The sequence below is a fragment of the Rosa rugosa genome, chromosome 7, assembly GCF_958449725.1.
Source record: "Rosa rugosa chromosome 7, drRosRugo1.1, whole genome shotgun sequence".
NCBI lineage: Eukaryota > Viridiplantae > Streptophyta > Magnoliopsida > Rosales > Rosaceae > Rosa > Rosa rugosa.
Window position 1 is genome coordinate 6,472,232 of NC_084826.1, and position 52,048 is coordinate 6,524,279.

The following is a 52,048-nucleotide window of genomic DNA, read 5'->3' on the forward strand; positions in this document are numbered from 1 at the left end:
AGAATTAACAAATAAATTTATACAGCAGAGAGAGAGAGAGAGAGACCTCTGCATAAGTTTTGAAAAGATTGGTTAAGCGGCTTAAGCCATCACCTATCTCCAATTCTTTTTCTCCATTATAGTTATTTTGTAATAGGGTCAAAGCATCAGCAACTCCTTCATAAGCCACTCCTTCAGCTTTCTACTGATTTAATCCTGCAATATTCCCCTGTTCTCGCCGATTTTTCTTCAAGCTTCTGGGAATGGTTTCCATTCAAAAGTTGTTGTAGTCGAGCTTGGCATTGATGGAGTGTTCTGATCTTTCCATCCAGAGAAGAAGAATTGAAGACATCAAGCACAGTATTCAACTTGTTTGAACCAAGAGAAGCAAAGGCATTGAGGAGCCTTTGATGAGTTTGATCCTCCTCTTTGCTCCAAGCTTGTTTCTTTATATCTGGACAAAACACATTTTGCCATCTTTCTTTGCACTGGTCTTTCCCTTTTCCAACTATCAAAGCCACATCATTCCAATTTTTGATGTGTCCTCCCTTACGAGCAGCAACTTTCTTCACTGCGTATTTTAGCTTCTTATCCTCCTCAGTTGTCCAGGAACTGTTGAAACTCAGTTACCCTTTGCACAAGTAATACACACAAATTGGGAGTCTGAAGCTTATTCAATTAAGAGAGAAACTGTTGGCTTATAAACAAGCCGTTACAACTGAAACGAAAACAAAGCAGCCCACGTTCAAAACTTCCTGAGAACGTGGAAAGTGGTTGTTGAACAAATCAAACCCTAAACAACTAACCCTAACCAATAGGGTTTTATTAACAGAAGCAATAAATAACTTAATAATAAATGTGTTTAACCCTAACAGAATAAACACAATAAATAAACACAGAAACAACCTAATGCTTCATCAATTCCTCCCTTAAACTGAATTGTTGTTTGCAATCAGTTTACTCACAAGGCACCTTGCACATTCCAAGCAGCTCTCTTAGCTTCACATAAGCATCCAGCTTCAGGGGTTTCGTCATGATGTCTGGGACCTGGTCTTGTGACCTACAATGCACCAGTTCCACTACTCCATTTCTCAAAAGCTCACGAAGAAAGTGAAACCTAACATCGATACGATGTTATGCTTGCTCCTCCCATGCATAACAGGATTTTTTGACAATTTAATGGCAGAGCTATTATCACAATAAATAACAGTACACTTACTTTGACTCCAGCCAAGCTTTTCAAGAACTCTTTTCATCCATACTCCCTGGCATGCACAAGAAGTTGCTGCAATGAACTCAACCTCGGTGGTCGACAGTGTAACAACAGGTTGTTTCTTTGAGGACCATGACACAGCTCCTGTGCTCATTAGAAACACATAGTCTGATGTGCTCCTTCGATCATCTATGTCCCCTGCATAATCACTGTCCGAGAAAGCCACCAGCTTCCCAATTTCTCCTCCTTTCTTGTAGCATACTCCTAGCTCAATAGTTCCCTTCAAGTACCTCAAGATTCTTTTAACAGCCTGTATATGCAACTCGGTGGGTTTCTTCATGTACCTACTCACCAAACTCACCACATACATTAGATCAAGTCTTGTAGCAGTTAGGTACATCAAGCTCCCAATCATCTGTTTATACTATGTGGCAGCAACTCTAGCTCCTGCCTCATCCTTTGCTAACTTACATCCTGGAACAATTAGATTCTCTATTGAATTGCTCCTCTCTATTCCAAATCTCTCCAACACTTCCTAAGCATATTTCTTCTGACTGATGTAGATTCCCTCCTTGTTCTGTACAACCTCCACACTAAGGAAATACTTCATTATGCCAAAATCTGTCATGTCAAACTCCAACTTCATTGAGGCTTTGAACTTCTGAAACATGTCTTGATCGTTTCCTGTGAATATTAGGTCATCTACATACAGACTTAATATCAACACTTTACCACCTTCTTCTGACTTAACAAATAGAGTATGCTCACACTCACATCTTTCAAAATCCTCCTTAACAAAGTATGCCTCAATCCTGCTATACCAAGCTCGAGGAGCTTGTTTTAACCTATACAGTGCCTTCCTCAACTTGTACACCTTGTGCTCTTCTCCCACCTTCTTATAGCCTTGAGGCTGCTCTATGAAAACATCTTCAATCAATTCTCCATGCAGAAATGCGCTCTTAACATCGAGCTGATAAACATACCAACTTCTTTGTGCAGCCAGAGCTAAAATCATCCTAATAGTGTCCCATCTAGCAACAGGAGCACTCTGTGTAATCGATGCCATATTGCTGAGCATATCTCTTTGCTACAAGCCTAGCCTTGTACTTGTTAGCTTCTCCTCTTTCATTAAGCTTGGTTTTAAAGATCCATTTCACTCCAATTTTCCTTGCTCCCGTAGGTAGTGCAGTTAACTCCCATGTTCCATTCTTCTCTATTGCACTCATCTCGTAATTGTCCATTGCTTCTCTCCACTTAAAGCTCTTATTTGCTTCTTCAAATGATGTTGGATCACCAGCTGCTGTATACAAAACCAAGTTATGCATTTCTTCTCCTTCTGACAAGCCTTCACCAGTCACATAATCATCCATCCATAATGGTTGTCTTCTGTTCCTCCCTTCATGTGGACTTGGGACATTAATTTCAAGTGAGTCTGTTGAAGATGAGCTCATCTCTCCACCCTCTTTAGTTTGTTCAATTTCCCCATTTGCTTCTTCACCATTATCGTGAACACCAACTTCTTCAGTTTCAGTTTCATCACCCCATTCGAGAACATCATTTTTCATTTCTTTTGCATCTTTGCCCCAATCCCATTTTTCATCCTCCTCAAAAGCTACATCCCTGCTTACAATTATTTTCTCTGTGACTAGATTGTAAAGCCAGTAGGCCTTTGATTCTTCACTCAATCCCAAGAGCACACACTTGACACTCTTGTCATCTAATTTTGTCCTTCTCCTATCCAGAATGTGCACATGTCCAATGCATCCAAATACTCGAAAATGCTCCACTGTTGGTTTGATCCCACTCCATGCTTCTTCAGGAGTCTTATCTTTCACTGAAAGTGTTGGACTTCGGTTAAGAATGTGAACTGCCCAATTGACAGCTTCAAGCCAAAATTCCTTGGGTATCTTCTTTTCTGACAGCATGCTTTGCACGAGATTCATTAATGTTCTATTTATTCATTACTGTTCTATTTTTCCTCTCAGCAACTCCATTTTGCTGAGGGGTAAAAGCTGTAGTGAGCTGCCTACTTATGCCATTGGAACCACAGAAACTCGTTAAAATCATTTGAGCTGCCCCCTCTATCTGTGCGAAGACAACATATATATTCTCCAGTTTCTGTTTCAACCAAGTTTTTGAACTTTTTGAAAGTAACTAGAGCTTCAGATTTTTCAAATAGAAAATAAACCCAGGCTTGTTGTAAATCATTATGGCTATATCATGTAAATAGATATAGGGTAAATCATTATGTTGTTATAGGCTTACCCTTTCCATGTTTTATGGATGACTTTAGGAATCCTTGTTTTATGGAGAACTTTAGGGGTCCTTGTTTTATGGAGGACTTTAGGCTACATGTTCCCTATCTTCCACTATATGTAGTCCATTTCTCATCCATGTTATGAGGAGAAAAAACAGAAAATACTACACTTATTATCTGCATCTAAACTCTCTCTCTCTCAAGTTCTTAGAAGCAAAGCTCTCTCCATTTTCTGAAACACTTTCTATGTTAGTTTTACAACAAGGCTTTCCTATTAAAGTCATCGATGAAAGTGATCAAGTACCTTTTCCTACTATTTGACTCGGCCTTCACAAGTCCACAAATGTCAGAGTGAACTAGCTGCAATCTCCGAGTTGCTCTCCAGAAGCTCTGCTTAGGGAAAAAGTCTTTTTGTTGCTTTCCCACTAAGCAATCTCCACACATCCTTGATGGAGCTTTGAGTAAAGGCAATCCTCTTACCATCTTCTTGTAATGAAGGGTTCTCAAGCCCTTAAAGCTAAGATGACCAAAGCGACAGTGCCATAAGTGTGCTTCATCTTCAGAGGCTGTTTTGAAACAAGTTGACTCCTTTGATGCAATAGATGCAAGCAGCACAAACATTCTGTTGGCTGACATTGCGCTTTTCATGATCAGTCCTCATGTGGGATGGAACAATTTACACAAGTCATGTTGTATGAGGATAGCCAAACTTTTCTCCTACAGCTGCCCTATACTTAACATATTGTTCTTCAATTCCGAAATGTAAAAACACCTCACTGATCACTTGAGTAATTCCACCAACTTGTAATCTAATGCTCCCTTTCCCTATGACAACCATTCTCGAGTTATTTCCAAGCTTAACAGACTGCCTGAACTCCTCATCCAAGTCCAAAAACCACACCTTATCACCACACATGTGGTACTACATCTAGAGTCTAAAAACCATACCTCCTTTCTCCTTGAGTTGTGGAGCTCAACATAGGACATTAGAAGCATTTCTTCCTCTTCATCAAGTTCCGCATAGTTGGCACCCTTCTCCCAATTAGGGCATTCATACTGAAAATACCCTAATTTATGACACTTATAGCACTCAATGACGGCCTTGTTGAGTGATTTCCTGCCACGGCCTCTTCCTCTACTTCTATAGCCTCCGCGAGCTCTTCCTCTACCTCCAACTCTGTCATCCTCCCTTGCTCCAAACCTTTCTCCACTTGAGACCTTCAGAGCATGTTCCTCTTCCTTGTGACCTCTCATTCTCTGCTCATGCACTAGTAAACTGCTATGTAGCTCATCAATAGTCATTGTTGCAAGGTCGTTTGATTCTTCGATCGAACACACCACGTAGTCAAATCTTGGTGTCGTTGATCTCAGGATCTTCTCTATTATCACAATCTGCTCCATTCTCTCACCATGTGCTTTCATTTTATTTGTAATGGTGAAAGTCCTTGCAAAGTACTCATCAACATTCTCTCCATCCTTCATTCCAAGAACTTCAAACTCTCTCCTAAGAGCCTGCAACTGAGCATGTTTCACCTTGTAGATCCCTGGTATTTCTACTTCATTGAATCCCATATGCTTTTTGCGGATTCCTTGTTAAGGATTGTTTCCATGATCGTTCGATCAATAGCTTGGAATAGGTAGTTTTTTACCTTTAAATCTTTCAATCTCTAATCATCTGTTGCCTTCCTTTGTGCCTCTGTTGGCTCTGCCCCATCTGCAGCTGATGGTATCCCACTCTCAATCAAACTCCAGTACTCTTTAGAACGGAGAAAGTTCTCCATCAGCATGGCCCAATGGTCATAGTGACCATCGAACCTGGGAATTGCAGGTTGAACGAAGTTCCCTTTTGTTGCCATACTTCGTTCTCTCCTCCTTATCTCTCAACACTCTCTCTCGTGTTTCACTCACTGTTTATCTTGTTAAGAATTCTGCAGATTCTCAAACTCTCTCGATCAGGCCCATGTGGAGGGGCTCTGATACCACTTGTTGAAACTCAGTTACCCTTTGCACAAGTAATACACACAAATTGAGAGTCTGAAGCTTATTCAATTAAGAGAGAAACTGTTGGCTTATAAACAAGATTTTACAACTAAAACGAAAACAAAGTAGCCCACGTTCAAAACATCCTGAGAACGTGATAAGTGGTTGTTGAACAAATCAAACCCTAAAAAACTAACCCTAACAAATAAGGTTTTATTAACAGAAGCAATAAATGACTTAATAACCTAATGCTTCATCAGGAACGCCCTGCAAAAGTAAACCAAAGTTTTCAGAACCCAGAAATCAAAAACCACTAAACTTCAATTTTGACAACCTAGAATCAAAAACCTTACATTTCAGAACCCATGATCCAAAAACCACAACTACAAGAAAGCAATAGTAAGCCTTACATTTCAGAACCACAACTACAAGAAAGCAATAGTAAGCCTTACATTTCAGAACCCATAATAAAAAAAAAACGCAAGAACCCAGAAACCACAAGTAAACTTCAATAACCCAGAATTCAAAAACTATCCTAAATTGTTAAAGCAAACTTCAATTTTGAGGTCCCAGAATCCAAAAGCCACAAGAATTACACGAAAGATAGAGTCTTGAAACCTGACATGTGCCCGTTTCCTTCAACTTCTTCGCATATGACATTTTGAAATTCAAAAACTTTTTTTTGGTTTTGGAAGAGAAAATTTTTTTTTGGTACTAGAAATTTTTTTTTGCTTAGAATTGTGTTCTTGAGTGAGGGAGAGGGAGACAGAGAGAGAGGTGCGTGATTGTGAGCGTTCTTGAGTGTAACACAAGTCATAACAAACTCTGGGTTTCAGAGCGCGCGTAACAGACTTGAAAAATGAAATTACATAACTGACCTTTCAATGACAAAATGACCTTAATGCCCAAAACCCAGCACGTGAAACAGAATCAGTTAAAGAGTAACATAATTACATAAATGACCTTTAAATTAGAAAATTACCTTAATGACCAAACTCGGCAGAGACGCCCAGTCGAACTTTTCCGATGACGGTTTTTGGTTATGTAGGGTAGCAACCAAATCGGAATTCGAAAATTTCGAAGGAGTCGTAGGAGAGAGCAAAGCTCTGGTTTTGGGTTCTGCTGCTACCCAATCGGAATTCAGAAACTTCTAACTAGGAAGGTGAGGATGCAAGACGTTGGGTTTCTTCCCCATACTTTCCGATGATTTGGATCTCACAGGCTTAAAGTGAACGGAGCTTTTTTTTTTTTTTTTTTTTTGAGAATAAGCGAAGAGGAGCTTCCAGCATTCGGCCATAGGATTTGCGATAGTAAGGAACGTTTTATAGGGGTGATTTAAGATGGGCCTAGGTCAGCAGTGTATACATTCTTTTTCATTGGGTTTCCCAAGCCCAAATACTCTTTTTCAATAATGGCGTTTTTTTTTTCTTTTTTTCTTTTTGGTTAATGGATAGCAAGTTGCCACATGACAGTTGCATAGACCAAGATGCACACTTTTTAGTTTCGGAAAATGTGTCTTTATTCAAATGCGGATAATAATGAGCATGTTAAACGCTCGTTAATTTTTGTCTTTGGATGTAAATTTAATTGTAGTCGGATTGAGTACGAAATCAAATGCCCACTTAAATAGAACTATTCACTCTCCCCTAACGGTATGTTTACAATAAAGCCTGCTACCTGGATGCAATGTGATACTACCTCTCCTGCAGCTACAGGTAAAATTTTAAATGATATTTCAAAATTGTGCATTCCGCCTAAAGCCAAAATCTTTGCTTGGCTTTTGACCAGGAAAAGAATGAAAACAAGAGCTAGAATTGCTCGTTTTAATCCTTGTTTTGATTCTACCTATCCTTTCTACAGTAATGGGGTTGAGGATCTAGACCACCTCTTTCTTTCTTGCCCCTTTGCTGCAAAAGTTTGGTAGGCTGCTGGATTTAATGTTCAAAATATTGCCTCTTTTGATGATTGGTTTCTATCTTGGTTTAAATCTGGATTCTGTAAACAGACTGCTGAAAATATGATCTTAATTTGTTGGAAAATCTGGGAAGCTAGAAATAATCTAATTTTCAAGCAAAAGACAACTCCTCCTCCTGCTGTTGTCTTTTCGTCTGCTATCACTGGAGCTGATTATAGAAATCTTGACCAGTCATCCACTTCAAAGCCGGTCAGCTACTCCTCTACCATCATATGGAAGCCCCCCTAAAGGTTACTTAAAGCTCAACTTTGACAGCTCAATTATCAGAAATAATTCTGCTACTGCGGGGTTTGTCATTAGAAATCAAAAAGGTGCACTAGTCTTCGCTGGATCAAGGAAGTTAGGTTTTGCCTCTGTTCCTATTGCTAAAGGAAACACTCTTAGAGATGGGATATACCATGCTTTCATGCGGGAGTGCAACAAGCTTATTGTGGAAGGAGATTCTAAACTGTTAATAGATGCAGTCAGCAAAAAAGATCACTTACCTTGGCGCCTCTAAACCTTGGTAAGAGATATCCTCAATCTTGCGGCCAATTTTGACGACATCCGATTCAGCCACATTCCTCGAGAGGCCAACTTTGTTGCCGATGCAATTGCTAATCAAGGCCATAATCTGAATAGTCCAGTTACTTGGTGAGAAAAGTTGCCTTTATATGCTCTTTCAGCGTTTAATTTTGACAATCTTAATCTTGGTTGTAATAAGGGTTTCAAGTTGTAATTTTCATTTTTCTCCTAAAAAAAAAAAACTAAAAACTACTCACTCATTATGTAGAGCCCACAAAAATTCGAACAAACAAGATCAAGAAAAAAGATCTTACACAAGTGGTGTTCAACGATCAATGTCAATTCCACATCTCACAAATGTGTTAGAAAGAGAAACCTTTGTGCACATCAACCATGAGAAATTTGAGTGGGAAATCTCGGCAATGGATTTATAATACATTGAATGATGTGTGGCTCATTAGGGTTGGGCGGTTTAACCCAAGAGACTGAGAAACCGGCTCGATCTGGATAGGAAACGACCATTCGAGTCGGGTTTGAAAATGGAAATCCTCGGTTCTAGCTAAACCGAACCGATTAAGACATCCTACGATTCGGTCTCGGTTTCACTATTTGCATAACCGATTAAAATCGATCCGGATCGATAATTGTATCTGTATACGTGTCGCATGTTAATTGGCTCTCAGACAAGCCTATAGAGAATACCCTGGACTTGGGTGCAGACAATCACCCAATTTCATCGACCTAAAAAACCCTATACGAAGCCTTCGAAGCCGTCTTCTAACTCTTCTTCAGTTCACTTCTTCTCTTCTTCTTCACATTTTCTCGATCACAGTTTCACTTTCACAGTTTCTCGATCAATCACCCATGGATTCCTCCACTGGAAAACACCACAAACCGAATCCCTATCCCAATCTCAATCCCAATCCCAGTCCGAACCCAATTCAAATTCTTCTTTGAATCATGCGAACCCCAATTCCGATTCCGATTCCGACACCGAAGTTGCCGAGAATATTGCTGTCGTCCCTGCAACTGCGACAAACCAATCATCTTCTGCAACAGCTCCATATACGATGACATCATCACGACCACCAAAACCAAAAAAGAGAGCTAGGAAGAGTTACGTAAAAACTGAAATCTGGAAAAATAGATTTCTTAGTCCGAAAAACCGACAGACCAGACAGACTATTTTCATGTTGGTTTCTCATCGGTCTCAACATTCTGCAAACACCGATCCAGACAGAGCCGACAGTGTCGGTTTCGGACTCTGTTTTTAAATTTTTCGGACCAGACCGATCCAAACCCAGCCCAATGGCTCATTATTAGGGTACTATATATGTAGCATACAACTAATTTTTACACAATTGAATAATAAATCTATATATTTCACTATTGTGGAATGTAAATGAGATGGTTTGATACTTTGTATGAAGGATATATACCTTATAGGCCTGCTCACCTAAGGGACAGTTTTTAAGGGATTGTGAGGGACAAGTGAATCTGATGACTAAAAATAAATGCACAGTTTTAAGTTGTTATAGTTTCTGCTTTTATATTTAATACATGTGGTTGAGATGCATTTGCCCGTTATAGTCCCTTAAAATTGTCCCTTAGGTGAGCGAATCTGATATACCTTATTAGCAATAACAGATGATATATGGGATATCGTTACAAGATGCATTGATGAGAGACTGAACATTTACAGTGGCGTTCGGTAATATTTTCATGATTATATTTTAAAATAAATAAAAATAGGATGCAAATGCGTTCGGTGACCTATTTCTCAAAATGTGAAAAATAAAATTGAAAATATTTTCAAATTTTACTCCGAGAAACTGAAAACAGCAATTTGACATTTTTGCTTTTTTCTTCTCCCAATTTAGGAAATATTGAGAATATCTTTTCACATTAAACTATTGAACACATTTTCAAATTTTAAAAATATAATCTCATTCTCGATTCTATTTTAAAAAATTATTTTTTTACAATCATTTTTGAAAACGAACTGAACCTATTTTCCTGAGTAAATAGGTGATAGGTAGTTTCCACTTGATTAGGATAATCAATCAAATTATCTATCTCGTCACTAGGGTACTGTGTCTAGCAAATATCGATCGTATCGATCTAATATTAGTAACATATTCAAATCTTCATAGCTAGCTACGTGCGTGAATCGTATGAATTCCATAAAATGCCCTGGTATTTTAACCATACTATTGCCTTCATATGCTATAACAACAAAAATTAATCATCCCTTTGCAATAAAATATGTCAAATTTTAAGGCACCCTTTAGTTAGGAGTACTAACTCTTTCAGTTGAGTACCCTTAACAATGTTCAAGACCAGATATGCATACTAATGCAAAGTACACAACCAAGGATATGTATGAAGTGTTGATTTAACTGTGGATAAGCATCAAATGTGATTAGTGGACTTTTTCTGTCTATCCAGACATAACTTTGTTTCTTGATTGCTGATTTTTCACATATTCACAGCAGTTCTCCTAAAATGCATGTACTAATATCGAGAGAGTAAGCAAACATTTGTTCAATGAAAAAGAAACAAGCACATATTATTCAAACATTATCATGAAGTACATAAAGAAAACAATAACAATGAAGTTCGTAAAGTTGAAGAAAGAAAAAATACACAACCTGTGGTTCAGAGAAAAGACATGCACGAAAAGTAGAAGAAGAACATTTAGAAAGATATTGCAGAAATTAAACACACCATAACTAAAATTTTCAAGGAAAATTAAAGCCGCCAGCAGGAGGAGGATTTGGCCACATAATGTTGTGGTTATGATCCGCGAAAGGAAGCATCATGTCCTCCCCGGTAAACCCCATATGCTGATGATGATCTGGATGTGGCAGTGGTGTTGGTGGTGGCGCATTCATCATGTCCATGAACCAAGGGTTCTGCTGCTTATGAGCTGCCATCTGAATCATTTGGAGCTGCATTGCCTCCATGTTATGCATGTGATCAAAAACTTGCCTGTTAAGGGATGCATGCTGCATGTTGCTGCCCTCTTCACCATTCTTCATCGCCATGTTGCTGCTGCTGCCCTCTCCATTACTCTTCATCGCTGCCATTCTATGTTCCGTTGCAGCAGCTGACACCCCTTGTGCTCCTTGCACTTGGTTCTGGCTCTTCACAGCCTCCTCCTTAATGTTCTTCATCCTGAGATGTAACTCCTTCAGGTGTTGGTCAATGACCCAGCCGAGATCAGTCAGGTCTGACAGTGTCAAGCCCTGGAGGGACTTTCCGGTTAGGCTTTGGAACAGCACACGAGCCATCTCCTTTTCCCGATTGTCTTTCTTTTGCTTTTTAAGCTGTTCCTGAGCCTTGTTGATTCTTTGCCTCAGGAAAGTCTCCTGATTCACCATCTTCTTGCTTTGCTCCATTTCAGGCATGGTCTTGAACTGCGCAAGCACACGTTGGACTCCCAAGGGGGAAGGCCAAATTTCAGGCTGGGAGTCATAGGGGCTGTAGATAATAGCACAAGCATCAATGTCACAAAGGGTGGTGAGTTCACTCACCTTTTTCATGAGACCCTTCTTCCTTTTCTTATATGTTGCTTTTCGAGCACTATCATTAGTGATGTAGGTAAGTTTCACCTTCTTTCTAGTCATGGCTAGAAAGAAAAGATGAAAATGTTGCAAACTGGGAAGAAGGGAATGAAGGAATGGCCTTTCTGGTTTGCTCTTGCCCTGAAGAGACTTTGCTCTATTTAAAGCAGACATGGGGCTACCTAATTAATGTTGCTTGAAATGCTACAGATTATCTGATGTTTGTCAATTGGATGCGAAATTTAATGTGTGCCAATTGTGATGCATGAATGAGAGACCAAATCCATTTTGATTCTGTTTGAGAATTAAGCATATACACGCCAACCTGTTCCAATGTGTTTGAGCATGAAATAAAGGAGGGGTCTAAAAGTAGTAATGAATCCATATTTGTACAACAAATGTGTGTGAGAAATTAGGATTTCATATGAATGGTAATGAAAGCGAGTTAATGCAAAATCTGGGGCTGATATTCTTAGCAAAAGAGAAGGTTGACAAGTTGTAGACATACATGCATATCAAGGTGTATTGATATTGGATTTATATGGAAAGTTATCTGTTGATTTTCAGTTGGTTCATACAATAAAACATAGATTTTTTGTATCTCATTCAATCATTAGAGGGGAGTTATGTTCCTATCTTTTGCATATCACTTATAAGGTAATCTTTAAGAATTCAAATATTTCTTAACTAATATGATTTCGTTAGTTTTCCGTTACATGGTCCATATCTATATATTTTGTTGAGAGATGTCATAACAATTTCAAAGATTTGACTTCCTAAACCTTAATAATACTTATTGCATCGGGGAGATAAACGGATAAAAATCTTCTACATTATAGTTTATCCGTTACCGTTTCGGTTAGTTTTTGTTTGACTATGATTTCGAAATACACACCGCTGAATTGAATCAGATATTAGACATTATACCACGTCACTATTTTAATTGCTGACGTCACCATTTTTTGAGACTGGTACCCCATACACGACTACACGAGGAATTTCAATTTCTCATTGCATTGCATGATTTGCATCACGTTTTTGGCCAATGACTTCTAAAAAATAGAAAGAAAGAAAAAATGGCAAAATTGGCTTGTAGGCTTGTACCATCATAATATCAAATCGGGCTTGGACTCATGGTTCAATCCCACCCAAACCCGGTAACCCGTTGAACCTTCACAACTAAAGCAGCAACATCCTCTGTTCCAAATTTACAATTGGAGTTGCCAGAGTGAGGTGGTATAATCTCAAGTTTACAATTAGGGTTTTCAGAGGTGAAGGGAATCACAATACTGGGGGAAAGACCCAATCTTTCAGAGTCTTTAGGTAAGTAGCTTGCTTTTGGCGATGAGCTACATTTGAAATTCCTCATTTTGATGCAAATTTTACATACATTGCCGCCCAATTGACTTTGAATTCAGCAATGGAAGAATGCCAATGTCAAAAATCCACAGAGCCAAACAGAGCTTAGTGTCATTGACTGATACCCATTAACGTTCAATCATCATTCTTGCAGGGTTTTTGGCTTCAGGGTTTTGCAGTTTCAGGAGAAGAGGATGAAAGTCAAGATCTTGCGTATCCTTCTCACTGTTTTGTTCTGTTCATCTATTTCAGTGCTACTATTTTTTTCTTTCTTTCATTTCTTAACAATCTTGTTTTGCATTTAGTCATAGTAGCATGACTTTCTGCTTGATGGTATTGGATTAGTATGAAATGGGTTTATCAAGAATTACGATAGTTGATAGGCTTGATAGTTGTACTTCCTGAGTTGTTGTCTAAGTTGAAGACTCGAAATTTCCCTTGGTAAGAAAACCCAGAACACCCTGTATGTTCTTGAAGGCAATCAAGACCTGAGTTTGAAATGAAAATTGTTAGCCTAACATGTTAGTCATGAGTGTTTAGGATATTTCTGTCTGTGTTTTGTTGGGTTTGAGTATTCTGGTAATAATATGAATGTCCTGTATGCTCTAGTATGATGGCAATCAAGACTGGAACTTGCAATGAGAATAGTAGACTTCTAGGATATTCATGAGTGTCTAGCATATACTTGTCTAACATTTATTTTGTTTGAGTAGTTTGATAATAACATGGAAATCCTCGTATGCTCTAGTTTGACATGTTTGCTAGTTATCTAGCCTAAACTTGAAATATTTTTGTTGTGATTTGTGAAATGTCGATGCTGCAAGCATTCTTTAGAAAGAGTTTTTCTTGACCCGCTCTCCTCTTTGTGACTTTCTGCTGGGATTTTAAACAGAGTACGGCCTCTTTATCCCTTTCCCATCTCTTATCTTCATTTATAAATTTTGGATATGATCAATTGCTGTAGTGTATACCTAACATTGATGTGCCCTTTTGTGAGATGTGAAATATTCGTTTGCTTTGAGTTTAATTCATATGTTTTCTTTTTACCTGTAGGTGGCATGCTGTTGCTGCATGGACATGGGATGCACAGGACGAAACATGTGGCATTTGTAGGATGGCATTTGATGGTTGTTGTCCTGATTGTAAGCTCCCTGGGGATGATTGCCCACTAAGTAAGTCATAAACATTATAATTTTTATCATTTCTGTTAATTCATCGGATGAGTTTGTATAGGTTCGAACTTTGCTATTTCAGAAGTGACTCAAATGTTGGCCCACTAAATAAGTCATAAACATTATAATTTTTGTCATTTCTGTTAATTCATCGGATGAGTTTGTATAGGTTCGAACTTTGCTATTTCAGAAGTGACTCAAATGTTGTCTGTAGCCACATATGGCCATGCCCCTTTTTTCAAGCATAGTTAATATGAGATCTGTGGTGCTCAGTGATCTGTGTTAAAATTTCCGATAGTGTTATGGTATAATGTATACAATTGATTTATTAATTTTCAAGCATCAAGGTATGGATTTTCTTTCTTTTTTCCTACTAAATACCTAAAATATGATTCAGATACCTGACAATTTTTATGCCGATGTGTTATAAAATCACAACTACCATGATATGTTTCCCAACAAACTGTGATATCCTATATTTTGGGGACTGGAAGAGTAGATTTATGATAATAATAAAAAATAAAAAAAATAAAAAGGCCAACTAAATTGCTTATTACTTAAGCAGTTTCCCTTTTTTTTTTCTTTTTTTTTTTTGTGGTCTAACTTTTATTCTGTGTTGAACCTAAACAGTGAGGCATTAAGGGATTCTAGATTTAAGATTCAATAGCAACTTCTAGTTTGGATAGTACAGGACAAACGCCAAAAGCAAGCTTAATGCGTTTATATGGTAGACTCTAAACTCTAGTCTGATGGAGGATAAAGGAAGGGAGAGTGAGAGGGTGGTTATGCTTAGAAAGTTAAATAATGTAAAAAAAGAGTAGTTTTAGAAGAAAGATAAGGCCTATAGCTGCGCTAGTTTCAGAGAACATGGGTAATAGGTGAAAATGGTGGAGAGGAGATACCAAGGCATCCAGCCTTCAATAACACTCAATTTTTGTTCATTCCAATCTGATTTGGCTTACGAGAGATAGCCTTATTTATAAGCTTCAGTTACATCTTCCTTAGACTCCTAAAATACCAATATACTTTAGTAGTGGCACCATATATTCCTATTTGCTTGACTGCTGTATGTTTTACGCTCTAGATGTCTGATTATGTTTGTTTATTGCAACATTTGTGTTTCTCATCAACTTTAGTCCAAGGTTGATGCTTTCAATTATATTGGTTTCCTAAGCTAGTAATGCTTTATGAGCGAGTCTTCTGGTGCTGAAGGCTTCAAAAGCATGCTCTATCTCAAAACTCAAAATCCTTGCATGTGAAATTAGACATCAGAAACTGCATGAAATGATAACAACATAAGATCCTATGCTATGTTAACCCTGGCCTGGTTGTAAGCCTTCATCACCTGACTTCCTTAGGTCAAACTGACGGCTTTCTTACTGAATGATCTCAAATGGTTTGAGTATTTGAACAATCTGAAAAGCAATCCCTTTCTTCATGTTCAGTTCAGTAGTAATATGCACTACCTTCCTTTTGTTTATCTTATTTTTGTAATTATAATTGAGAGGTAGTAAACATTCTGGGAGGTAGTGTTCATCACCTGACTTGGGTCAAATTGACAAGCTCTACTTCTGAAAGGTCTTAATTCGTCTGAGTATTCAAAAATTTGAAAATACCTCATTTTCAGTTCAGTTGTAATACACAGTACCTACTTTTAGATTTTCCCACTTTGTGCTTGCATAACTTTTAGTACTATGTAGTGGTCAGAATTGCTACTAGATTTTGACATTTTTCTTTCTGATCTGGTTCCCATAATTTTTAGTTTATCTTGTTCATTATTGTTACAACTTAATATTTGCATGCATTAGGTCTTCATTGCATCGGGTTTGGTAAATTTACAGACTCCTGAGGCACATTGCCTCATGTGCAGTAGGACATTGTACTTACCCTAAAACTTGAATAGACTCTTTATAGCACCAGACTCAAATAAATACTCTTAATAAAACTCAACTTTGACTCTTAGAATGATTCTTGATTTAGTTGTGGGTTGTTTTGCTGTCTTTTAATGACTTGGATTCTTAGACTACCACAGAGAGATGCTTTGGACCCAAAACGCATAAGTTTTGGAGCTGGACCAATGAGTTTAATCTTTGGCTTCCAAAGAGCGTACATCTTTTCTAACCAAGATGTGGCTACTGCATCACTTCTCCCCTCCGAAAGGAACTCGATTCCGTTGAGTATGGAGCTTGACCAGTTACAGAGTTATCAGTTTCACTCTGTTTAAGAGAGAAAGTGCATGCTGTCTACTTGAGCTTTGTAGATGGCTAGACTTTAGTAGGCAGGTACCTAAACTTATACTCCCATCTGTCAAGGAATATGTATTTTTATACCCACAATAGAATAGATCACCAATAAGGATATGGCAGACTTTCATGGGCAGCAGATCAAATTTCAGTGTCAACCAATCCCGCAATTGAATATGTCACCAAAAAAGGTTCATGGAAGAGATTTGTATTTTTTTACCCATCTCACCTTGTATAGGTTTCGATATGGCTTAATAGGCAACCCACTCTAGGTGGCATGCTGTTGCTTCATGGACTTGGATGCACAGGATGAAACATGTGGGATTTGTAGGATGTCATTTGGCGGTTGGTTTGGATGATTCCCCACTAAGAGACTTTATGGGTTTGAAGCGTTTGTGTAATCTTTTGTCATTTATGTTGATTCATGGGATAAGTGGCCTATAAACTGGGCTGCAAGAAGTGACTAGATTTTGTCTTACCTGTTTCAAACTTGATTAGTATGATTTCTATGGGCCTTGTTACTCATTCATGTAATGGCATAAGTTGATTGCAATGGTGTTTGTCTGCAATTGCTGAATAGTATATGGTTTATGCAGTGTATTATTAATTTACAAGCATCATCATTTGGATCTTCTCTGATTTTCTCCTATAAACTATCTAAATATGAAGTTACCTATCAATGAGGGGTTAGTAGGAACTGCTTGGCTCATGGTTTGCTGCCATGTGGATCTGGTCATCTGGGGTTTGAGCTCTCACAGAGCCCACATAGCTATTTGCTAGAGTTTGCTGCCTCCTAAAGATTGTAGGGTTCAGGGTTGCCAACGCCTTATGAAATCATGACCAAGAAGGCCAACCAATTTGTTTAGTGTGCAAGATTTTACCTTGTTTTCTTTAATATTATTGGGTACTGAACCTGAAGACTCATTAATGGATTCTAGAATTGTATAGAAATTTAACGTTTCACTGTGAGATTCTATACTATTCCATTTTAATATGAGAAAGGAGAATAGATAGGTTAGTAGTTAATATGAAACCCCTGCAGTATCTGTGATGACACATATTATATTAGAGGACCGTTAGATAGCTTAAAAGTCTATATGGTAGTCTAGACACTCAATCTGATTATCTTCGGTTGTTGATGTCTGTTTTTCTGGTCAACATTACTTCAACTTAAGATTTCATTATGGTTATATAAGCTAGCATGGTCCTTTTGTTGCTGAAGGCTTCCAAAGCATGCTCTACCTAGACATCCAATCTGGTAATTGTCATTTATTGATGTTTGTATTTCTGGTTAACATTTGACCATTACTTCAACCTAAGGTTGATTATTCTGCGTTTTTATATAATTTTTAAAGCTAGTGTCTGCATGTAGGTAGTGTGCTTTTGTAACTGAAGGCTTCAAAGCATTCTCTACTTCAAAACTGAAAGTCATTGCATGAGAAATTAGACATCTGATAGTGCAAGACACAATAACACATAAGATACTAGGTCAGCCATTTAATTGGCAAAGCTTTTCTACCTAATCACTTCTCATAGTCTAATGATGCAAGGATGATGATTCACATGATGACTGTAAGTTTTATCTTTTAAAGACCATTTGTGAGAGCGTGGAGAGAAGAGATAAGGTTATATATGTTAGGGGTAGGGGAGAAGACTTCATAGTAATCTTTTGATTTTAGAAAAATTGGAGGAGATGAAATCGTTTCTCCTTTGGCTTGGTATGGTTCTTATTTTTTTTTTTTTTTTGCTTCTTTGAATTAGCAGATCTTTTTGTTGGTACTTGTGATCAATTAATTTTAATAAAAGTACACCTTTTCCAAAAAACAAAATAACAAAGTTAAAAACCAAGTCTTTTTTCTCATTTTGAGTTCGTTTTTAATATGCAGTTACTATCTTTTGATTTTTCTATTTTCTTTTTCGGGATGCAAGGGTCATCAGTCATGGCTAATAGATTCTGACATTGCCCATTTTGCCTTGTAGTCTGATATGTGTGTTCTACTAAATCTTTTCTTGTTTGTTCATTATTGGTGAAACTTTATGTTGATCTGTCATTAACTATTATTTATCTTGCAGTTTGGGGTGCATGCAACCATGCATTTCATCTTCATTGCATCCTAAAATGGGTAAATTCACAGACTTCTCAAGCGCATTGCCCCATGTGCCGGAGGGAGTGGCAGTTCAAAGGATGAGAGAAAAATTGGGATCCCCTTTATGGAATTCCTTCCCCCTTTTCTCTCTGTCTTGATGTGCACGGATTGCCAGTGCAGTTGCAAATGTTAGGTCGTGTATATCTGGTTATCTATGCTGAGGCAACTCCTCAAGGTTTCAGTTGTCAGTCATTTGATGTATTCCCTCCAAGTCTCGTGTAGTATACCTCTCTATTGAACTATAAATGACTATAAGTGATCCTTTTTTCTTCTTCTTGGGTTTATGTGGTATCAGAACCCATATACCTAGAAGGTTATTATAAACTTTGCATTTGATTAAGGGCTTTCTTGTGGATTAAGACCGCTATTCTTTAATTTGCTAACTTAGATCACACACTACTTCTATCTTTATAGAAGTAGCTCTTTCTTGAAGCTCCCATGGTACCAGCTCTGTTACTATTAGTTTTTTCCTTTGTTCCAATATCAAGGACAGTTGGAATTGAAACTTGTAAAACCGAGTATAAAGGAAAGGTAGGATAATGCCAAAACCCCGAACACGTTATCGGGGTGATGCCTTTGCATGATGTTTCATTTTTCACTGAATTCTTATGATTGCTTCATCCGTTCTTGACATATCAAGTGGTACACAAATTCCTCAGTTGAGTTGCATATCGGCCTATAAACTATGCTGTTTGAGAAGTGAGGTGTTGACCTTGCTACTCTTTCATTTATCGGCATCAATTGATAGCAACGCCCTGTGATTGTTTACTATCTTATGCAATGTGCAGTTCATTGCTAATCTTCAAGCATCAGCATTTGGTTGTCCTTTCTTGTGACTAGAACAGTAGGTCGTATATCATGTAGAAAGCCAAGTAGCCAACCATTCAACCATCAGTTTTGTATCTGACCAATTATTTTGTGTATATAACTTAAAGAGGGCACCGTTAATTTGTTGTATTCCATCCAAGTTTTATAGAATAAATCTTCTATTAATATAGAAACCTATCAATTTTTTGGTTATTTGGTCTTGATGTTTCGAGTGACGATCATCTTCAAATTGGTATCATAATCTGTACGTGTTGCTCGTGATCTTATCTTTTCCTCGCATAATACTTGTTTATGTCAATGTGGAACTAGATATGAAAAGTATATAAGTCGGTGCTTCATTGTAACTTAGTCTGTACGCAACCACCTTGATTAGACACCATCTGTGCTTCTGTGCCTTTATTCTTTGTGTTTCGTTCCCACATCAAGGACTGGTTGATCATACCATATTTGAAATATCCGTTACAAAATTGTAGAAACAAAGCAAAGTAATAAGAGAATTAAAGGCAAGAAACATATGAAAGTCATAAACCGTATTTGACTATCAATAATACATACAATCGACGATGTAGTCAGATTCAGACTAAAAGAAAGCTAGTTCAAAAAACCAGGTATTAACCTTCATAAGGGAGACATCTCTTTTTCACGATATGGTCTAGTACAGTTCTAAGGCCAAATTTGCTAACAGCCGTTCTAGCATCTCTAAACCCTTGGCCATAAATTTCGTCTTCACTGTATTCCATAGAACTCGATAGAAGGTCTTTCAATTTTCTTGAATACTGAACTTGCTCATTGGTCTTGTACAAGGAGTCAACACGACTGGAACAAAACCACTCCATCCACATGTATGACATTAACTCACAAAAACCTTCTTCAACCCTTTCTTCTAATCCCGTAACACCAGCAGTGTACAACCACGCATGCATCATCTCATGTGCCACTGTTGCACCCATGTCTACATTCGCCATCCCAAACAAAACTATCAATGCTTCTATATTGCCTGAACTTCTTCGCCGCGCAGTTAACTTATGAGGACGTCTTAACATCTCCAGTTTTCTCTCCACTTCAATACTTCCTTCAATTTTTGAACATTTTTTAATCCTCACTAAAGCACGCAAACCGCCAAAACTATACCATACTGTACCCCTCATGTTATCAACAGGAGATTTGAATTTGAGCATAGCATTCTTGTCCAACAATAAAACACGAATGTCTTCATCCGTTTTGAGGTTTAAACTTCTGTAGAATTCGTGCACGTATTGAATGAGGGGCTTGCATTCCTTTGGGTCAATGATAGCAATGGAAGAACAATCTGAGCAAAGTTTTCGACCATCAGTAAGGTCCAAATATTTTGTTTCTTTAAGAAATTTGAAACAAGTATAACATCTCGGAGTCCCATCGGATTCATGTTTCTCACACACTCTTTGATCCCAAAATTCATCATCAATCAATTTATCATACTCTTTGTCGCAAACATCACATTTAGCCATAATGATAAATAGGTTATGAGACAAAATAATCACAATTCACTTGTATGATTTTATATAGAATACCATAGAATCAAATGTGGACTTGTCACAAATTATCTTAATGTATATGATAATTGAGCTTAATGTTAAACCTACTTTAACATGGATACAAATTGTACATCAACTCTAGTAACTTAAGGAAAACTGTGTATCTATTCATTAATGTGAATTGCTTAGTCTACAAGAAATGCTACAAGTCTGTGATACATTAAGAATCTAAATAAGAGACTTATACTTATGAGTTACCTTAATGGAAGGACTCTAAGGTTAAGCTATCCTATATCAATCAATTTGTCCCTGTTATTACCACGACATATAGCATTAGTTCTGTACACCGTAACCAGTTGTTCTTGAAGTTGCAGTGCTGCGCTCAGAGATGGAGACCATCCCTATTGTTGCTGAAGGTAAGCCTTGATCCTTTTTACTGTTGATATCAAGCATGTGTGTATATTGTTGTGAGCATGAATGTATGGTTTTACATACCATGGACCTAATTAGGAAACTGATCAGTACATAACCCAAATTAACTAGGATTGAGAACGTAATCAACTTGGAATAGCTAGGAAGCTAGCCTAATGAAACTAGGAAATATAATATTTGAATATTTTCCCACATTTTTTCAGTACTCCTTGCTTATTACAAAGGCATATATTTGTTGTCAGTGTCGACATTTGCTCATAGATGTACCCATATGATTTGTGTTGTCTGTAACTGAATGCCGACGTCTCATAATTAATACCATGTTGCACATGGTTTTGTAATGATAGCAACCTGATATCTTTCCCCAACTAACTGTCAAACCCTAGATAGACTACTTGTGACTGGAACAGTAGGTTTATCATCAAGAAAAGCCAGCCAATTACTGTTCATATTTGCAGGAATCTATCCATTCATGGATTCTAGATTCAAAATTATTCCAAACAGCTTCTGTTTTAATATAAGATTGATCAATAGTTTTCTATTATATAACGTACCTCGCTGCTCGGTTTCATACCTTCATCATCTGAGCTTAATTTGCTGACTAAATTAGGTTGATCAGATTGACAAGCTATATTCAAATGAATTGAACCCAATAACCCTGTCTTTCTCCACCTTCGACTCAGTTGCAACAAAGTTTTTTTTTTTTTTTTTTTTTTTTTTAAAGAAATTATGACAATTCCAGTACGACAATTTAATTTGTTGATAAAAGATCATTTACACTTAATAGTATGCGGGCAAACAAAACAAGTTTGTGTTTCATGATGAAAATAGCAATCTAATTCGTTACCCTAAATATTTCGTATTCACATATTTTGGGAAGTAGTGGTGATTTGGTGCAACTAATTAATGTAAATTTTTATTTGACATTGCTTTAGTAGCTAGTGTGATTATTCATTATTCTAGTCCGTCTTTTTACTTTGTAACAGATTAGTTCTAATCATCTTAACTGTTTGATTTCATATCGGGATGATTTAGATTGAGGCAGCTCTCCATATATATCAAAAATCACTTTTCCATATGCATTTCTTGTCAAGTGTAAATTCCTAGTAATTTAATCTAAACCTGACTATGAATCCATAGTGTGGCGTGCTATACTTTATGCGGCTCGTGATCTTATTCTTGATGATATTAACATATACTTTATTACAATATTATTCTTGATGATATTAACATATACTTTATTACAATATTTGTTGAGAATATATACATCTCACATGGGAAAAATGGGACCTTGCCTATGGGTTTATAAGAGTTTGGGCCACTCTATCTATTGCCAATTGGTTTTGGATGTGATCCCCAGATTACTTTATCATGGTATCAGAGCGGGTTATCCCACGTGTGCATGTCTCGCGGCCACACGGGCTCCACGTCACCCAAAGTTGTCCATGTGTATGGCTTGAAAATTCGCGTGATCCCCAGATTACTTTAACAATATTAGCGAGGCATTTGAGGAAACCTCTGGATAATCCTTGTTTCTGTCGTCAATGTGGAATTAGATTATCCAAAACCATATAAGGTTTGTCAATTTGGAAACGATAAGAGAATGGATTATCACTATAAATAATGGTGAAACTTAGTTGACAAGCAACTACCTTGATAGACGCCATCTGCCCTTGGTTCTTTTTGTTTAATACCGACACCAAGGACAGTTGGTATGAAGAAAAGTTAAGGAAGTGACATATGAAATGGCTCTTTTTCAACCCTTTAGTGTAAAACCCATAAACCTTCTAGTTTGAGCTTCAGCATTGCTGTGATGCAAGAATGAGTTAGGAACTTTCCGTTATTGTTTTCTTCTGTTTGGGCTCGAATCAACAAAATATTCTTACACTGTTTTTGTAAATTAAATTTCTAGAAAGTTAAAACGAATGTGATTCCCATACAAAAGAAGAATGTGACACTTCAAGAATTTGTCGCATGGTTTATTTGGGTTGGAGAAGGGATAGAACTTGTTCCTTTGCTAAATGATAACACTACGAACAAAGATATGAATAATGATTAATGGAGCACTCAATATTATTCATAAAGCTAGTGATACCCTCCAAACCCTACTGGGTTGGATGGATGAGAATCCACAAAATTTAAATCAAATCCACATTGAGAATTAAATAAATAATTAATGTTTTAAGACACATTAATCCACAATACCAACCAAGCCCACAACAGATAGGACATGGTGGGGAAACATAACGAACTCGATACAAAGTAGAAAATGACGCACTACATTATTGGCTACACCAAACAAGTGCTATCCAATCCAACGGTACAAGTGCTATCCAATCCAACGGTGAAAAGTGAAAACTACAGGCCTTATGTGCCATTTGCATCTGTACGACTACCACCTGTCCACATAAAAAGAAAGAACAAATGTAAGAGTAGTTCACTAGCCATAAAAATAGTAAGAATAGTACTGTTGTCTTAAGAGTCAAAAAGGACGCAGATTTCATTAATAAAGACAATAGACATATGTGACATTTCTAACTACAATAGAAATTTCGATTACTTCGGAGATACTTAAACTCTTGTGCAGTACTAATATGAATTGTTTACAAAGTCGAATTATAGGGTCAACGATGATACCCATGATAAGTAAACCACAATTAGTTTGGGAAAAAAAAGTTGAATATATTTAAAAGCAAGAAATATCTTCCACCATACTATCATTTCTCCTTTAAAATGACTTCAAGTTGAAGGGATATATTACTTTTTAAAGGTATATTTTACTTTTTGAATGGCAAAGATTATCCCATATTAGGGATGACAAAAATCTCCAACGGGGCGGAGCTCCATTGGATACACGCCCCTAATGAGTAATGAGGGGAGAATTCGGGGACAAATGGGGAATGGGGATGGGAATCCCCAATCCCTGCTATCTAAGATTGGGGATAGGACAGGGATGGTATTGTGATCCCCATCTCCAAACTCACCTCAATAATATATACATATATTTAACTTATATATATTTTAATTTATTTTTTATAATATAAATCACAAATATATACATTTACTATTTTACTTTAATGGCTACACTTTTACTTTAATGCTGTTTTGACTTTTGCATTCACTGAATTATGATTTATGGATTTAATCATGTTTTAAATTTATTTATTCTAGATTTTGATTTTTAAAAAGACAATATGAGAAAAAAATATTTTATTTATTAAATTCTTATTGGGGATTTAGGGCGGGTTTGGAGGCTTAGTCCCCAGTGGGGATGGGGATAGGGACAGAAAATCCCCAATATATTTTTATTGTGAATTGGGGCGGGGATGGTGGTAGAGAATAACCCCGGTGGGAATGGTATTGTGATCCCCATCCCCAACCCGCCCCATTGCCACCCCTATCCCATATAAAAATAAAAACAAGTACTATAATCAAAATGGTCCTAATTAACAAAAAAGGGAACTTACAGAAAATGAAGTACGATTGGCTACATCATTTGGTGATGGACCAGATAGCATAGATGATCCCAGGAAGGTAACCAAAAAGGGTCAGTATTAGACAGATCCAGAACTCCGCCTGCAAAAGTCATATGCAATAAAAATTAACCCTCCAGAGCTTCATACACGTCAGTGATCTATGCACAGAAACACAGAGAGAAATCAAAGGTATAAGTGGCTACTGACCCCGCAGCCAAACCTCAGGAAGACCCCAAGAGGAGGCAAGAGGATGGCGATGATGATGTCGACGCAGGTTGCTGTACTCATACTTGAAACAACAGAGTAAAAAGAAGAACTTGAAGAAGAAGAATTTGGTAACTGCTGTGTTAAAGGTTGCTGAAGGAAACTGTGAGGTAGAGACTAGGGAGTGGAGGGTTATATAGAGAGAGCAGCAGTCTGCTGATCGATGAGGAAAATACGTGGAGGCTGGGCATTGGGTGCATACAGTAGAGTATCGTGTACGCGCTTGCTAAGCCCTAGCTGTAAAGGGTTTTCTTCGAGTAAATCTCACTGTTGGAGGTTCCCCAGAATATGTCACAGCCTATAATATCCCTATAAATATCTACAGCCATACATTCCTTATTAGGAAAAATAAATCTACAGCCAGGTTTGCATAAATGGGTGAACATGCATGGGCACGTGTCAGACTGTCAGTCAGCCATCTTGCATGCATTGGGCACGTGTCAGTCAGCCATCAACTCCTTCTATAAGGACCCCTCATTGATCGGTGCAATAGCGACGAATGAAACTTGATGGGGCCATGTATTTCAATTCAAAACCAAGTGCAAATGAATAACCGACCTAGACATACATCATGTGTTGTTAAGGTCTAATAAGTGGTTTGAAACATTTTTAAATGCCAACACCTCTCAATATCTCATACCATATATGTGTAATAATGGAGCTAGAAATTAGAAGTCACATTCAAAATTAGCTGGTGGTGCGAATCTCTGTACGTATCTTATAATCTATGCAAGCCACAACCCTCCAATATTCTCTTGGTAACAGTGTTTTGAAAATTAACCAACTCGTCGACATAAAAATTATCAAATTATGACTCCAAGACAATTTTCTTTCCTTCAAACAAAAGTATACGAGAAAAATTTTATAGACCTAGAAACGTAGGAAAATTATTTAAAATAAGAGGTCTCCTTTTATAACATCAATAAAAATAATTAATTTGCCATGTGGATTGTTTAGAATATCCTCTTATGCTTCAAGACTCGTTTGTTCCATCCTTTTTGCTACTTGAGAGTTCATGAATTGATTCCTCTAATGATTTTGCTTTCTCTTCGTCACGGTTTACATATCGTTGTAAATTAGGATTTTGTTTAATTTGTTTAAATATTTTTAATTTTCACACTTAATTTTTTTTTATCAGATAAACAACTCAAATGCTACAACTAGTCTTTCGTGAGTCGAACTCACAACCTCCCACTTGCCAAAAGATCATTTTGCTACCATATGTATAAAATTTCAAATCATACTCATAAGGACAAACTTTTGTATATAAAGACAATTTGTTATTTTAATGTCATTTGTCAATAACACAATTACAATTATAACTCTGGATATGGATAACTAAACATTAATTATTTTCTTTAATTCAAACTTTTTTCTATTCAAATGAAGAGAGAGAGCCAGTACCATTTGGTCTAGTGGCATAGTTTCCCCTTTATAAGTGGGAGGTTGTGAGTTCGACTCACGAAAGACTAGTTGTAGCATTTGAGTTGTTTACCTGATCAAAAAAAAAAAAAATGAAGAGAGATAAAACACATCAGACACTCATCCAGTTCTGCTACTGCTTTATGATGATGAAGAAGAGATTAATGTTAGCCCTGTTATCGCTTTTGGGGATGGAGAAGAAATGACAAACTCTTGCTACTACTTGCAGATTGAGACAATATTAAAGGTTAGCTGCCATTGCTTCGAGATGGATATGAGATAAATGTTAGCTCTACTACTGCTTTTGGGGATAGAGACTATTTGAAAATGGAGACAATATTAAATGTTAGCTGCTACTACTTCGGAATGGAGATGACATAAATGTTAGCTCTGCTACTATTTTGGGACCATTCTATTAAGATCGCATTTTAAACAAGACAATGAATTGTAGCTCATGCTCATGCTTAGCACGGAGGAAAGGAAAACTCTGCTCATATAGAGGTCAGTGTACAATTGAACCAATTCAAGAGCGAGTAATTTTGGAGGAAGGAGTAAGGTTCTATCCATGAGCTGCATGTCTGTGAGGATCGCCACTTTGATGTAGTTGAGAGTTTGAGATTGAAGAGAGGTATGAGGCCATTGACAAGTGGAGAGAGATAACATAAACAAGAGTCAATCTGCTACTGCTTAACTTCCCGTCTTTATTTTCCAAAAAGAGAGAGAGAAAAGAAGAAAATATAGCAAAATGAACAACAATCAAAATCCCTAATTCCCAAAATTCAAAAAGACCTGAGCATGTGCCATTGATATAGGCGATGTACTTGTCGTTGCTCCGGTTGAGCACGTAATCGGTGAGGCCCTTGTGGAGAATCCCCATCTGGAAGTTGAAGTCCTTAATGATGACCGAGAATCGTCATCGGCGACGGCTCTAGAGAACGGTGATAGGAGGACAAGGATGACGAGAATGGATGGGATGACGACGGGCAGATTGACTAGCAGCTCGCCCTTGCAAGAATCCTAAAGTAGCCGTGTTGAGTGACATCAATTAAGGGCTCAAAGCGGAAGAGATTGCGGTAATTTCAAGGCTACCAGTCAATTGAAATTAAGGGAGAGGGAAAGGGATGAAGATCCCTCTTTTGGAGTTTGTCAGATTATCTCCAACAGGTTCCCTATAATTTCCCTATTATAGAGAAGCAAAAATTAAAATCTCTAAAAAAATTTATGCTCCAACTCCAACAGATTCTTCCATAATTTTTTCCTAAATCCTTCCCTAAAATTTTACAGATTGCTGTAAATATAGAGAATTTTGTTTTCTCTCTCATCACTATCTCTATTTTAGGGATAATTATAGGGAATCTGTTAGAGCAAAACAACCAAATTTTTCTCTAAAATGAAGAAAAATCAAGATATGGAGAAACTGTTAGAGTTGCTCTCAGCGACATCGCATTAAATTTAACAAAATATTATTTTAATTTGTAATTGCGTATGGAAGATCAAGGATTAGACCTGCTCTATTTTTTTAGACTTGGACTCCATGTTCTTATTTATATTGAGATTTTTAATTTTATTTGGTGCTATTATGCATTTTTCTATTTTTCTTCTATTGAAAAATAAAATAAAAAATAGTGACCATAAGCTCAATTCTTACGGTGTGATATTTTGTATATGGAGTGTCAACGTGAAAGATGTTGAATATCATAAAACCTTAATGTTTTTGTTTTTTCTTCCGTGTTGCAATCACACGACTGACACGAGTACAAGTAGATATGATCTTCCTTCCTGAATCCTTTTGTTTTTTCTTCTGTCCGTTCTCATTTCTTAATGTGATGGATCTGGGGTCTTCCTTACGGAATAACGTTCCCCAGGAGCACCAAAATGAGTAGGAGCAGCACCAACGGCTCATGGGTTGCCACCCCATGCTGCAACAACGGCGGCGATGGAGGCTCCAAAAATGTAGAGCCCCTGATGGGACACATCCATATAAACGCACCACAAATGTGACGTAACCGTCCTTCTCTATTTAATAGAACTATTTTAGGTCTAACCCTAATTCTTTAAGCACAAGGACTTGAACATGCACCCACGTTTGAGGGTATGTCCGTAGGTCGGCCTTTGTTTCTTCATGTAAGAGAGGTCATGCGGGATGTGGCTTGTTGGCCTATTCTGAAGTTTTTTAACCGTAGTGGCCTAGGAATTCTCTCTTTCAAAAGTTTTTCAATATTTCAGTTTGGACTACTAAGTTTATCCAACTGTCCAATGTGAACATATTCTCTATCTATATCTTCATAAGTATTAAGGATATATAATTTTAATATTATGTGAACGACCAACATAAATAATACGAAGATGTGATTTTGAGGAAAGATTTGATTGGATAGCGGAACTGCGGACCTACCATGTGATAAGACTGCCTTATATGTGTTTTAGGCTTATTGTGAACTTCCTATAATCTTCTCTCTTTTCATGTCTTTACATTTAATGAGTTGGATTTAAAGGAAGCTTATTCATTAGGCCAATATCGGTTGAGACGAAAATGAAACAAATTCTCTTTTATTAAATTGGAGAGCTAAGATTGATACATCAACTCCTCAATAATTCAACTATTTTACCTTCTTCAACAGATAGACAAATCATGGGGAACACAATGTTGAAGGGAGTAAGGAGGGGGGGAATAGAAAAAGAAAAAGAAGACACACTACATCAAATATCAACTGTCCATTGGCTATACCAAACAAGTACTATGCAATCCAATGGTGGAAAACAAGCTTTCAATGCAGAAACCAGAAGACAGATGTGCCATTTCACATCTTTATCACTACTACCTGTCCAAAACAAACACGGCACAAGAAAAAGGAAAACGATTAGTTCTCTCCGTCTCTGTCAAAACACACACATATCACATTATTAATTTATTATAGGCAAGTAGACATAAATTAGTGCAGCGCATCATGTCATGTAGACCCAATATTATTATTAATAGCAAAGCTTGTTTACCATAATTATCCTTGCTCATTAAAGCGTACATCTTGCTTTTTTATTGGCAAGGTTATGTGTATAATAATATTTTTATGAGCGAGGAAATCTTTGTTCAGATTTAATCAACAGAAAGAAAAAGAAGAACTTACAGAAAATGAAGGATTTATCCCTTTTTATTATGAATATCCTTGTTCGTTATACTATTCTAAAGTTGAGGGGATGTATTATTACTTTGTAAAGGGTATATAGATAGAAATATGAAGAAATTGGCTTAATCAACAGAAAAAAGAAAAAAGAAAAAAAAACTTACAGAAATTGAAGCATGACTAGCTACTTCACTTGGTGATTATATAGATGGCATAGATAATCCCAGGGATGTAACCGAAAATGGTCAGCAACAGACAGATCCAGAACTCCACCTGCAAATTAGATAACCCAGAGATCATTTAAAAGATTAACCCTAAAGAACTCCATCTCAATTCAGTGATCCATAACATGGACAGAAAAAGAGAAACATATATAGAGAAATCAGAGGTGTATATATATAGAGAATTAAGTACTGACTTGGCAGCCAAACTTGAGGAAGACCCCAAGAGGAGGCAAGAGGATGGCGATGAGTATATCGATAAAGTTTGCTGTTCCTTCACTCGGCATGTTTGCTTAGCTCTGATTTCGAAACTAGAGAGACTGAGAATTAAGAGGAGTTGTTGCCCCGCTCTGCTCTGGATTTGTGTTTGGTGTCGAAACTGTGTGTTAGATAGGGGGTTTATATACAAGGGATTAGGGAGTCGCTGTCCGGTGATGAGGAACCACGTGGAGGCGACGTATTGGGTAGATAAAATACAGTATCGTGTACCCGCTGGCTTTGCTTAGCCCTGTAAAGTTTCTCCGGTGTGTAAATCTCACTTTTGGGGGTTCGTGAGAGTATCTTAACAGCCTAGCCTCTCCCCACCACCCAATAAGGAAAAAGAATCATACAGCTAGGTTTCATAAATGGATGAACATGCACGTGTCACTCTGTACTGTTAAGGTAAGGTCACACCATTGATGCAACCCTGACGAATGAAACTTGAGCCGTTAATTCAAAATCAGATACCCCATATGCGGCATTGGATGGAAACTCCGCTGCCTCACGTAAATCATGTGTTGTCCAAACCTAAACGTTTGAATTCCAATTCTATGCCATATATTATTATATGTAGCCAGGAACTGATAACCTAATTCAAAATTAGGTGGTAATGAAATGAATGAAGACAGCCCCTCAGTGTGGTGCAAAAGCTTTACCTTATAATGTATAGATACCCCTTCACAATCTCATAGTAACGGTAAGATTTAAAATAATGAATCTAAGGCACTTTTCCTGCCCTCAAATAAAAGGTTCTTGCATAATATTTTAATATATAAAAAAAACATTGTAGATGATAAACACATATTTAAAACTTATTGCCACTGTGTCCGATAAAAAATTATTTGTTTTTCATTCTATACTAATTAAAATGCTCAAAATAAATATCTTTAAAAAGAGCGTTGAAAAAATCAACTTAATTTGTTATAAATACTACTAAAATGCATAATCTACAAGGTCAAAACATTGTCTCGTGTTCAAAAAGCTTGCTACATATCGATCACGTCCAATGCTTAGGCAAGTGTTGATCTTCGATCTCCACCCACATTTTTTATTTGAACTCTCTCTTTCCGGATTCCTTCTACACACTATTTGGCGTTAAATAGACTCCTTTTGATCATGTCATCACTCTTATTGGCAAGCGTCATCAACCAAGGGATGATGACTTTGTGATCATTCCGTAGTGGTCTCGTATTCTCGTTTCAACCTTGCTCTTGATCTGCGAGACAACTCTATTTGAGTGTGTGTGTTTGGTGGATTGGTAAGACAATGACTTTCATTTTAGGTGTCATGTGTTCGAACCCCATCAGAGGTGAAGAGGGATGGTGTTAAAAAAGAAAACTCACAGTAATTAGGATGTGCATTAATTGATGTATATATTTTTTAAGCCCATTGAATGAAAAATTTGACTACAACAAGAATTAAAGCATAGGATAATTAACCTTGTATGAGGCAATGAGCAAGCATCTTGCAACCACTACTATGTCGGTCTTTTGATACCTTTATTTGCCAATTACAACCCGATACGAGTAATGAAGAGTAGGATTAGATAATAAACAAAATAACACCTTAATTCTTTCAAGGATCAACTTTTCTGTTCTCTTGCGAAATTGTAGAATCTTCCCCGAAAATTCTAACATGCTCCGAGCATGGGTTGCTCGGGCACATCAGCATCTCTTGTAACCGTCAATTGTTGTGCAGTGCTTGTGGCATAATCTTAGCCACTTATTCAATTAAACCGGAAACCTGCAAAGCATTTTTAAAACTTTAAGAAGAAGCCTGGATCCACAAGGGTTTTGCAGGTGGGTTGCTACTTGCATGACTTGCATCTGTGTGAAAAAGTAACAATATTTAACTTTGTAATTTTCTTTAGCAATGGTTTTACTGTCAAAGTGATTGACTGTAATTATATTTTTTTTACAGCCAACCATAATAACCATTTGATTCCACATATCTACCCAACACGCATCCTAGAAATATTGTTAATTAACATTTGTTTAATTTAAGACATTTCCTTTTCTTTCTTTTTTTCAATAAAGAAGCAAACATCCCAATTTTTTTTTTTTTTTAAGAGCAATCCTTCTAAATTTCGGGGTTCGCCAAACCCTACCATGAACACCAAAAAAAATTAAAAATGTACTTTTATTAATTTCTAATGACTCACATAAGGTTTTTAAATATTTCTTTTTATTAATTTAGAAGTCTCCAAGGAAATAAAATTATGATAAAATACTGAGTTTATTTATGTTTACATGTGTAGATAGACATAAAGTAGTAACAAATGGACTGATTATATTGATCAAGGCTAAAACAATGTGAAAGAGACTAATTACAAATATAATGGCAAAAAAAATTTATACTTCACAATAATCACATCCAAATGTCCTATTTCCATCTTTATTTTCTTCCACCTTGTTGGCCTGCAAAGGTAGTCAACGTTAATATAATGAGTAAACAAATTAATAGCACACACGTATGGATTTAGTATGATTTCAGAAAACAAAGACGAAAACAAAAATAAGGAATGAGAGAGGCTACTTGTTTAAGGTGGAAGATTTTTTTAAAAAAAAAAATCTTGCCCTCATTGAACGTCTGGATCAAGTTGTGAGAAAAAATTATCCAGGTGGTACCCTAATTCGGATCTTGGATCCGAAACAGCTGCTCATATTGTTCTGGTATTGGTTATGGTTCTGGTTCTTGAGTTCGTCTGCCAACATCCGAGTTTTTGACACCCTCGGTTGCTTTCGATCTCTTGGTGAGCGAATCACCTCTCCTAGGTGGTCATATCATCGGCTACAATTACAGTTACTCTTCTATTTACACTGCTTTAGTGACATATGCAGTGCAGCGATGCCTTATGGCATCAAGTCACATGGTTACTTGGTTACCTTTAATCTCGATGCGATTGTGCATCTAGTTATGCGTTATTTTTACTTTATAATAGATGCGTCTGTGCATCTCGTCATGTTTTACTGCTTTCTTTCGATGCTTTATGCATCGCTCCATGTACTCCTCAATTTCACTTAATATAGTTTGTCGTCCTTCTTTCAAAAAAAAAAAAAAAAAAAAAAGTTGTGCGAAAAAATTATCCATGAAGAAAGTCATGTCAGCAATGGGCCAAATAAAGCGGTCAACCACTTATACACTTATAACTCCCTAAGGGGAGCTTAACCACAGTTTATCTACTTTCTGAAATTTTTACATTAGTTGATATAGGTCATAGCCACGAGAATGTGAGAGCTGACAGATCGAAAAAAGAAGTTGCGAGTGAGCGGTTATGAGCATAGTAGTTCTATGTGGTATTTAGGGTTTAGGGTTGACCTAGTAGATCGAGACCCAAACAGCTTCGAAAATAGCTGAAATTTTGACCATAATTATATCTTCTTATCATGGTGACATCCAACGGCCGATTTTGATAAAGTTTATTTCCTCCACATTGTTCGTCATGGAATGTATATTTTTCAATACAACTAACAAATAAGTTAAACTGCATTAGTAGGCATATAAGGATTTCGTGCGATCTAAACAATCGAAACTGGAAATCGATAAATTTGATATTACCCATCTATTTATAGCGTATTAATAGGTATTGTGTAAAAAAATTAACCTGATCCGCAATCAGTTAGATGTCAAATAAAGCGGTCAACCACTTATACACTTATAACTCCCTAAGGGTAGCTTAACCACGAGTAGATAAACTTTCTGAAATTTTTACATTAGTTGATATAGGTCATAGCCACGAGAGTGTGAGAGCTGACAGATCGAAAAAAGAAGTTGCGAGTGAGCGGTTATGAACATATTAGTTTTAGGTGCTATTTAGGGTTTAGGGTTGACCTAGTAGATCGAGACCTAAACAACTTTGAAAATAGCTGAAATTTTGACCATAATTATATCTTCTTATCATGATGACATCCAACGGCTGATTTTGATAAAGTCTATTTCCTCCACATTGTCCCTCATGGAAGGTATATTTTTCAATACAACTAATAAACAGGTTGAACCGCATTAGTAGGCATATAAGGATTTCGTGCGATCTAAACAATCGAAACTGAAAATCGATAAATTTGACATTATCCATCTATTTATAGCGTATTAGTAGGTATTATGTAAAAAAATTAACCCTATCCGTCATCATTTAGATGTCAAATAAAGCTGTCAACCACTTACACACCTATAACTCCCTAAGGAGAGCTTAACCATGGGTAGATAAACTTTTAGAAATTTTTACATTAGTTGATATAGGTCATAGCCATGAGAGTGTGAGAGCTGACAGATCGAAAAAAGAAGTTGCGAGTTAGTGGTTATGAGCATATTAGTTTTATGTGATATTTAGGGTTTAGGGTTGACCTAGTAGATCGAAACCCAAACAACTTTGAAAATAGCTGAAATTTTAACCATAATCATATATTTTTATCATGATAACATCCAACGGTCGATTTCGATGAAGTCTATTTCCTCCACACAGTTCCTCATGGAAGGTGTACTATTTGATACAACTAATAAACAAGTTAGACCATATTAGTAGACATATAAAGATTTTGTGTGATCTAAATAATCGAAATTGGAAATCGATAAATTTGACATTACCTATCTATTTATAGCATATTAATGGGTATTTTGTAAAAAAATTAACCCGATCCGCCGTCATTTCGACATTAAATAAAATGGTCAACCCTTTATACGCTTCTCATTCCCTAAGGGAAGCTGAACCACGGGGAGATAAACTTTTTGAAGTTTTTACATTAGTTGATATAGGTCATAGCCACGAGAATGTGAGAGCTGACAGATCGAAAAAAGAAGTTGCGAGTGAGCGGTTATGAGCATATTAGTTCTATGTGGTATTTAGGGTTTAGGGTTGACCTAGTAGATCGAGATCCAAACAACGATGAAAATAGCTGAAATTTTGACCATAATCATATATTCTTATCATGATAACATCCAACGGTCGATTTTGATGAAGTGTATTTCCTCCACATTGTTACTCATGGAATGTGTACTATTTAATACAACTAATAAACAAGTTAGACCACATTGGTAGACATATAAGGATTTTGTGCGATCTAAATAATCGAAATTGAAATCGATAAATTTGACATTACTCATCTATTTATAGCATATTAATAGGTATTTTGTAAAATAATTAACCTGATCCGCTGTCATTTCGACATTAAATAAAGCGGTCAACCATTTATATGCTTCTACTTCCCTAAGGGGAACTGAACCATGAGGAGATAAACTTCCCTAAATTTTTACATTAGCTGATATAGCTCATACCCACGAGAGTGTGAGAGCTGAAAGATCAAAAAAATAAGTTGCAAATGAGCGGCTATGAGCATATTAGTTTTATGTGGTATTTAGGGTTTAGAGTTGACCTGGTAGATCGAGATCCAAACAAAGACAAAAATAGCTGAAATTTTGACCATAATCATATATTGTTATCATAATGACATCCAACGGCCGATTTTGATAAATTCTATTTTCCTCCACATTGTTCCTCATGGAAGGTATACTATTTGATACAACTAATAAACAAGTTAGACCATACTAGTAAACATATAATAATTTTGTGCGATCCAAATAATCGAAATTGGGAATTGATAAATTTGACATTACCCATCTATTTATAGAGTATGAATAGGTACTGTGTAAAAAAAATTAACTTGATCTGTCGTCATTTAGACATTAAATAAAAATTAACCATTTATATCGAAACAGTGACGAATAAGACTAAGTTGTTCACTCACAAACCTTGTGGGAGAGTGGTTTACTCACACACACTTGTCTGTTCAAACTCTATTTACTCATAGAAAATAGTTCGTCAAATTTTGTTATTCTTATGAAATTCTAAATTAACATAACATTTTTCATATGTATATATCTTTTATCTAAAAAACTCTTCTCCACGACTCCAATATTGAAATTAAATATGCATACTTATTTTTTCTTATTATAATTTTGTTTGCACATTTTAATGTTTATTATAAAAGAAATTTAAACACAAACCTTAACATTGCATTCCTTTTTCTGGAAGTCCAACAACAAAAAACAGAAGAAACAGCTTCCCAAAAAAAAAAAAAAAGTTTTTGGCTCGAAGTCTTGAACCTGCAGCCCACTGTCCACCATAACTATTAACTAGTATGTGACTGTGTGGCTTCACCGCTATGTCAACCAGTATTGGTAGTTCATTTTTCGTTCATTTGAACTACTAATTTTTCTCTTCTTTATCTGTCTCAGTCTTTCAGGAACCGAAAATTCTTCGTCCTCTGCAACTGCAAGTAGCTCTTCTTGCTGCAAAGTATAAAAGAGCCCAATGTTTTCTCCGTCTTGAATAGGAAAAAGAACAGAACTGCTCTCTACTCCAATTTTTCCTTCAATTTTGGGTGAAAAGGTAAGTATGAATTTGGGTATTGCAGAATTTGAATAGGATTCATGAGATTTTGCAGAATTTCGGTATCGCATGCAGTTGATGAAGAATCCAACACGTTCTCTTCCGAATTTCATCTCCGTCCAAAATCTATTCCACTAAAATTCATAGTTAGGATATAAATTGTAGCCAATTTCTTCTCCAGTTCTCCAATTCTGCTTGTTCCAGATTCCCTGCAAATTGGAATTCAATTTCGTGTGGAAATTCAAGATCTGAATGATTCAGTCGAATAGAATCAAAGAGAAACAAAAAGAATGAGCTGTGATGGTGACGAGATCCAGATAAATGAATTTCCTCCGGTCTGGATAAAAGTCAATTAACCTATCAGTGGGATTCGCGTCTGTGGCTACATGACAAAGGGGGGCTGGGTAAATCAATTGGGTGTTTAACCCGTCTACGACAAACTCGATTTTTACCCCAAGATTCAACCATCAACTGGGAACAGGCTAAGCCTTTCCCGTCTCTAATTCCTTGTAATATGTTTACACGTGCATATCACGTGTCTGGGCCCAAACAAGACGAGCATGGAGAGCTCGGAGCACTGAAGACGTTCCCAATGTTCCCAACGAACTTGAAATGGCGCGTGAAGAGCAGGAACATGGGGATGGAATCGACCAGGCTGTCAGAGATATCTAACGGTTCACAGGTTGCCGCCGTATGCTGGGACAACGGCGGTGATCGAGGCTCCAGTGGGATTTAGCCAGATACGCGCCCTATACACGTGACGTTACCGTCCTTCTCAAATATTTTAGGACTTTTTAAGGTCCAACCCTAAATCTTCAAGGACAAGTTCGACTTGACCACATTCCACGTGTGAGGTTGGCTGCTTTTGTTTCTTGGTCAGATCATCACAAGGTTTGGTGCTTCTTGACTTGAACACCTAAGTATCATCTGTTTTTCTTCTTTCATTTTATAGTAGAAATTAGGGAGAAATTTAATGAAATCCTTGAACACACAAGGGACATAATGTGAAGATTTTAGTGAAAAAAATTATGAGAATTTATATTCAGATACAATGAACAAGTCAAACGATTAACTACATTTTCTCTCTGTTTTATTGAATTAGACAGTAAATTGAATCAAGATCAACCAACTCCTATTTCAACTATGCTAACTAATTTCCTACAACCCCCCCCACCCAACAAGTATATATTCGGTTGGCTCTCTCATGCTTCCTTGATCAGTATTTATGTTGGCTCTTAGTTTATTAACAGAGTTGCATATTCAACTTCACTTCTCTATGATCGATTATAGCACAATTCTTGAAACTGTTATTACACTACGTTAACTTTCACCTTCCCCTTCCTTTTGTACTTATGGCCGATCTGGTCGATCGTCATACATGTTTGATGTTTAATTTAAATGTGTAGTTCATTCCTAGCCAACAATCAATTAACTGCCTCACAGCTAGCTGTTATACACAAAACGAATAGAAAACCACAGAGATCGAGTGAGACCCGAGTGCCAAAAATCACATTATCACATGTAGAATTGGAAGGAAAAGAAGAGCCAAACAAATGAAAACCCTGCACAACAAAAATGTGACTTTGTTTCCCTAATGTTTATCAAAATCTTCTTTTCTCGGGTCACCTTCAGTTCAAAGACTTAAAAAACCACCACAAATTGGTTGTCTTCCTCCTACCTCTTCCACCATGAATAGGTTAAATTCCATTGAGTATAATAGTGGCATAGCCTCTTCATCATTTCAGTGCCTTAAAACTTTTCCAATAGCAGATGAGAAAATTTTATGAATGGTACCCAAAATAAGGCCCACTCCAAATTTCAGTACATCAAGTTTCAAAACATAAATTTTGGTACATCAAATATGAAGTTTGATCTAATATACATACACGACGTTAATGACTCCGTCAGTCCACATGTCATTACTCACATAATGAAGGGCAAAATTGATTTTTCATTTGTTAATTAGCGGGTTTCCTCTCTCTCACTCCCTCTGACTCTCCCTCTCTCTCTCTCTCTCTCTCTCTCTCTCTCTCTCTCTCTCAACCTCGCTCACCGACTCTGCTACCCCAAACCCATGAAATTATAAGGAAAAACAAGATGATGAGAGAAATTACCATGCAAAACGATGAAAGGATCAGAGAATGTAAGTGGGATGAGAGCGATAGTGAAGAAGAAGATGAAAATGATCGGTAACAGTGGAAAAGTCATTGGGGTTTAAATGGGTTTTGGTTCAAGTTGCCCAAAAAAGCTTTCTGGGATTTCAGAGGGGTCAAAGGTTGGGACTTGGGAGTCCTAGGATTTTGGGTAGTGAGGGACTACTGAGAAAAATGGTAGATGACATGTTTACAGAGACAGAAGAGGATAAGTTTGGCTTGATGATCGCGCCAACTACCCTTCTTCTTAGTAATGGCCTTCGATGACCTCTACACTGTGTCTGCCGCTGCTGAAGACAAGAAGTACGGGTTCAAGAGGCCGGAGACCACGCGGCACCATCACCGTCATCGTCCTCCTCCCACAAAAGCATCGTCCTCATCCCAGGTCAATTCTGAAATCCAACTCTAGAAATCCAAAGAAACCCAATTGAAATTCGAACCCAATTCTGAAGAATCCCAAGTCAATTCTGCAGTGCTTTTGGGTTTTTTTTGATCGGTCGTTGTAGTGTTGATCGGATTTGTTTGCGTTGTTTAGATCAGAATTGTAGAGTTTGAATTTGAAGTGTAGGTGATGGGTGATGATTGGAGACTGATTGGCTGGCGGTCAGTTGTAAGGTCGCTGGTGCTACTTGCACGCTGTACTGTGCAAGCAGGTGAGAGAGAGAGAGTTGGGTGCCCACAGTAAGAAGAAGAGAGAAGGCTGAGTGCTCAGAGTAAAAAATTTGAAGTGACCAAATTATCCCTTAAAATACGACAGCTGGCACGACACTAATGACGTCATTGACTTCATGTATGTTTACTAGGTAAGTTTTGAAACCAAAGTTTATGTTTTGGAACTTGATGTACTAAAATTCGGAGTGGGCATTACTTGGGGTACCATTCATAAAATTTTCTCATAGCAAATTGTATGAGAAGGGAAAATGAAAATGACATCAGAACACCAGTTTGTAAAATTTAGTAGTAAGCCATTACCCGAAAAGAAAAACGTACTCTTGTCTCAACTTAATTTATTGCGGCCACTTAATCACCTTTCATACCTATACATTAGGTCTAATATTGTGGCAGATTTGTAATGATAATCACACAGAAAGAAGAAACAACGTACATGGAATTCTAGAAAAAGAGTGAGTAAAAGAAAAAAAAACCCTAGGAGAGTATTTCTCTCAACCTAGTCTTCTCCGGCACCCTAGCCTCTAGCCTCTTGCTATCGCTTCCTCCTCTCCAGGGCCTTTATAGATGCAGTCACAACAAGCTTTGCTGCTTCTCTTGCTCTCGCAGCGGGTGGTAGCGCCTCATATCTGGGAAAAATTGGCGGTGGTCCTGTGTGTAGGTCCTCTCAATCTTTTCTATTTGGAAAACCTTTGACCGAGGATGACAATGATGTGCCTCTTGTCACTCTGAAGAAGAAGACCGGTAGACTGCCGGAAGTAAGAACAAGAGCCAACGTCATAGTAATTGCAATTGGAGGTTCGGTTTCTAGCCCTAGAGATAAGGGCAAAGGAAAGCCCTAGGCTTTTCGGTCTCTTGCCTACCACTTGAAATTGGGTCTTCTATTACTTTCTTCTTAGTTTATTCTAGTTGTACACCAATTGAGGTCTCTAGGCGACTAGGTTTACTTTTCAAAGAGGGGTTAGTAGTGAGGACTTGATTTCTTGTTGTTTAGGCTCAATAAGTGAGCGCATGTATTAACAATGAGGGTCACCTGTCTTTTGCTTGGCGGCTTGTGCCATTTAGTTTTTTTTTTATATGAGACAACATCTGATGTACGTGCCTTCTGGCCATGGATAAGTAATGTAAAAAAAAAAAAGGTACATGAAATTCCAATCAAGTTATCTGAGAGACTAAGACCAAAGTGATAGAGTTCTGCTCAATCAGCATAAAGAAACGTGGCTTCAGCATGACATGTACATGATTGATTCCACGGAGATTTCTAGGCATTTTTCAGTTTAGCATCAGAGCTAGCTAGCGCACCCAAACGGTGACTCAGAAATGCACCGACACCCATCAATACTAATATAGAACCCTAGACAGATCCAAAAGAGCAGCAAAAACGATTTAGCAACTCAAACCCATCAGTTTTTTCAATATGCTCCGTCTGATCGAAGTATTGGTTTCAATTAAGGATATGCACACTATCAATGTGACATTGTGTGCATTTTTTTAAACACTACTTGCACTCAAACCCATCGCAGCTATATAATGGGATGAGTACTTCGATATATTCATTATTAGAAATATAAGTTAACAATATATATATATGGCTTATTCCTCACAATTCCAGTCCCTAATTCTCTTCTACATCCAAATACTAGTCTTCTCCCACTTGATCATCACCCCTTCAATAGCCAAAACATCGTCATTCCGACCCAACGCCCTCGTTCTTCATGTCGCAAAATACGCTTCTACCCTCCAATACGTGACTAGCATCAAGCAGCGAACTCCTCAGGTGCATGTAAAAGCCTTGCCATTGCAACTCCGCCACGTACAAGCCTTGCCATTGCAACTCCGCCCAATGCTCACTTGCATAGGCCAAAAATCGTAATGCTGGTTTTTAACCTACTAGCTAGCTCTTTGTTCAACACTAGCTAGTACAATTAAATCAAGCATAATAGCATTTCTGCTTCGCCTTTTACCTATTTCTATTGTTGGGACTTGGGATGTGGTAATGATGGAGGAAGCTGTCAAAGGTTAGGCCACCTCCAATAAGGAGGTCTAGAGGGCCAAAGGCTATAATTTAGCCCTTATTTCATCTCCAATAGCAAGTTTTAAAAGGGTCAAAGGGCCATGAAAATGCCATCGGGCTGGTGAGAGGGCTATGTTTAGCCCTTTGGCTGGCCTAGTCCAGAATTTGTGGTCCCAGCAGCAGACCCAAATGTGGAGAAAATGGGCTGCTAGAAGAAGGAAAAGGGAGGGGGGGCATGTGGCAGCTTTCTATTGGTTTAAATGAAACCAATTTGATTTACGTGATCAACTACATGACCAGTTACAGTTACTTGGTCAGTGACGTGGTCAGTTACATGGTCAGTTACGTGACCAGTTACATGACCAGTTACAGTTACTTGGTCAGTGACATGGTCAGTTACGTAACCAGTTACATGACCAGTTACAGTTACGTGACATGGTTATCGATTCAGTTCACAACTAGATCGTGAGGAGAAGGAGGAAATTGGGCGAAGTAAGCAACTTTTATTCATTACAAATTAAAGTAAGCAACCACATAATTAGGGATGACAAAAATCCCCAGTGGGGCGGAGCTCCATTGGATATCCGCCCCTAATGAGGGGAGAATTCGGGGACAAATGGGGAATGGGGATGGGGATCCCCAATCCCCGCTATCTAAGATTGGGGATGGGGCGGGGATGGTATTGTGATCCCCATCCCCAAACCCGCCCCAATAATATATACATATATTTAACTTATATATATTTTAATTTTTTTTTATAATATAAATCACAAATATATACATTTACTAATTAAAAGTTTTGACTTTTGTACTCACTGAATTATGATTTATGAAGTTAATCATATTTTAAATTTATTTGTTGTAAATTTTGATTTTTAAAAAGGCAATATGAGAAAAAATTATTTTATTTATTAAATTCTTATTGGGGATTTGGGGCGGATTTGGAGGCTTAGTCCCCAATGGGGATGGGGAATCCCCAATATATTTTTATTGGGGATTGGGGCGGGGATGGGGGTAGAAAATGACCCTGGGGATGGGGATGGTATTGTGATCCCCATCCCCAACCCGCCCCATTGCCATCCCTACACATAATCAAAAGAAAACTAAAAAATCCTATCCGAAAATGTTATAAAAGATACCACATAAATACCTCATCCAAACATACACTTTAAAAAAATTAATTTTGTCTCCAAAATTAATTTTTGTCTAAATTAAAATATTATTATAATACAATAAAATGATAAATTTGAAAAATATAATTTAAAACTATAAAATACTTGAAAGGGCTAAAATTTAGCCCTTGCCTTACTGGAGATGGTTCACTATTTCAAGAATAAAAAATAATATTTCTGGGGCTAAATTATAGCCCTTTCCTACTGGAGATGGCCTTAGAAGATCATCAATTGGTTATTAAAGACTAGGCCAAGCATACTTGTGGGCTTCAAATCTTCTGTCCCCATTTCCCTATTCCCTTTCCTGTCTCCCTATAAAATTTTGACACTTGACATTGTTGTTTCCTCAGCCTAACCATCTCTTACCAGCCTACAACCCCGTTTAACTCTAACCCAACATCTCTAACTCGCCCAAAACACTAAAACAACAATTCTTCTTCTTCGGCTGTCAGCTGTCTTGCTTTTCGTCTGGAACTCCTCTTCAAAAATGCCACCATGGAACATGAATCTCCTGTGCCATCAAACACAAACAACTTAGCAATATTCCAAAATCAAGAGAGAGATTCCGGGTAATTAGATTTCTCCGTCTTTCTCGGCAAGCTGCAGTTTTGCGCAAGGGTTGGTTTTTTTTTTTTTTTTTTTTTTTTTTTTTTTTTTCAGTTTTCTCTCTGGTGATCTCCTCCGGCGGCGACCCGGTGCTGGCACGGGCCTCTGGCCTCACCGGTGCGTGGTGGTTGCTACCGGATGGGTGGTTGATGGTCTTGTCTTGGTGGAGAAGAAGCAATTGTGATCGATGGCCATCTGTTTTGAGGATTGATCTGCCGATGTACTGCTATGGGACTGTTTTGTGGGTGTGTTGGCTGGCAAACCATGGCTGTGCAGAAGGGATTCCGGTGGGGCTTCGACGGTGAAGGGCTGGGTTGTTGGAGGTGGAACCTAGGTGTTGATCTGGAGTTCTGGCATGGCCAAAGGATTTGGAGTGGTGGTGGCGGCGGGTTTGGTTGGGAGGGTGGTGGGGGTGGTGGTTGCTCTCTGCAGATCAGTTCTGGTGTAGGAGAAATTGATGGTGAGGGTCAGAGTTAAACGGGGTTGTAGGCTGGTAAGAGATGGTTAGGCTGAGGAGACAACAATGCCAAGTGTCAAAATTTTATAGGGAGACAGGGAAGAGAATAGGGAAATGGGGACAGAAGATTTGAAGCCATACTTGTGAGATAAGCACATTTGTAGAGGTTAATTGTGTACCTTTTCAAATTCGAAAAAAGTCACAGTAGTAAATTACGAGAGATTATTCAGAGCACCGCCGTGCACTTGCACCAACATAAATGAATGGTTAGATTACATTAAATACACTTTTTGTTTATTAAAAATAAAGTTGATAATAAATATCAAGAGTTGAGATTATTTTATAAGGGTTGGGTCACTTGCACCGTCGGTGCATAGAATAATTTCCAGTAAATTACGAATAAATAAGGGGGGAGGATTCAGTATACCGACGTGCACTTGCACCGACATAAATAGATGGTTAGATTATATTAAATACACTCTTAGGTTATTAATAAAAATATTAATTATAAATATCAAGGGTTGAGATCATCTCATTAATGTTGGGTCATTTGCACCGTCGGTGTATATAATAATTTCCAATAAATAAAAACTTCTAAATAATAGAGAGTTAGGATACAGTTTAAATTCTCATGGTGGCATGGGTCGCAGTGACTGCGCGGTGAGCCACGGTGGTGACAGGTGGCTTGCAATGATAATGAACTAATGACTAAAATGAGACATGAAAGAGCTCGAGAGAGAGTGAGGTATAGAGAACTGAGAGGAATGGTAAACGACGGAGATTGTGTAATGTTAATTAATTATGTGAGACTCTTCTATTATTGAGGGTGTAATGAGCAATTTCGTGGCCCGGATTTTTTTGGGTTACGATATGCTCAGTGTTCCAAAAGATGGTTTTTGATGAAGCTATGTTGAGGTTTGAATGTGAAGGACTCACCGGTGGCAGGCATGTACCCTCTACTAACAAGACTTCGATTCATGATCCGGTAACTAAACATGCTATTTGTATTGGTCATTTGTAGGAAACCTAATTCTCTAATGGATTAAAGGTCGGATCTTTCTTGTTCGATCTTCTTCTTTCCCTGCACCATCTTGTATACTAGGACTTCAAATTTTGATGGGCAATGAGTAACCCTTTAGATTATAATGGATATACACACAATAGGTCTAAATCATTTTTTTTTTTTTATCTTTTCATCTTCAAAGTGGATTATATTACTTCTTCTCCTTCTGTTGTTAATAACTTAATATATCTATTGCTTAAGTAAATGAAATGATTGTATAAATGCAGGAGTAATGAAAACTGATCGAGGCATCTTTGGGGTATTGAATTGCTGCACTGCACAGGTGTGTTAAATTTGAAAACTTTGCTACATAAGTCTTGCTGCAGTCATAGGAGGACAAAGAGATTTTCATACTAATGTTGCCGAGCTATATGATACAGTTGCCCAATCTATGTTCCATACGTAGTGTATATTGTACCATGTGTGATCAAATTTGGTAGATAATATTACCTACTGATGTGATCAAGTTGCGCTGCTGCAAGACTATGCTTGTATTCTACATTTCTACCATATGTGATCTACTACTCATTTTCTCTTTTATGTTTTTGAATCCATATGTAGGTTAACTTCATGTCACAGTAGAAAGTGATGAACAAATTAACCTTTTCACCTCGAGACAAATCTAGCACACCTTCATTAAGTGTTATTGCTGAAATTTTATTCCTGTCCTCCTAGGATCTCTCTAGTATTTACTTTTGTTGGAATTTCACAATTAATTAACATGACATGGTAAGATGAGCAGCATGGACTATAACCTATTAATTGAATAAGCTGTGGGGATGATTTGGATACAAGTCATTCTGCCTGCAATGAAAGTTTGATTGCTGGCTAATAATTTTGCAGAAGCTAGCAATGCCACTCAAACCTGGTTCATCAGTAGGGGTGCTTTACTTGCAATTAAGTTGCAAGAACAATTGTGATTCTTGAAATGGGCAGGTATGTTACAGAGAATCCTTTTTATTAGTAAGAATCAAAACATGTGGGGACTCTATACACTAGTTTGCAACATATATGAACATAAAAGGAAGAATGTATGATGCTGACAATGATTAATTAGGAATTATTCGAGGTTAAGTCACGAGGAATAGGCATCAAGTTGTGAGGCACTTATGATTTTATGAAGGAAGCACACTTTTAGTTTGAATTGTACCCTTTGATAAAAACTCATAATAACTAGAGATTTGAAAGATTTAAGATTGAAGTTATATTTTTTTATGAGCTAAAATCAAAATCATTTTACCACCCTGAACTTTATACCTAAAATCATTTGTGCCCCTAAACTTATAATATGATCGCTTATGCCCTTGTACTCTCCAATGTGATTGATTATAGCCAATCCTTAACTAATCCATCAATTTCTTCATATAGTGTTGGTCACTCAAACTAGATTTTGGCCTTCAATCATGCAAGAAACACAATTTGAGCTATTGTTAAAATATATCTGATAAAAGTTCAATCTGAAAAACACTTTGCCTCGTAGTGTGTTTTGGTTGAAATATATGCCTAGTGTTCCAGTATGGCTTGGGGGAGAGGGTGATTGAAGTCTAAGAGAAGTTGTTTCTTGGAATTTTTTTTTGTGGTCTATATACTGGGTGGGATCACCAATGGGCATGAATGATGCATGTACAGGACATTTTGATCCGATCAAGGAAGGCACTAGTTCTTTCCATGATCAGGTAATTAAAGATACAATTTGAATTCTCTAATGCCTGGATTTGTAAGGTTGTGATGGTGAGCTGTACTATAAATGTTTACCAATGGTCTTGGGCTTCTGTGACTGATGAAGCTACTCTTGGCATTACAATTTTTATCAGTAACTTACTTAATCCATTACTAACCAAGATAGTGTTAAGTGGCTTGGAGGTAGTTATTAACTTACTATGCTTCAATTACCTATATAGAATTTAGTGAACCATTGGTCCCTCAGTATAGAATTGTTTGGTTTGGGCAGGCTATCCTAGTAGGCTAGCTTATATATATGGTGCTTATTATGAATTCGAAAACTGTGTTACATATACTTGCAGTTGTTCTTTGTTGGAGGACAGAGGTTGTCATTTGATTTTCACCATCCAATCAAGTTTAGTAGCTGGAACATGGCAATTGATATACTATATAGTCAGTTTGCGCTTTTCTGAATGCTAGTGAAGCTATATGGAGTAGCTACTACCAAATACTTCTCTCCTGCTTGCACCAGCTAATTTCTGTAAAGATAGTATGGAAAAACATATGTATATATGTAAGAAAATATCTATATTTGATTTCTGATCCTGAACATACTAAACTGATATATGGTGACCAACTGTCAGAAACAATATAAACAGATGGCAACAACGCAGTATGGGTAATTTCACTATTATGGTATTAACGACCTTCATTGGAAATAGGTAAATGCAAATTTTGAAAGGCTATGCAAAGCTTTGACAAATTGAAATGCAAATCAACTTCATTGACAGAGAGATTTTCATTTGCTTTTCAGCATAAATTTCGTCTGATTACCCATCTTTCTTTGAATATATATTCAAGTATGCTCAAAAGTTAAGAGTGCTATAACAACAGTAATTAGTTTTCAAAGTTCTTGACAGTGTCATTTTTGAAGATAAGTAATTAGTTTTCAAAGTTCTCGATAGTTCAGTGCTATAACATCAAATGATAATTGTGTACCTCTGCTGCATATCGGTGTATCATGTCTTTAACTTTAGAGATCTGGCACCGACAGAGCAGTGAATGATTAAATAACAAAATGTTATGCTCAACTAGACAGCAATATGAAGCAATCATTCCAAACCTTAGAAAACTAGTTATAAGCTTGTAGGATGTTATTGATCTGTGCATACCGGATAGGGTCCTAAAAATGAGCTTAACAAGAAATCTCTAGTCAGATCATTGCATTTTTTTTTTCAATTTTTTTTAATGTGCTTGCACTAATTGCTAGTGTGAATAGACTTTATATATACATTGACCAATATCATCAGTAAAGAACCAATAGAATCCTTAAATAGGAGTGTACCTTGTTAGTCTGTAGTCTATACTAATAATTATTAGTGGATTTTTCAGTCTAGGCAGGTTTTCATGATGATAAGTTCAGTAGTAAATCTTGATTTCTTTGAGAAACATGCATATGCCTATATTGTGGGGAGGATCAAATCACATTACCTCAAGACATACTGTATTTTATTGTATCTCGAACATCTTATACTCTTATCATATATCTTGTCTGTTAATTTTGAACCCATATGTATGTTAACCACTTGCAGCATGAGAAAGCAATGAACAGGTGAGTCTTTTCACTCTAGACAATTGTAGTTCACCTTCATCAAGTCTATTTCTGAAATTAACTTGTCCTCCTAGGATCTTTTTATTTGATTTAGTATTATTCTTTTATCCTGAATTTCACAATAAACATGACATTGGAAAAGGAGCAGCATGGACTATATATAAGCCTATATAATTTGATTTCGATACAGGTGGATCATGGAAACAAAAGCTTGATTGATGAAGCTAAGTATTTTGCAGAACCTATGCCACCGAAACATGGTTTCTGAGTAGGGGTGTTTTACTTGAGCTTGCAAGTACTATCGTGTTTCTAATAATGGGCAGGTAAGTTGCAGAGAATCCTTTTGATTCAGAGGAATAAAAAAATCTTCAGGGATTCTACGCACTACTTTGCAAAATGTATAACCTAAAAATTTAGAATGGAGGAAGCTGATAGAGGTTAATCGAGGTTAAGTCACAGGAGGAATAGGCATCAAGTTCTGAAGCACTTATGAAGGAAGCACACTTGTAGTGGTGTGAACTGTACCCTTAGCAAAAATCAAGTACAAGTTAAAAACTCCTAAATAATCAGAGATCTGAAAGATCTAAGTCTCTAAGATCAACCTATATATATTTATAATTGGTCACTATGTTGAGGAGAAGTGAAAGAGCAGAAGGACACTGGTTTAGTGAGCAATTCGTTTTTAGTGTTGCACAGTATGGGGTATTTCTGTAAGATGAGGAGAAACTATGGGATTGTGGAGACCGTGTTTGATGAGAAAGTTTCTGGGAATTATTTATTTTTGGGGTCTATGCAAAACATATATATATGATGGGTTGAATCACTGATGGGAATGCATGATGCATGTACAGTACATACAATTTGATCCAATCAGGGAAGACAGTTTCCTCCATGATCAGGTATTAAGAACATTATTTGAACTTCTGATCCTCGTCTGGGATCTGTAAGGATGTGATGGTGAGCTGTGTCGTAAATGAGTACCGAATGGTCTTTGTAGTCTGTGACTTGTGAAGCTAGTATTGGCTTCAAAATCTTGACTGAAAACTTACTTGATCCATTACTAATCAAGATGATTGTGTTAACTGGCTTGTAGGAAGTTACTATGCTTTCACTACATGGAATCAAATTCTTGGTACCTTGGTATATTGATGATGTGTGCTGAACATTTGTTCTTTGATTGGTCATTCTGTTGGGACATTTTGTCTAGCTTTATGGCTATGTGTGGCCGGGTTGCGACTGCTTCTCAATAGCAATGGAAAAATCTCCCTAGTATTACCAAGAACATCTTGATAGGTAGGGTGGGTACGTAGGTAGTTAGGGAGGGAGGGAGGGAGAGGGAGAGGGAAAATGAATGAGTCCAAAGCCTCCTACAGTGACTTGTTCTACTATAATTCAGACTATAAGAAGCAAGCTCGTCTCTAGGAAAGTAATCCTTCTTCTGCAAAATCTGAGTTTTATCTTGAATGAAGACCTCCTTATTAGCTAGTCTCTTGTTGCTGTTTGGTTTCTTCTGCTAGTGTTTTCATCTTTGACTCGAATATATTAATTACTTCTTCTATTTCTAATTATCTGGTAACATGGATGTTAGTCAGGCAAAGCATATGCATTGTGCAAGTGCAGGATAAGTCAAATTTGAGGAATTCCTTGGGCAATTTGATCAATTGCTGGACTGCACAGGTGTGTATTATGGATTTGAAAACTATGGTACATATATAAGTGTTGCAGTTGTTCTTCGTTGGAGTACAAAGAGATTTTCATTTCCTTTTCACCATCCAATCAAGTTTAGTATAGCTGGAACATTACAATTTCTTTCGTATAAATTCAGTTTGTGCTTTTCTGAATGCTGCTGAGCTAAATTTAGGAGCTACTACATACTTTTTTTGCTCTTGCATGCTTTGAAGACTAATTACTAATAATCTATATATTCAAATATACTTGTAGGGCCTAGCTAGTTAAGGAATCTGGTATGAGAGAGCAAGTTGCTTATACAGGAGGAAGATGTGAGTAGTAGATTTTGATTTGATGTTCTTTAGTTTGGTCTACGAGAAGGAACGGCTATTAAGTAATGTGACGAAGTTGCATTTTTGTGAGACATTTATCATAAATTGACATAGACTGAAAATGCTAACTAACCTTGTGTAGCATCAGAAAGCAACCAACACATTAGCCTTTTCACCTTAAGACAATTCTTGCTTATTTTCAACCATTAAGTCTATATTGCTGAGAAAACAGATCGACCAGGTTTTTTTTCAAAGGAATCCTGACATTACACCATTGCATTTCTTTAAGTACAATATGCAGTGCAGTTATATGGGTCTGGTGATCATGTACTGTAGAGGACGATTCGGACAATTGAATGTCAGTGCGGGATCTAAGAAAATTTTCATAGACTTTTAAGCAAATTTTTTTGTATTTTTCATCAATTAGCTTCCAAGGCTGCTTAGGAGCATGGGTGCTAATTTCATATCTAAATTTAACAGCACTAACCTCTAAAAAATGTGGTTTAAACATGAACATGTCCAAGAGGGTTGGACTTACTATATACCACAAGGAAAAATGAAGGCATTGTAATCAAATGATCATAAGCATAAGACAGCTGCAAGAAGGCCGTGATGAAATGAAAATGTTGGGGCCTCAATTCCAACATACTTCCATTTTATCTGCATAAACCTTTTAAATGTGTTAAAGAATTGATGGACAAAAATTAAGAACACACATTCACGGTAGTGGAGTCACGATGTCATTGACTTAATTTTTATATGATGTCTTATTTAGAACATGTATGTTTAAACATTCATGTACTTAGATATATGTATGTGATCCTTAAGTATATCACATAAACTTACGTTCATAGATGGAACGGTGGCTGAATGACTTGGATGTCGGCCATGTTTGGATTTGAGGAGTTGAATGAACTATTTAAAGATTAAACAATAGTGATTTTTTTCCTCCAGAGAGAGTCATATCTTTCCATAACATATACTTTTTGCTTCACCATTGTTTGGATAAAGCACAATCCGTGCACGGCTCTCTCAACTCCAAAAGTTGTTGTAGTCATAAAGATGCATCATTTTCAATTGGTCTTCTACCTCAATTTTACTAAATATCTTCGTTTCCTCATTCATCTAGGCTTGTCTAACGGAAGTCGTTCTTTCACGGAGATGTTTGAATAAATCACAATCTGTGCATGGTTCTCCCAACCCAAAAGTTCTTGCACTGATAAAGATGCACCATTTCCAATTGGTCTTTTACCTCAATTTTCCTAAAATTCTTCGTTTGATATTCTGTAGCAGACGCCGTTCTTGGAAAGATATGAACTTTTATTGTGTACTGTCATTATCCTTTAAGAGTTGATGTGTTATCGTTGCAATATTAAAAGTTTCCAACCTCATGTCGTGTCTACTGGTCCAATTAGATAAAAGAAAATGTTCAACTCAAGTGTTTCAAAAATCAGAAGCTCATTAGTGATTTGTAAAAAATAAAATATTGGATAAAAGCTATTTGCCACAGAAGTTGAATTACATAACCATCTTTGTTATAGTCATTGGGAACTTTAACATTTGATCCATCCATAAATTTTTTGATGTGGGATACCATTCATGGATGAAACTCTTTTTTTTTTTTAAGAAGAATTTGGTTTATTTTGTTGAACTTCGTGTGAACCTAGCCCCGTTTGTTTCTGCTGTACTCTGGATTTCGTGGTTTGGACCTTCAATGGTCCAAAGTTGAGAGAAACCATAATCTCACAACATTGACCCTTGCAGCAATTGCTATGGCTAATAAGCTTAATGGAAATTGGAGGGATAGATTGGTGATCACATATTAGGGGTTTGTGATTTCTGCTACTTGTTGAAAAGATATCATACTAGTATTAGAGTACTCTAATGTTTGGTACGTAATTTGGTGGGATTTGGTTGGTTGAATAGATTCTGATTTAACTTTTGATTAACTTAGGAAAAAAACTATCTATACATTCTTGAGTACATTTTACTATGTAGTTAATGACTTTTTTTGAACTCGAAACGACAGGCTATATTAAAGAATCAAAGATATTACATTTTACTATGTAGTTAATGACTTATAATGAGAAAACTTGATTTTATACCGAAGATAATGGAAAAGCTAGAAATAAAAAAAGTTCTAAAAAATCATTCTAGTAATTAGTGTTTTAGTATGACCATGGTTGTTCAGTGATTGTTTGAAGAAGTCTAAATTATTTGAGGAATTGGCGGTAATTTATAGCCATTTCTTGTGGGTTGATTGGATGAAGCTAAATATTTTGGAGAATCGAATGCCACTTAATACATTCCTCAGTTTAGG

The 52,048-nt window shown here is 37.0% G+C and overlaps 5 protein-coding genes across 5 annotated transcripts; 1 reads left to right on the top strand and 4 right to left on the bottom strand.

The window, feature by feature from the left end:
- Positions 1–10,649: 10,649 nt before the first annotated feature.
- Positions 10,650–11,608, bottom strand: LOC133722729 (agamous-like MADS-box protein AGL80). Its single transcript, XM_062149601.1, has one exon. It carries the CDS (start codon positions 11,535–11,537, stop codon positions 10,650–10,652), a length of 888 nt encoding a protein of 295 aa, XP_062005585.1. The 5' UTR covers positions 11,538–11,608.
- A 2,172-nt stretch (positions 11,609–13,780) lies between these two features.
- LOC133722730 (anaphase-promoting complex subunit 11) lies at positions 13,781–18,754 on the top strand. The gene is made up of 3 exons (XM_062149602.1): positions 13,781–13,815; positions 13,887–14,005; positions 18,322–18,754. Exons 1-3 carry the CDS (start codon positions 13,781–13,783, stop codon positions 18,435–18,437), a joined length of 270 nt encoding a protein of 89 aa, XP_062005586.1. The 3' UTR covers positions 18,438–18,754.
- Positions 18,755–19,834: 1,080 nt separating this feature from the next.
- Positions 19,835–20,710, bottom strand: LOC133722731 (protein DA1-like). The gene has a single exon (XM_062149603.1). It carries the CDS (start codon positions 20,708–20,710, stop codon positions 19,835–19,837), a length of 876 nt encoding a protein of 291 aa, XP_062005587.1.
- Positions 20,711–23,218: 2,508 nt separating this feature from the next.
- Positions 23,219–25,029, bottom strand: LOC133722069 (hydrophobic protein RCI2A). The gene is made up of 3 exons (XM_062148884.1): positions 24,853–25,029; positions 24,637–24,745; positions 23,219–23,568 (listed from the first exon to the last, which is right to left on the bottom strand). Exons 1-2 carry the CDS (start codon positions 24,931–24,933, stop codon positions 24,662–24,664), a joined length of 165 nt encoding a protein of 54 aa, XP_062004868.1. The 5' UTR covers positions 24,934–25,029; the 3' UTR covers positions 23,219–23,568; positions 24,637–24,661.
- Positions 25,030–28,865: 3,836 nt separating this feature from the next.
- Positions 28,866–30,058, bottom strand: LOC133722522 (hydrophobic protein RCI2B). Its single transcript, XM_062149405.1, has 3 exons — positions 29,872–30,058; positions 29,618–29,726; positions 28,866–29,153 (listed from the first exon to the last, which is right to left on the bottom strand). The coding sequence occupies exons 1-2, from the start codon at positions 29,959–29,961 to the stop codon at positions 29,643–29,645; spliced, it is 174 nt and encodes a 57-aa protein (XP_062005389.1). The 5' UTR covers positions 29,962–30,058; the 3' UTR covers positions 28,866–29,153; positions 29,618–29,642.
- Between the last annotated feature and the right edge of the window lie 21,990 nt (positions 30,059–52,048).

Excerpts from the sequence above, each read along its gene's own strand:
- LOC133722730 (XM_062149602.1), top strand. The coding sequence starts at position 13,781 with ATGATCAATTGCTGTAGTGTATACCTAACATTGAT. Across the intron at positions 13,816-13,886 it reads AGTGTATACCTAACATTGAT|GTGGCATGCTGTTGCTGCAT; the intron begins GTGCCCTTTTGT and ends TTTTACCTGTAG. Across the intron at positions 14,006-18,321 it reads TGGGGATGATTGCCCACTAA|TTTGGGGTGCATGCAACCAT; the intron begins GTAAGTCATAAA and ends TTTATCTTGCAG.
- LOC133722522 (XM_062149405.1), bottom strand. The coding sequence starts at position 29,961 with ATGCCGAGTGAAGGAACAGCAAACTTTATCGATATACTCATCGCCATC. Across the intron at positions 29,727-29,871 it reads TCCTCAAGTTTGGCTGCCAA|GTGGAGTTCTGGATCTGTCT; the intron begins GTCAGTACTTAA and ends TCTAATTTGCAG.
- LOC133722729 (XM_062149601.1), bottom strand. The coding sequence starts at position 11,537 with ATGACTAGAAAGAAGGTGAAACTTACCTACATCACTAATGATAGTGCT.
- LOC133722069 (XM_062148884.1), bottom strand. The coding sequence starts at position 24,933 with ATGAGTACAGCAACCTGCGTCGACATCATCATCGCCATCCTCTTGCCT. Across the intron at positions 24,746-24,852 it reads TCCTGAGGTTTGGCTGCGGG|GCGGAGTTCTGGATCTGTCT; the intron begins GTCAGTAGCCAC and ends TGACTTTTGCAG.
- LOC133722731 (XM_062149603.1), bottom strand. The coding sequence starts at position 20,710 with ATGGCTAAATGTGATGTTTGCGACAAAGAGTATGATAAATTGATTGAT.